The following is a 72,089-nucleotide window of genomic DNA, read 5'->3' as shown; positions in this document are numbered from 1 at the left end:
TAAAATAAAATAAAAACAGATAGACAAGATGAATCACTTGGATCCGACACGTGTATTAGTATAACCTTTGATTATTTTCGCACTTTTGCACTTGTTTAAGAGATTATCTTAGTTATTGTAGTAGGCCCCTCTTTTGAAGGTGACGTTACCCTCAACCCAGTAGTTTGAGTCAGAAAGGATACAATCCTAAAGGGTTGGATTATTGAAAGATAATGAATTAAGTTATTAATGCAAATTGTGGTAGGCCCCGCTTTCGGCGGTGACGTTACCCTCGGCTAAGTAGTCTGAGTCAGCAGGGATACAGTCCTAAATAGCCGGGTTATAGTATTAATAGTAGTTAACTTATGAGGGGGTCAAAGAGTTTGGATCCCCGCCATCCAATACCTATGGGCATTGAAGGAGATCCTACTAAATTTGACCCAGGTCCCAAGCAGGACCTCTAAACGCTGAACAAGGGCAAGACCCTTACCAAACCGTTCCCTTAACCCCCGACCAGGTAACCAACATACCTCCATATAGACCGTGGAGATATGAATGGTGAAAATCTTTAATTTTATATAGACAGTAAAATAACGCCAAGACACCACGGACAAACGATAAGGAAAGATCACCTTCAACATAAGTAACTAGTTATTAAAGTCATTAATACAAAACCAAATAAAAAGTGCAAAAGATTAAAAATAAAAAGTATTATACTAAACACTTGTCTTCACCAAGTGATGTAAGAGACTTAGGCAAACATGGCCTTGATTGTCAAGAACTCTTACGATCAATCTTGGATCCCGAGATGACTCACACACTCTATGATGGACAATGGATGATGGTGGTGGATGATGGTGTTATGGTGGTGGTGGGTGGTGGATGAAGTGTGAGAGAGGTGGTGTGCCAAGGGATGAGATGGAATGAAACCAAGCACTCCTATTTATAGGCTGAACAGAAGGCTGGGCACGGCCCCGTGTCCGCTGGACACGCCCCCGTGCCCGTCTGACACTCTCTCTCCTCATTAATTGTAATTCGCAATTACAATTAATGCGCCTGCTGTACTTTCACCACGCCCCCGTGCCCGCTGGACACGGCCCCGTGGTGGGCAATGGAAGCTTCTATAAGTTTGTCTTTTATGCTGCTTCTTGGGCACGGCCCCGTGTCCGCTGGACACGGGGCGTGTTCAGTCTTCTGCTTTCTCTTCTTTGCCTTGGAGGATGCCGTTGAGGGTCCGGGCAGTCTACTTTTATTCCTTTTCTTGTATTTATGCTAGAATTAGTTGTCTTTTTGCTTCTTTTGTGAATTTGAGCTCATTTCATCCTGAAAATACAAAAGAAAGACAAAAACACTCTTTTTCCAACATTAGTACTTAAAAAGGGTTAGTTTTATGCCTTAATTGATGTGATTTATATGTTGCATTTTACACACATCAACCCAAAAATTATGTCATCCACATAAATTTGTACTATCAGCAGGTGACCGTCGACTATTTTTGTGAAGAGGGTGGCGTCAATTGTTCCCCGGATGAAGTGATTGGCTAACAAATGCTGAGATAATGCTCATACCAGGCTCTCGGGGCCTGGTGTAAGCCATATAACGCTTTATCCAAGAGATAAACTTTGTTTTTATGGTGTGGATCGACGAAGCCCGGTGGCTGTCAAAAATACACTTCCTTCTTCACTCTACCATAGAGAAAGGCCGACTTCACATCAAGATGGTACACTTTAAAGTTTTTCCATGATGCAAATGCTAGAAAAATTCTGATTGCTTCTAGTCGTGCAACAGGAGCGTACACTTCAGTAAAATCAATTCCCTCTTGTTGACTGAAGCCCTGAACAACGAGTCGAGCTTTGTTTCTCACAAATACTCCTCTGTCGTCTCTCTTACACTTGAACACCCATTTGGTGTTGATTTTCCTGTGACCCTCTGGTAGATCCACCAGTTTCCAGACTCCCAATTTTTCAAACTGGTTCAGCTCTTCTTGCATCGCGTTGAACCAAGAATCTTCTGTAAGCGCCTCTTTGTAAGTTCGAGGTTCGATCTGCGATATAAAACAACATAGTGAAAATTCAGTTTGTAGAGGTGCTACTGAAGAATAAAAACTTGTAAGCCCTTGGTCAATTTGATGTCTGGTGCGAACTCCTGATTGAAGCTTTCCTATGATCAGCTCCTCTGGATGATATGTAAGAGTTCTGGGCATTACTTCACTCGGAACATCTACATTGCCTTCCAGATTAGTGACATTTTGATTTGCACCTTCTTCACTGATAGGATCTGCTTGATCTAAGATCTGGATTTGCTCCCCCTCAGATTCTGAATCGCCATGATCAAATGTTGGACCGATATCAGATGTTGTTTCATCATTTGTTGCCGTCTGATTATCGTGAGAAAATGGAGTATCATCTTGTTCACCAGCATTACTAGGACCTGCTTTATCGTCATTTGAAGTTTGTTTAGATTGCCTCTAATACTTGGCTGGAAATCTTTCCTCTGATGACTCATAATCTCTAAGTATATCCAACTCATCAAAGAAGTCTTCTTCATCTTCAGGTTCTTCCATCACATCAAACGAATCCCACAAAGTGTCGTAGTGATAACGCCATGAATCTCCTGGGTTTTGAGGCGGCATTGTGTGACCTTGACATTCAACATTTGCAGCTTCAATAATCCGCTTTTCTCTGGACACGAAGACACGACGCAAAGGGCTTGCATATCCAACAAATATACCCTCAATGCACTTCGGACCAAACTTTCCAAACGGTTCTATAACCGTACAGGGTGACCCGAACGGTTCAAGATACTTCAAATTAGGTTTGCGGTTACTGATCAATTCAAAGCATGTTTTGTTGAATTTCTTAACGGTGAGAACTCTGTTGAGAGTATAGCATGCAGCAGAAATAGCTTCAGCCCAGAAATTTATTGGAAGTTTTGAATCTGCAAGCATTGTTCTGGCTGTCTCTATTAGTGTCCGTTTTTGCGTTCTGCTACTCCATTCTGTTGTGGAGTGTACGGAGCACTAAACTCATGCAATATACCTCTTTCTTCACAAAATTCTTCCATCTTGTTGTTTTTGAATTCAGTACCATTATCACTTCTAATTCTTCGAATACGCCTCTGGTACAAATTCTCAATCTTTTTGAATAACGCCATCAGACTGTCAAACGTTTCATCCTTTGACTTCAAGAAAGATACCCAAGAAAATCTGGAATAATCATCAGTGACGACCAAACAATAGTAATCTCCTGTAATGCTTTTGACATTCACAGGACCAAATAAATCCATGTGAAGTCTTTCCAAAGGTCGTGAAACTGAATTGACTTGCTTTTTGGGGTGCGACTTTTTCTTCTGTTTGCCTTTAATGCAACTTATGCACTCCCCTTCCAGATGAAAACCTTTGATGTGAACTCCTGTAAGCAGATCATTGTGCACCAAGTGATTCATTTTTCTAAGATGTATATGTCCCATCTTTCGGTGCCACAATCTTGACTCTTTCTCAGTTGCTCTTGACACAAAACAATGAGTCTGACCCGTTGTTGTTGTAGTTATGCTCATATCCAATACATATAGGTCATTGACTCTTGGTGCCCTCATGATGACCCATTCTTCAGGGACAACAAATCCCGGTTTTAGAATCAAACACTCTTTGTCAGTGAAGTGAGTGGTATACTTTCTGTCACAGATCTAAGAAATGCTTAGTAGGTTATTCTCCAGCTCAGCAATGTAGTTAACTCTTTCAAACGTTACAATCCCGTTGGATAATGTTCCTTCACCAATGATCCGACCACCTTGATTACCCGCGAATCCAACATATCCTCCATTTATATTCCTTACATCGTACAACAATGCAGTCTTCCCTGTCATATGTCTGGAAGCTCCACTATCCATGATCCATCTTGAAACAAGTTGTGGAAGATCCTGCACATAAACCAACATGATTAAAACATTTCAAACAAAGATGCCGATTCATGCTTCGCTTTCAAGGAAGCTCCGGCAAATCAAACACTATCAAACAGCTTTTGCTACCCAAGCCTCTTTGGACTTAGGTAACTCAAGTTTGATGTGAGATTTTGTTGTGTAGAGTGGCGGAAAATTTTTATCATTTAATTTCAAGCTATCTTTAGACTCAACCTCAACCTCTTTTTGTGTGAACAACTTATCTTTTTTAGGTTGACCAGATGGTTGGTCTTTCTTTGCCACCCATTTCTTTTCAGAAATTGATTTTTCTTTTTCAAGCTTTTCATAAAGATCCAAAGGAACATTCATCTTTACCGATGTGGTAGAAGATGATTATTTTTCCATCTCAGAAACCTTTGGTTTTGAACCACTTGCTCTCATCTTAGCAACTTTCGGCTTCCATGTTTGTTGAGTTGTTGCAACCCGTTTGTAAAATTTGTCATTTTTAGTTACCGACTTCTTTACGAGTTCAGTTTTGATTTTGGTGTTGTCATTTTTCAAACTCTTTTTCTCAACAACTAATGGAGTTTTTCCTTTCACAACATCTTTCTTCTTTTGACTCTCAACTACTTCAGTTTTAGGCTTCAAGTTGGTACACTTTCGTGCAATATGTCCAACTTGATTGCATCTGAAGCATGTTCGTGTGTCAGAAACCCGACTTGTGCCTTCAGACTGAGGTTGTGAGGCCTTTTCCTCAAAGAACTCTTTGTTTGACTTTGAAAAGATTTTAGGTTCTTCATTAGAAAATGAACTCGAACTGTTCACAAACATTTTCTTTTGAACAGGCTTCTTGTTTTGAACATTTTTCTTCTGATAAGATTTACCCCCCTGATATCCACCTGACCAATTGTTTCGTTTGTTATTAGAAAATCGTGGTGGAATAACAAGTTTCTTGTAGTAAGCTTTATCTTTCTCAAAGTTCATTTGTCTTTTTGTTTGGCTCAGATTGTTTACTTCTGACAACTCAAACTCGACCAATTTGTAAACATTAGACAATTTGTTTACATTTACATTCTCAATTGGAAACTCTAAATCCGAAAACAACTTATCTGAACCTAACATCTTGTACATGACAAGATTTGGTTCTTCATTTAAGCTGTTCTTGGACTTTTGTTTCGGAATGTATTTATCCAAGAAACATCCATCATCTTCATTTGAATCAGACTCTAAAACACTTTCTGCCATGCTTTTGACAATATCAGTCTGAACACTATCATCAGATGATGATGATGAGAATGTAACATCAATTGACTCTGGAAGTTTTATTTCTTTTAACTCTTCCTCATCATTAACCAGCCCGGACTTTTTCTTTGAGAAATTGTTTAAAACGGGTGGTGGAACTTGATGATATCCCACCCCTGTTCCGTCCGAAAATACATCTTCGCCAGCTTTGTTTTTCCCGATGGGTTTGGGAACAATGTGCTGCAACACAAAGCTTGCGGAGTTGTAGCTAGTTAATTTTAATTGGATGCGCTCGTTTTCAATTTTTGCTTCTTGAAATTGAAGCTTCAGATTAGCAATTTCATCCAATTGTTTGTTTATTAACTCCTCTTTCACCCTTAACACTCCCGACAGTTGAACATTCTCTTTTGTTATTTTGCCATTTCGATCATCCGAATCTTTAACCGTTCGCTTAAGCTTCTCAAAGTTTTCAGTGATGTGACAATTTTCAAGAATGAGTTTTTCATTTTCTTTCTTAGTTCTTTCTATGTTACTTTTATCACTTTCAATTTTTTCAGTTAACTCTTTTGCATGATCGTTTGAAGCTTTAAGCAATTTATCCCGGTTTAAGATCTGGTTTTCTACCTCTCTGACCCTTTTTGTCAGATCTTCAACCTTTTTGTTATTGAGGTAAGCGATAGTACTACAATCTTTGCAGTTTTTCCTGCAATTCTTGCAGTCACTTTCGCTTTTATCTTTCTTACCTGACACTTCTTTTGTATTAATCTGACTGACCTGGCCGTTTGACTTAGTTCCAGAACTAGAATCTACCTCCAGTTCTTTTGCAGCTAGAACTTTGTGTAACAACCCGCACTTTCGTGCATTGTTACTACTCGATACACTCGTTACACCTATCACCAGAGATTCGGATCATAATGTAACTATATCAGATATATCGCTAAATCGAAGTATAATTGAATAATTACGCATATTCTATTGCAATTACAAACCTATTTTCGTAAATTATAACACTCACGAGGTTGTTGGGTGAGGACTTAATCTACCCTCCTCGATAACCGTGAGGTGTCAGAACGTAAACAACCAACGCTAACAAGGACTATCGGGTGAGTACCATGCCTCCAGCCGTCATGACGATGATGGCAATACGAGCAAGTAGTACCCCGATATTCTTTGTGGCACATCACATTGAAGAACGCACTCGAAGACACGCGTAACTCGATCATCGCACCGAATATTGGCTATATAGATACGTATATACGGCCCTTTTGTGATTAATTATAATAAATAATTAAATAATTATATAAATATATGAAAATATGGCCCAAACAGTCGAAATCGCACCAAAAACGAGGATCAAGGGCTTTCGTACGGACGGGCCAGCCAAACGGCTGGGCCAGTCGATCGGACGGGCCAGCCGATCGGCTGGGCCGCCCGATCGAACGGGCCAGCCGATCGGCTGGGCCGGCCGATCGGACAGAACAGCCAACCGGCTGGACCATCTGATCGAACGGACCAGCCGATCGGCTGGGCCGTCCGATCGGACAGACCAGCCGATCGGCTGGGCCGGCCGACCGAACGGGCCAGCCGATCCGGCCCACCTTGCCTCCTTTCTCCTCCTCCCTTGCCTATAAATACCCCTCTTCACCCCCAAACACTTGTTGTTGCTGCTGCTACTCGACCAAGACGTTCCAGCCCCTAAATCTCTCGATTTCTCGCGATTCTTGTAAGTTTTCAACTCAAATCTTGTACTTCCTTGATCTTTATGCATTCTTTCATCTTCCTACCTTTCAAATCTCAACTTTTAACCATGAAATCATCGGATTTGGAGTGTTCTAGGGTGATGTCACCATGAAGTTCTTCAAGAGTGATGTCATCCCATGAAGAACAACTCAGATCCGAATGGTTTCCATATGATTTTACATAAATCTCGCCTAAATCAATGTTTTCTAATCAAGAAGCCATGGATTTGAGATGTTCAGAGTGATGTCATCACAAAGTTCTTATGAACTTCAAGTGTTGGCCTCATTCCACCAAGAACAACTCAGAACCCAGGGATTTCCAAGAATAATCAAGATTTTCACACCAGATCTATACATAAAAACGGTATAAACAGAGCTTAGACCGACCTTCTACTCATTCCTAGTGTCGTGTTGGTCAAGGATCTGATTCCTGCCAAAGAGACGACCGGTTTCGGGTTAAACACGGAAAAACCACCAAGAACGGCCAGTTCTGATGAAACGGGGTGATTCCCGGCCGTTAGAACAGGTCGGAATTGATGAGATTTCAGTTGTTCAACACGTCACAATAACGACCCGACCAAAACCACCGAAAAACACACGAAATCGTCGAAAAACAGCTGGACGGGCTGGCCGATCGAGCGGCCGAGTCGATCGAGCGGCCCAGCCGATCGGCTGGACCAGCCGATCGAACGGCCCACTCGATCGAGCAGCCCGGCCGATCGAGCGGTCCATCCGAATGGGCCAGCTCAATTCAATTTTTCGTCCAATTTCACATAAATCGATCCCGTTTAACGCGTAAGCCAATACTCATGTAATTAGTCTGAAATCTGGACCTTCTCAAGCACCATCTCGTCAATCCAACCGAATACGCACTGTGAGTATACTTGACCCCTTTTTATCGAATTTTGGGTGTAACATACGTTCCATATAAATCAAACTTATCAAACGAACGATTCAATTGGTTAACCTATCACTTGCGAATAACTGTTTGCATAAATATACGTGATACTAGTTGCATGTATGCTAGGACTTATACTCGTGACGTCCCACCACAACTAGTATAGTACTATTTCGCCCGACGGGGTCTAGTTATGCCATCGAAGAGTCGAGCATCGAGGACTTAGCTGGTAGTATCAGTTTTGTGAGTATATATGTCGTGTATTACGTTTATGCATGTGGAAATTCGCAACACTTTTAATCTATTATACTATTACATATCAAACCTGTATACTCGCCAACACTTTTGTATTGACAATATTTTAACGTATGTTGCAGGTTTAGTCGAAGTCTACATCAAATCAAGCTAGGAAGTCTAGAAACTCACCTAAAACCTAGGTTGTCGGATTTGAATTATTCGAGAGGACAAGAAATCTGTGATAACTTATGTGATTGTATAGTTTGTTAGTATGGGATGACAAATGTAATAAATATTATCGCAATATAGTTGTTATGGATTCTCTTGAGCAATCTGATTCGCCTAGTGTCGCGCCCCGATGATTCCGCCATCGGTTGGGGTGTGACAGATTGGTATCAGAGCCATAACTATAGGGAATTAGGCAAGACTCGACCTAGTCCAGGTCGACGTCTTAGAAAACGACCAAGTCTATAGTCTAAGCACCCACAGGCTGCCTCGTACGAACTCAGTAGGGTTTGTATTGCGCCTACCTGATACTCCTGATCGAAATTGCAAAAACTATGACTTTGTGTGAACCCCGCATACTACAACTTCACACGAAGAAGCCTTTCCTAAGGCTGGAATACTACTTAGCCTTTCCTAAGGCGGACATAATACACATATTTTCGAAAATACTCGCATCTCGCAACCGAGCGATCCAGTCGAGACCAGGTGTGAAAACCAGTAACTCTCGATAAGATTGCTCACTCAACGCAATTTTTCTAGCACGAGAATATTTCATTGAGTTAGGAGTGACATCCATATCTCGACGAAAGTCTCCATTTCGAAATTCTAGTGGAGCTCTCGGATTCATTCGGTGAGCATCACCACAATTGGGGACGGAACTGTTAAGTCAGGGGTGAAACCCGTACCTTAATGAACCGTTCCACTCCCTAAAAATATTTTTCAAAAGCTCTCACCAGGGACTCGACCATCGCAAAGACTCGAGCCACGCGATGACTAGGAGGATGAATGCCATGAGCTGCATCCCAGTGGAAGCATAAATCTCCAGAATCAACGCGTGTGCATGAACTTGTTGGATGGGATTAGGTTACCGTGGGTAGTCGACGCCTAAACACCCGAGGCACTCCGAGCACTTTACTAAGCCTATGACTCGCCGGATTTTACGTTTCAATGAACTTAGTTACGTTTATGTGTTTAATTTCGAGTATCAATCTTCGCTCTGTTTTATAAAACGCACAACTCGCACAGCCATCGCAATCCAAAACGAAGACCGAATGTTCACAACAAAACTGATGTCTAAATTGCCCGATTTCTCTCGCATTCTCTCTCTCAACGCGTCCTCGCGCATTCTAAGCCATAATATGTGTATAAGTATAAACTACAACTAACTATATCTACGTACAACCAAATTATGATGTGAGAGTCTAGGAAGTTTCGTGTCTCCTATGTGGCTCCTATGTGAAGTCTATATATATATATATATTGCTCATTACAAGTTTCGATCGCACTCAATCGCATCACAAACTCGAAAACATTATGATCGAATCTCATTCCCAATCTCTCTCTCTGTCTAGAGCCAAACGAAGCGCCGATAAGAGGATTGCCTCGCTTGTGACCAAGGAAGTGGTCAAGCTCATTCCTCAAATTGTCGCTCAAGTGTACTCTCTCAGCAACGCTCGAGCCGCGAAGGGCTCTAAGACGGAAGCGCCGCAATCTACTTTCCTCTACAAACACTTCAAAGCCTGTAACCCGATGGAATTCACAGGTGAAGGAGGTGTGACCCAACTGCTCCAGTGGTTCGATTCTATCGAAGTTACCCTTCGTCGAAGTGGGTGTCCCAATAGTTTCCGTACTACTTGCGCCACCGGAGTATTTCAATCACGAGCACTCGACTGGTGGACCGCTGAACGCAACAAACGTGGAATCTCCGCATCTTACACCCTCTCATGGGACGAGCTGAATGTCACGGCCCCCGACCCGGTTTGACCCGTTTCAGGAGCCGCGGGACAGGAATCCCGTGGTATTTAATTTAGGCGACAGCGGAAGTCTTTTTAAAACAGGATCTTTTAATAATTCAAACTGGCCGTTTCATATCTGAGGGATAAATCCCATAAATTACAATAATATGATTTCTCCGGGAAATCTTTTATTTTCAAAACATGCTTCTTTTATTTATTTATACTGAGCCACTTTTCTAAGCTGGGAGTGCTTCACGGCACATCTCTTTCTTTGCTCACAACATATCACCTGAAACATGTTTGAAAAAGGTTTTGTCAGTGGGGAAATACTGAGTGAATCATTCATTTTACTGAAACGACACATTTGTTATAAATTACAGTATCAAGAGCGATTACAATGTTTCTGATATCAAACCAACTACCCACAGTACTTGTCACTCGAACATCCATCGGTAGCCTCTTTGCCCGATGGTGTCTGTGACTATGGTCATATCACTCATTGGCTAACTCGTTGTCCAATAGTGACGGTTATCAAGTAATGTATACAAAACCCCACATACTGGCTGTAATTTGGTGATTACATAGACTTAATCCCTGTAATTATAACTTTGAAAATAACTTGGAGTTTTGTAAAACAGTTGATAAAAAAGAGAATGACTCACAATGCAGATTTACGAGCAGAGTATAAGCTTTATTGATTAGCCTTCTAACCTAATTTAAATAACAATACACACACAAACGGGATTAGTAACTAATTCAGCAGTTACGTCAATTCACGAGATTAAACCCTCACAACTATTATCAAGTGCGATACTTAACAATCCAATGGATTCACAACGAATGACAGAGCATAGTCCGAATTCGAACAGTACTCAAACATTCAAGTCTAAATCACAATGAATAACAAAGTATCAGCTCAATTTGAGCAGCACTCAAACAATCGTTGGATAGTTATAATCGATCGGACGTTGAATCGTAATAGCGATGGAGTTATTACCCTGATTGCGGCAGCACCTCGTGATCGTGTGTGTGTTTATTGTACTGTAACTATGATAATTCGACGTACACAGAAGGTATAAGCGTCGTTTCAACTCCTCTGTGCAAGTCCCAAGGTCGGCTATTTATAGTAATTTTTGGGTCTCCCTTACGGACCGTATGCCTGACCCCTTACGGTCCGTAAGCTAAGCAGTCTAATTCATAGGCTGCCTAGACTCGGGACTAGCCTTGGTGATTCAAAAAATTTAACCAATCAGAGCATAGCAACGTTTAAGGTTAGATAAATATCAACTAGGGTTTGTCCCCCTTGAGTTTTAGGGGCCCTGATCCTGATTCCGATTGTTCTGAAAATTTTAGGGTTAGTGCAGAATTACTTGGGTGTCTTAATTAGGGTTTTCTTATTGACTAATTATCGTCCTAATTATTGATTTTAGTGACAGTTGTTACATCCTCCCCACCTTGAGAAAAATCTCGTCCTCGAGATTTACTGAAATAGATAAGGGTACTTTCGCTTCATTTCTGATTCCAGTTCCCAAGTGTACTCTGGTCCTCTCTTGGATTCCCATTTGACTTTTACTAGCACTAGTCATTTGTGTTTGAGAAACTTGATCTTCCGGTCTTCTATTTGTAGGGGTTTCTATATAAATTTCAGCTTTTCATTTACCTCTATATCTTGAAGAGGTACTACCAGGGATTCGTCTGATAGACATTTCTTGAGATTGGATACATGAAACACATCATGTACTCCAGCTAATTCTTCTGGTAGTTGCAAACGATAAGCTACTGGTCCTATTCGTTGGATCACTGGGAATGGTCCAACATATCTTGGACTCAGTTTTCCTTTCTTACCAAATCGTACTACTCCTTTCCAAGGAGATACTTTCAAAAGTACTTTGTCTCTGACTTGAAATTCTAACGGCTTGCGGCGATTGTCCGCATAGCTTTTCTGGCGATCTCTGGCTGTCTTTAATCTTTCCTTGATTTGTGTTATTTTGTCAGTGGTTTCTTGCACAATCTCTGGACCTGATAACTGACTTTCTCCTATCTCTGCCCAACAAACGGGAGTTCTGCACTTGCGTCCATACAGTGCTTCGAATGGAGCAGCTTCGATGCTCGAATGATAACTATTGTTATAGGAGAATTCAATTAATGGCAAATGGTTATCCCAATTACCACCAAAGTCAATTACACATGCTCGGAGCATGTCTTCCATTGTTTGTATCGTCCTTTCACTTTGTCCGTCCGTTTGAGGATGATATGCAGTACTTAAATTAAGTCGAGTTCCCATTGCCTCCTGGAAACTTGTCCAGAAACGGGAAGTGAAACGACTATCTCTATCCGAGACAATGGAGAGTGGGACTCCATGTAAGGATACTACTTCATCTACATATAACTTGGCTAACCTTTCCATGCTAAAGGTTTCCTTCATCGGTAGAAAATGAGCTGATTTGGTTAATCGATCCACAATTACCCAAATAGCATCATTACCTTTTCTGGTTTTGGGTAACTTAGTAACAAAGTCCATTGTTATGAGTTCCCATTTCCATACAGGCATTTCTAACTGTTGTAGTAGTCCTGAAGGTTTCTGATGTTCGGCTTTAACTTGTGAACAGGTTAAACACTTAGATACGTATTCAGCTATATCCTTTTTCATTCCTATCCACCAAAAATTATTTCTTAAATCTTGGTACATCTTATTATTTGCTGGATGTACAGTATACCTTGATTTATGAGATTCTTCTAAAATCTTATTTCTTAATTCTCCTTGTTTAGGTACCCAAATTCTTTTCTTGTGGAATTTCCAAATTCCATCCTTTCCTTGTTCTAGTTCCTTTAGGTAACCTTTCATTCCTTCGGCATCATCCTTGATTGCCGTTCCCTGAACCTTCTTCAGTCGTTCCATTAAATCTAGTTGTAGATTTAACCTGAGAGCACGGACTCGTTTTTGCTTTTCATGATACTTACGACTTAAGGCGTCTACGACTACGTTCGCTTTTCCTTCGTGATATTGAATATCACAGTCGTAATCACTTAGGATTTCCATCCACCTTCTTTGCCTCATGTTTAACTCTTTTTGCCCAAATATATACCTTAAACTTTTATGATCTGTATAGATAGTAAACTTACTTCCGTACAGATAATGTCTCCAAATTTTAAGGGCAAAATTTATGGCTCCTAATTCTAGGTCATGATTCGTATAATTTTCCTCGTGCTTTTTCAATTGCCTAGAGGCATACGCAATTACCTTTTTGCGTTGCATCAACACACATCCGTATCCTAATTTTGAAGCATCACAGTAGACTTCAAAGTCTTCTGTTCCTTCGGGTAAAGCTAAAATTGGAGCATTTGTCAATTGGTGTTTTAGAATCTTAAAGGCTTCTTCTTGTCTAGGTCCCCATTCAAACTTAACGGCTTTACAAGTCAGCTTAGTTAAAGGTACAGCTATCCTAGAGAAGTTCTTAATAAATCGTCTATAGTATCCAGCTAAGCCTAGAAAACTTCTAATTTCCATAGCTGTTTGCGGAACCTTCCAATTTGTGATTGCTTCTATTTTAGCAGGATCTACGTGAATTCCTTCGTGATTTACCATATGCCCTAAAAATTGTATTTCCTGCGGCCAGAATTCACATTTCGAGAATTTGGCATAAAGCTTTTCCTTTCTTAACAAAGTTAAGAGTGCATGCAAGTGCTCACAATGTTCTTCCTGGCTTTTAGAATAAATAAGTATATCGTCAATGAAAACGATCACAAATTTATCCAAGTATGGTTTACAGATCCTATTCATCATGTCCATAAATGCGGCTGGAGCATTTGTTAGTCCAAAGGGCATGACTGTAAACTCATAATGTCCATACCTAGTTCTGAAAGCAGTTTTAGGTATGTCCTCTTCTTGCACTTTCAGCTGGTGATATCCAGATCTTAAGTCTATTTTAGAGAAATACCTAGCTCCTTGCAATTGATCAAAAAGATCATCAATCCTAGGTAGTGGGTATCGATTCTTGATTGTAACCTTATTCAATTCCCTATAATCGATACACATTCTCATCGACCCATCTTTCTTTTTCACAAACAACACTGGTGCACCCCAAGGGGATGAACTAGGTTGTATAAATCCTTTACTTAGTAATTCATCTAATTGCTTTTTCAATTCTAGCATTTCAGTAGGTGCTAATCGATAAGGTGCTTTAGCTATTGGTGTAGTACCTGGAATTAGATGAATTCTAAACTCTACTTCCCTATCCGGTGGTAACCCATGTAATTCTTCTGGAAAGACATCTGGGTATTCTGAAACTATAGGGATGTCCTGGAGTTCCTTACTTTTAGTGTTAATGATTACAGAAATCATATACACCATTTCTTGTTTCCTTGAATAACTAGCCAATTTCATTACTGAAGTGAATTTTAATGGCTTCCGAGGTCTATCTCCGGTAATTAAGATTACTTCTCCTGTGGGGGTACGGATTTCTACGGAATTCTTATTACAAAGGATTCGAGCATGGTTGGCTATTAACCAATCCATTCCTAACACCACATCGAATCCGGCTAATTTCATAGGTAACAGGTTTGCAGAAAACTTATGACCTAACAATTCTATCTTTCCTTCTTGCAAAACCTTGTCTATGTTGACAGAATTTCCATCTGCCGTTTCAACAGTAAAGATCTGCCTAAGGGTAGTTAGAGGTAAGTTAAGAGCTTGGCAGAATGAAGTATTAATAAAACTTTGGTTTGCACCAGAGTCAAATAATACTTTTGCACAGACGTTATGTACTAAGAACGTACCCGCTATCACGTCTGGAATGAGTTCGGCTTCTTGAGTGGTCAGTTGGAATGCGCGAGCATTCCTCTTGGTTGTCCCTTCAGTTGGTTTGCCTTTGTTATCTGCTGGTTTAACCAATTTAGGGCAGTCGGGTTTGAAATGCTCTGCTTCTCCGCAGTTATAACAGACCCTGGTCTTTCTCCTACAATCTTCCTCCCGATGTCCTATCATTTTGCAAAAATTGCAGGTCACATTGCATTTTCCAAAATGTTTCTTTCTACAATTTCTGCAGAAAGGAGGTGACGATGATTGCCCTGTTCTTTTTTTCTTAGTATTACCCAGACGAAATCCTTGGGTAATCTTCTGGGCCAATTCCTTCTTTCGATCTTCTTCCCTTGTGCGTACTAGTTCATCGGTTAAGGTATTAGCTAATTCCACAGCATTGTCAATCGTGCGTGGTCTCGCAGCTTTAACGATGTTACGGATTTCTCCGATTAATCCCCAAATATAACGGGAAATGAGTACCGGTTCTGGCGAAGCCAGGGAAGGTACCACTCTCGCATATTCAAAGAATGTCGAAGTATATCCTCGACAGTCTACACTTATCATACGATGGCTCAGGAACTTGTTTGCCATTTGTTCCTTTTCGTATTCGGGGCAGAATTTTATTTCTACAAGACTCTTAAATTCTTCCCAATTCATCACATAAGCCACCTTTCTTCATTTTGCTTGTAGCACCGTGTTCCACCATTCTAGCGCCCCTTCTTTGAATAGATTCGAAGCATACATCACTTGATCTTCTTCAGCACATTTACTTATTGCAATTACTGCTTCGGTTTTCTCTAACCATCGCAGTGTTGCAGTTGCCCCTTCATTACCTGCAAATTCTGCGGGTTTACAGGCAAGAAATTCTTTGTAAGTGCAACCAGGTGTTGCAGCTTTCATTCTTTTTGGGAGTGGGGCCTGTTGCGGATCATGATCGTCATGATTGTCGCCCCCATTTATGCTGTTACTGCCGTTATCTTCCGGAGTACGTTTGCTAGGAATTAATTGTTGTGGTTCGGCAGGTTTTTGGACAGCAGCCACAATTTCTGGAATAGCATTGGCTATTCCTCGAGCAATAAAGGTCTCAATATCTTGTCTAGTTATATATTGATCTTCCTGATTTTGCTCAGACTGATTTACTTTATTAATTGGTTCACTATTAGCGTTTTCCATCTGCTAATTAGTAGGAATTATTAGTGTCTAATTATTGATAATAAAATCACAGATAAACACATAAATCATTATAACATGCAAGCATAGCCAAAATTGTCGATGCCTCGACTTTTGTTTTGTTTTATATATTATACCTGCTTCAATACACACTGTTTATCTTACATTGTTTTATTGCCCATTTTACAGAGTCAGTTTTACTATATTAGTTATAATACAAACAAACTTCTCCAAACCCCTCCTATCTTTCGGTTCACTGGCAGTTTCAGTAACGACGCTCCCTCTCGTCGTACTTCCAGGAGATTTGTTCCCCCATTTCCCGGATCCTATTCCCGGTGCCTATCAGTTCTTCACCAAACTGACGTAGTTCAGCTAAATTTTCATAGCTCATTGGCGGATTAGGGATAGGTTCTGGATCAAATTGTGGGAGAAAACTATAGGGACTATTGACTATATTTTGGAATTGCCAGTCATTGGTCCACCATTCCTCCATTTGGCCTAACGGTCGTGTGTGGACTAGTGGGTCTGGAATAGCTGGTTCTAGGTTTATTGGGAATTGGGCTGTAACGGGGTAAGAGAAGAGATTATCGTTGATAGGCTCTAGTATATCACAATTATCCAATAGACGGTCTATTTCGTCCTGGAATGTGATTTCCTCAAGCTGTTTAGAGCTTTCTCCGATCTCTATTCCTTTTTGCTTTAGGCCTATCCCTATTTCTGTCCCTGCTGGTTTGGAACTTTCTTCGGTTTCTATTTCCTTTCCCTTGCTCACACTTACAGGATTTTCTATTTTAGGGAGTCTCCTAGGTTTCCTTCTACGCACTTTTCGCCATCCTACATATCTTCTCCTCTTTTTAGGTTTTGCTTTTTCCAGCGGTGGAGCTTGGAATTCCAGCGGTTCCTCTATGTCAGCAATGTAACCAGTGAAGTTGTGGGAGACTTCAATTGGCACTGGATAGAGGTTGAGATTCTGAAATGCTTCCGACATCTCATTCATGCTGAGCAGCATATATGCAAAATGCACAAAAATGCTAAGTTAAAACTTTGGAACAAAGCTTAACAAATAAACATTTTTATTGCACATTTAATTTGTACAACATAACAGGAAGGAGAACACACTCAGATTTATTTATTTATTTACTGGGAAGTGTTGTTACTAAACTTAGGGTTTTAAAGGTTTGCATGTTCTGCTACAGTAGCTAGCATATGCAGGTTTGCCCATTTTTCATCTAAATTGTCTAATTCCTGGACTTCTGGATTAAACCTCACTCTCTTGGCTTGGGGTTTCTTTTTCTCTTGACCCTTTCTAAGAATTGAATTCCTTTTTTCCGGGGTAAGAGGGTTTTCATAATTTGCCTTACGGACAAAGATTCCTTCTTCTAAATTGGTGGGAGATTTGGAGGAAGAGGTTCCCTGTTCTTTAGGTGTACTATCCAATTTGTGGTAGATAGCAGAAATCTTTTGTTTACCCATACTGTAATTTTAACAATTAGTCAGTTAATGCACACATATTCACAGAATGGCAATTAGAATTTTCCTAAGTACTTAAAACAGTGAGCTTAATCAGTAAGCTTAAAACAGTGGCTCTGATACCACCTTTTCCTGTCACGGCCCCCGACCCGGTTTGACCCGTTTCAGGAGCCGCGGGACAGGAATCCCGTGGTATTTAATTTAGGCGACAGGGGAAGTCTTTTTAAAACAGGATCTTTTAATAATTCAAACTGCCCGTTTCATATCTGAGGGATAAATCCCATAAATTACAATAATATGATTTCTTCGGGAAATCTTTTATTTTCAAAACATGCTTCTTTTATTTATTTATACTGAGCCACTTTTCTAAGCTGGGAGTGCTTCACGGCACTTCTCTTTCTTTGCTCACAACATATCACCTGAAACATGTTTGAAAAAGGTTTTGTCAGCGGGGTAATACTGAGTGAATCATTCATTTTACTAAAACGACAAATTTGTTATAAATTACAGTATCAAGAGCGATTACAATGTTTCTGATATCAAACCAACTACCCACAGTACTTGTCACTCGAACATCCATCGGTAGCCTCTTTGCCCGATGGTGTCTGTGACTATGGTCATATCACTCATTGGCTAACTCGTTGTCCAATAGTGACGGTTATCAAGTAATGTATACAAAACCCCACATACCGGCTGTAATTTGGTGATTACATAGACTTAATCCCTGTAATTATAACTTTGAAAATAACTTGGAGTTTTGTAAAACAGTTGATAAAAAAGAGAATGACTCACATTGCAGATTTACGAGCAGAGTATAAGCTTTACTGATTAGCCTTCTAACCTAATTTAAATAACAATGCACACACAAACGGGATTAGTAACTAATTCAGCAGTTACGTCAATTCACGAGATTAAACCCTCACAACTATTATCAAGTGTGATACTTAACAATCCAATGGATTCACAACGAATGACAGAGCATAGTCCGAATTCGAACAGTACTCAAACATTCAAGTCGAAATCACAACGAATAACAAAGTATCAGCTCAATTTGAGCAGCACTCAAACAATCGTTGGATAGTTATAATCGATCGGACGTTGAATCGTAATAGCGATCGAGTTATTACCCTGATTGCGGCAGCACCTCGTGATCGTGTGTGTGTTTATTGTACTGTAACTATGATAATTCGACGTACACAGAAGGTATAAGCGTCGTTTCAACTCCTCTGTGCAAGTCCCAAGGTCGGCTATTTATAGTAATTTTTGGGTCTCCCTTACGGACCGTATGCCTGACCCCTTACGGTTCGTAAGCTAAGCAGTCTAATTCATAGGCTGCCTAGACTCGGGACTAGCCTTGGTGATTCAAAAAATTTAACCAATCAGAGCATAGCAACGTTTAAGTTTAGATAAATATCAACTAGGGTTTGTCCCCCTTGAGTTTTATGGGCCCTGATCCTGATTCTGATTGTTCTGAAAATTTTAGGGTTAGTGCAGAATTACTTGGGTGTCTTAATTAGGGTTTTCTTATTGACTAATTATCGTCCTAATTATTGATTTTAGTGACAGTTGTTACACTGGAGGAACTCATGAAGGAAGAATATTGTCCTCCTCACGAAGTCCAGAAGCTAGAAAACGAATTTTGGGAAATCAAGCAAACCGAAGGTGACAACGCCGGCTATACAGAAAGGTTCAAGCAGCTTAGTACGATCTGCCCAAGTCAAGTCAACACTCCAGAGAAAGCCATTCTGAAATACATCTGTGGCTTACCTGAGTGTGTGGGTGATTTTGTCGAAGCTGCAAGACCTGCTACCATCGAAGAAGCCTACCGTTTAGTCGCAGAGATCAACAGCAAACGAGTCTTGGACGGGTTCTTCTCCAAGAAGCCTGTCAAACAAGCTCATCAAGCAATCATCATCAACTCATCCGACGATTCCTCTGGAGAATCGGTCGATGGTTCATCTGACAGCTCCTCTGAAGGTTCATCTAAGGATTGCTCCGACAATGTCTCCGTCAAATCATCAGGCGAATCTGAAGACGACACTGCATCAACTTAGGAAGCTCAACCTAGCCGCAAACGAAAGACCGTGAGCCTAGACTCTTCAACAACTGGACTGCCACAACCCGAACCTCTCCGATCAGTCCCAGTTCAACCGAAACGTGTTTACAATGGGCCTCATCCCCTGTGTTTCACGTGCACGTATCATCACCCGCCAGAAGCAAATTGTCGCTATTGCACAAATTGCAACTGGTATGGTCATCATACACCGCACTGCCGTGCAGGACCGCAACTCTGAAGGAAGTCATCAACAACCGCAGTCTCCGCAGGTGCCCTCCACAGCAACGTCACTTTGCTTCTAATGTTGTTGTAATAATACGACTTATCGCTATCGTTTTCTTTTATGTGTGGAACTTATTTCATCGACCTTCGTATGTGGATTCTATTTCTCTTACACTCGAGCACCATCTAAACGCTAGCACTATGTATTACATATAATGTATTTTACCCTTACAACACTCTTAGAATGAGGTACGATAGACGTGCAAGGAACAACTAATCGCGGGTGCACACGGGATTATCTTGGTCAGTGCACGGAGATCGTAGTGAAGTTTTGATGGTGCCATAACGTTTAAAAGCATGGTCAAGGGTCTTGGCCATGACAACAAAGCGTGACACCAAAGCACGAGGCATAAGTAGTACGGGTAACGCAAGGTGTGCTTTACCATACTACCGAAGCTTCGTGAAGAAAGTGCCATGTGGAGTTGGACGTTATTAGACCTATTATACTATAATGGTTAGTTTCGACACACTACAATCGATCACAAGGCGTAACAAAACTAAATCTCATCACTGCGAGACTTCTCGTAAGTCTGCGTACGCAACACAATTGCCACATCGATGGACTTAGGTAAGTTCACCCCGAAGAGCAATTGGAGCAACGCAAGACTGGTCGTAAGTCTAGAACGCAACTCAATCGCAGTTTTGCTAGATCTATCTCGCAATCAAATCACTCGATATATGGCTCGAATCGCAATCGCATCTTGTGTTATCTCGCAAATTCTAGCGCTGGTTACTGACTATTGTATGAACCTCTACCATTTGGTGTAGATCGCTTATTGTGGATCGCTAGAATAGTATCGAAAATCACTCGCCGCCTTTCACTTTAACGCATTTCGCACCTAATTCTTCAACTCGATACTCTTATCGCGTTTCGCTATTACTTATCAATGTATGTATTTTATGTGTCATGTTAGCGCGCACGACCTCGCTTCACGAGACAAAACTAATAAGGTTGAAACATGGTGGTGTTTTAACCATATTAGCAGACTTTTGTGGAAAAAGGCCATGTGGGCTAGCATTAGTTACTATTTGTGGTGTAATCAGCTCAATCAAATCGCATATCGCTCGCAACGCAACAATCGTTACTTACCATTTATCAGGGTCTATCGCTTACCGATATTCAAGTATCGCTTGGAAGTCATCGCAGGTTGTGTAGTATTAGGGTACATGACATCGCTTCGCGAGATGAAACTAATATGGGAAACGTGGCGTTTGCCGTATTAGCAACTCTCGAGGAAGCATGCCATGTGGGTTTTGTGTGGAACCGAATCGAAATCGCATTAATCGAATAAAAAATCGTGTCATTCGCTATCGCTTATCAATCGTCATCTAACCCAGCATACTATAGCAATGTTTCGTATGTTTCGAACTACTCGCACTCGCTATCTATGCCTTGTTTGCATCGGACTCACTTCTATTCAAGATTCGGTCTAGTACCCTATCCCTTGGACCGAGGGATCGAAATTCTATCCGTGTCTTATCGGCACGCGTGACACCGTTTCAAGAAACAGAGATAATATGGGTAAAACATGGTGGATACGCCGCTGGTACTTCCTATATATAAGTGTTTTAATCATATTAACAAACTTTCGTGGGAAGGTGCCACGTGGGGCCGAGGTAAATTATTTTTTCTGTATTATTAACGAAAACCAATTTTTATAAAATTTTATTAAAAACCGTTGGATAAGTGAAATTTCCCTTACCACATAGAGCAAAACATCGAATCAGGTTAGCTCCATGCCCAAAGGGAGTTTCATAAGTCCAGTATTTCCTTAAAAACTATTGCAATAACAAAAAGAAATCTTCCCGAAAACGATGGTTCGACAATCGAGTTTCAGCTCGAACCCACGTTGTAGGAAAGCCTTCTTAAAACTTATTTTGCCGCCGAATTCTTTTAAAATGTGTGACTCAAAATCTGTTATCAAACTAACAAAAACCCTTCCCATAGCACTGGTGTGGACATCGATGCAGTTCGCGCCGCGTCCTGAGGGGATTTTCCTAAATATCTTCGAAGATTAATCGATTATCGGTAAATTTAAAACGCTATGGAATCGCTTTTGTGTGTGTTATCGCTTTTGTTGTCCGAATTGTATCTTCCCACCGCTCTCGCTCGTCGAAACTTAAACGATCGCTCGCTTATCTTGACGCTCTTAATCGCATCAACTCTTACGACCCTACTATTGGATTAATTCCGGGACGAAATTTCCTAAAGCAGGGGAGACTGTAACAACCCGCACTTTCGTGCGTTGTTTATACTCGATACACTCGTTACGCCTAGCACCAGAGATTCGGATCATAATGTAACTATATCAGATATATCGCTAAATCGAAGTATAATCGAATAATTACGCATATTCTATTGCAATTACAAACCTATTTTCGTAAATTATAACACTCACGAGGTTGTTGGGTGAGGACTTAATCTACCCTCCTCGATAACCGTGAGGTGTCAGAACGTAAACAACCAACGCTAACAAGGACTATCGTGTGAGTACCATGCCTCCAGCCGTCATGACGATGATGGCAATACGAGCAAGTAGTACCCCGATAATCTTTGTGGCACATCACATCGAAGAACGCACTCAAAGACACGTGTAACTCGATCATCGCACCGAATATTGGCTATATAGATACGTATATACGGCCCTTTTATGATTAATTATAATAAATAGTTATATAAATATATGAAAATATGGCCCAAATAGTCGAAATCGCACCAAAAACGAGGATCAAGGGCTTCCGTACGGACGGGCCAGCCAAACGGCTGGGCCAGTCGATCGGACGGGCCAGCCGATCGGCTGGGCCGCCCGATCGAACGGGCCAGCCGATCGGCTGGGCCGACCGATCGGACAGAACAGCCAACCGGCTGGACCATCTGATTGAACGGACCAGCCGATCGGCTGGGCCGTCCGATCGGACAGACCAGCCGATCGGCTGGGCCGGCCGACCGAACGGGCCAGCCGATCCGGCCCACCTTTCCTCCTTTCTCGTCCTCCCTTGCCTATAAATACCCCTCTTCACCCCCAAACACTTGTTGTTGCTGCTGCTACTCGACCAAGACGTTCCAGCCACTAAATCTCTCGATTTCTCGCGATTCTTGTAAGTTTTCAACTCAAATCTTGTACTTCCTTGATCTTTATGCATTCTTTCATCTTCCTACCTTTCAAATCTCAACTTTTAACCATGAAATCATCGGATTTGGAGTGTTCTAGGGTGATGTCACCATGAAGTTCTTCAAGAGTGATGTCATCCCATGAAGAACAACTCAGATCCGAATGGTTTCCATACAATTTTACATAAATCTCGCCTAAATCAATGTTTTCTAATCAAGAAGCCATGGATTTGAGATGTTCAGAGTGATGTCATCACAAAGTTCTTATGAACTTCAAGTGTTGGCCTCATTCCACCAAGAACAACTTAGAACCCAGGGATTTTGCAAGAATAATCAAGGTTTTCACACCAGATCTATACATAAAAATGGTAGAAACAGAGCTTAGACCGACCTTCTACTCATTCCTAGTGTCGTGTTGGTCAAGGATCTGATTCCTGCCAAAGAGACGACCGGTTTCGGGTTAAACAAGGAAAAACCGCCAAGAACGGCCAGTTCTGATGAAACGGGGTGATTCCCGGCCGTTAGAACAGGTCGGAATTGATGAGATTTCGGTTGTTCAACACGTCACAACAACGTCCCGACCAAAACCACCAAAAAACACATGAAATCGTCGAAAAACAGCTGGACGGGCTGGCCGATCGAGCGGCCCAGTCGATCGAGTGGCCCAGCCGATCGGCTGGACCAGCCGATCGAACGGCCCACTCGATCGAGCAGCCCGGCCGATCGAGCGGTCCATCCGAATGGGCCAGCTCAATTCAATTTTTCGTCCAATTTCACATAAATCGATCCCGTTTAATGCGTAACCCAATACTCATGTAATTAGTCTGAAATCAGGACCTTCTCAAGCACCATCTCGTCAATCCAACCGAATACGCACTGTGAGTATACTTGACCCCTTTTTATCGAATTTTGGGTGTAACATATTGTGACAACTCGTAGTTCGAACCTACTTTGTGTAATGTTACGTGCTTATGTGAACCTTGTGATTATATGAATGTTATGTTGATACGTGCTTTGTGTAATGTATGTATGTATATAAACGGCCCAAACGCACAACACTTACCCGATCGCGCAAACCCATTCGGGCCACAACTTGTATTCGGATCAAGGGCAGCCCAAGTAAGGGTCGGCCCACTCCTCTTATACGTACAACACACACCATGAGGGAGTTGTTCCTCATTCGTTTGCTAAACACCCACACACACAAACCCTAGAACTCTCTCTCTTGTTCGACGGCACCATCTCCCACCCGAAGCCCTTTTTCTCGATCAAGCTTGTCACATCACATGACTCGGTTAGTGTTACATCTTTGTTAATTGACATGCTTTCGATTTCTATGTGACAACTAGGATTTCATGCTAGTGATGTTTATTGATGATATTATATATTCGGTACATGTGTTTAGATGATATACAAGTATCTTTGATTCGGGTGTTGCATGATGAACAATAATATACTGTATGATTATGTTCTTGCGAATCGAATTGTAGTGATGATATGTCCGAGTGCATGCTAGAAATCAAAGACACAAATCTGTTAACATGTTGAAGTTGTGGTTGATGATCATGTTAGGGTTCATGAGATTGATTAGAATATGCCTTGTTCAATCGATTGTATGTTAATTGGATAGTTGGAAAGTTGTTAATTGATGATAATGGTAATATGAATGTGCATGATTGCCGAATAATTGTTGATTTGATCCGTTTTGAAACTGCCAAAGTTGTTTGCAATTGTTACGGAAATCATGAGCTGCAATTAAGGAAATCTGTTACACATGCTTAGTCTCGACACAGATTACGAGTCGAGAACTCCCTGTCTCGACTCGAGACCACAACACCGACACAAACAGCACAACCCGAGACCACGGTTGCGGGTCCGGTTGCGACTCGAGACCGTGTAGTCTCGATTAGTACATGATGACCCGAGACCTTCCCAGTTGCGACTCGAGATCTTCAGGCCAACACAACTCGAGACCGCACTGTCTCGACTTGAGATCTCTAGTCTCGACTTGAGACCGTGAACACGTGCACACTATTTTGGACTTTGCACACTGTTACGAGCCCAACCTTTTAGGTCGCATACTTGGACTTGTTTACGTGACTGTACTGCTGATGAACTGCCATGATTATACTTGTGTACAATACGTGTAGAACATACGTGCACTATTTGAATACGAACCTGACTTGTATGGTAACCATGGTAGGACGTGGTTGACCACCCTATAGCTTGATTGACTTTCCTGTGTATCGGCCGAGCAAAACCAAGGTGAGTTCACACAGCCAAGGCATGGGATTCCCGGGTTGGGAATGGGTTGGAAGGTTTGAAATGGATAATTACTCGTACTTACGCTATTGCTAGACTATATACCATCGTCCTCAGGTTAGTCAGGACACTTACGTAAAACCTACGTAAATTTGTATCTACCACTGTCTCCCGGGTCGGGAGGACACTTACGTAAAACCTACGTAAACTCATACCTACTACTGTCTTCCGGGTCGGAAGGACACTTACGTAAAACCTACGTAAACCCCACGCGTACCACTGTCCTCGGGGAAGGGCACTCACGTAAAACCTACGTGACCTTGTACGTATTCATGTTCTCGGGCTAAGAAGAACACATGGTTGCAATTAGTCTAGTAAGTATAAATATGGGAAGCCCCCACTAGTAATAAACATAACCATGGGAAACCCCCACTATTAGTACATACATACATGGGAAGCCCCCACTAAATGAACATACGTTTTGCTATTACGAACTTACTTATTGTGAACTCGCTCAAAGTTGTTGACTCTCTGCTGCATGCCTTGCAGGACCTTAGGTACATATGGAGCTTGCACAGGGAGGAGCAGGTCGTTGTGGGACATGGATCGTGGATGCCATGTTAAATGTTTAAACAATTGAACTTATGGTTTACATTGGGTTTTCATACTTATGCTTCCGCTACACTTTGAAACTATAATTATGTTTTGAACACCTATCGTATTGAATGATTGGTTTGCATTTACTTTTACTTGATATTAATTACATGTTCGATATGATTGGTGGCTTGATCCTGGTCATGTCACGCCTCCAAGCGGTGGTACTCCGCGTGTGGATTTTTGGGGGTGTGACAGATTGGTATCAGAGCCATTGGTTATAGAGAACTTGGTTTTAATAAGGGGAAAACGTTTTATTAAAACCAGACTATAACCAGAACAGTGCTCTCAACGATCCACAACAACGCTTCGCTCCACGTGCAAGACTCAACATCCTAGGTAATATGGTTTATGTTTATTGCCTACATGCTAGAATTACATAGAACTTTGCTCGTAGTATGCTTAGATACACATGACACTATTGCATGAGAATACCTATGTGCTTACACTCTTCTGTCCTCGCACTACTCGCGAACCATTCTCACTTATGCTACTTTTACTATTAAGATCATGTCTGGACGTGTTAACATGACTCAAGCCCAGTTGACGGCTCTCGTTAACGAACAAGTTGCTGCGGCACTTGCAGCCGCACAAGCAGGAGGTATATCCTGTAGTTATAACTCACACTAGGGTCTTTAGATCCTACACTTCTAGACCAACTCTTGTGTTTAACTTTGCCTTATTCGTACACAATAGGTCAACACGCACCGCAACCAGTTTGCACTTTCAAGAACTTCATGGAATATCGTCCAAGTACGTTCAGTGGCACGGAAGGAGCAGTGGGACTACTCCATTGGTTTGAGAAGCTCGAGTCAGTATTCCAGATGTGTGAATGCCCTGAGGCTCGCAGGGTCAAGTACGCCACTGGCACGTTGGAAGGAATTGCGCTAACCTGGTGGAATGCGCAAGTTCAGATTCTAGGGTTGGCAGCTGCTAACGCCACCCCTTGGAACGATTTTAAGGAACTGATCAAGCGAGAATACTGCACGCGTGATGACATCACAAGTTGGAAGTGGAGCTTTATCACTTGAAGATGACAAGATCGAAAATCGAGGCTTATATGAAACAGTCAAACGAACTGGCCATCTTGTGTCCAACTATGGTGGACCCTCCAATTAAGCGCATTGAGTTGTATCTCAAAGGTCTAGCGCCAGAAATCCAGAGCCACATGACATCTGCTAATCTCGACAACATCCAGGATATTCAGCGACTCGCTCATCGCCTCACTGATCAGGCAGTGGATCAGGACAAGCTACCGAAACGTATCAGCGCTACTACTGCTACCACATCAGCCGCTACTCCTGCTACCCCCAGTGACAACAAAAGAAAGTGGGAAGGGGATTCTAGCAAAGGTTCAGCAACAGTTCAGTCTCAGGCTCAGCAACAGAAGACTGACCACTACCAGAGTCCTAGTCAGCAGTCTTCTGGTAGTCGTGGGCAGAGAAGATATCAGGGAAATCATCCAAAGTGTCACAACTGTAATAGGCACCACAGCGGCCAGTGCAACAAGGGTCGTTGCCGAAGGTGTCTCAAGTTGGGCCACGAGGCCAAAGACTGTAGGAGCCCACGGCCTGCGAATCAAAACCAGCAACCGCAACTACCAGCTCCACAGAACCAGCAACAGCAGCAACAGCGAGGCAACAAGGGATATTTTCAGTGTGGTGCTGAAGGCCATTTCAAGCGGGATTGCCCCCAGATAAACTAGAATCGCAACAACAACAATCAAGGAAATGGTAACAACGGTGGGAACAATAATGGCAATGAAGCTAGGGGTCGTGCTTTTGTACTGGGTCGAGGTGACGCAAGGAATGATCCCAACGTAGTTATGGGTAAGTTTCTTCTCGACGACTTTTATCTTACTGTTTTGTTTGATTCGGGTGCGGATACAAGTTATATGTCTTTGAAAGTTAGCCAAATGTTAAAACGTACACCCACACTTCTAAACACCAAGCATGTTGTAGAATTAGCTAATGGTAAGAGTCTAGAGGCCACGCATATAGTTCAGGGTTGTAATCTTATCCTCGCGGGCCAGACCTTCTCCATCGATCTTATTCCCATAGTTCTGGGTAGTTTCGACATCGTCATTGGTATGGATTGGTTATCCCAACATCACGCAGAGATCTTGTGCAAAGAGAAGATTGTTCGTATCCCTCGTTCTGGTCGGGAACCTCTTGAAGTTCAAGGCGACAAGAGTGGTGCTGTGGTTGGCACCATCTCCTTTCTAAAGGCTCAGAAGTGTTTGCGTAAGGGCCACACTGCCATTCTGGCACTTGTTACCGATGCATCAGCAAAAGAAAAGAAATTGGAGGACATTCCAAAAGTTCGCGACTTTCCTCAGGTGTTCCCTGAAGATTTACCTGGTCTACCGCCTCATCGCCAGGTCGAATTTCAAATCGAGCTCGCTCCGGGAGCAGCACCCATAGCTCGTGCACCGTATCGATTGGCTCCATCAGAGTTGGAAGAACTCTCTGCACAGCTACAAGAACTCTTGGACAAGGGTTTCATACCTAGCTCTTCGCCTTGGGGAGCTCCAGTGTTATTCGTGAAAAAGAAGGACGGTACCTTCAGGATGTGCATAGACTACCGTGAACTGAACAAGGTGACGGTGAAGAACCGTTATCCTCTTCCGCGTATTGACGACTTATTCGACCAGTTGCAAGGGTCGAGTTACTACTCCAAGATAGACTTGAGGTCAGGTTACCATCAGCTGAGAGTCCGGGATGAGGACGTCTCCAAAACCGCATTCAGAACTCGCTACGGCCATTACGAGTTTCTAGTCATGCCATTTGGGCTAACGAACGCACCGGCAGTCTTTATGGACCTTATGAACAGGGTGTGCAAACCCTACCTGGATAAGTTTGTGATTGTGTTCATCGACGACATCCTGATCTACTCCAAGAGTCAGGAGGAACACGAGTAGCACTTACGGCTTATCTTGGAACTCCTTCGAAAGGAACAACTGTACGCCAAGTTTTCGAAATGCGACTTCTGGCTTCGTGAAGTCCATTTTCTAGGCCATGTGGTAAACAAGGATGGGATCCATGTCGATCCATCCAAGGTAGATTCGATCAGGAACTGGCCTGCACCGCGTACACCAACGGAAATACGCCAATTCTTGGGTTTGGCGGGTTATTACAGACGATTCATTAAAGATTTCTCAAAGATTGCACAGCCGCTTACACTACTGACACAGAAGGGTGTCACCTACCGTTGGGGTAATACTCAGGAAACCGCTTTTCAGCACTTAAAGGATAGACTTTGCAGTGCACCTATCCTCTCATAGCCAGAGGGCACAGACGACTTCGTGGTTTATTGTGATGCATCCATTCAGGGTCTTGGATGTGTGTTAATGCAGCGCGACAAGGTCATTGCTTACGTTTCGCGCCAACTTAAGGTTCACGAACGGAACTACACGACGCACGATTTAGAGCTGGGAGCTGTTGTTTTCGCGCTCAAGATATGGCGACACTACCTGTACGGTACCAAGTGCACTATCTACACCGATCACAGGAGTCTCGAACATATCTTCAAGCAGAAGGAATTGAACATGCGTCAACGTCGATGGGTTGAACTGCTTAACGATTACGAATGCGCCATCAAATACCATCCAGGTAAAGCCAATGTTGTGGCTGACGCTCTCAGTCGAAAGGACACTCTACCTAGACGCATACGAGCACTACAGCTTACTATTCAATCCAGTCTTCCTGCACAGATACGAGATGCTCAGATAGAAGCATTGAAACCAGAAAACGTCAGGGCTGAAGCCCTACGCGGCTCAAGGCAACGATTAAAACAGAAGGAAGACGGCGCCTACTATGTAACAGGGCGTATTTGGGTCCCACTTTAAGGCAACTTGTGTGAGCTAGTGATGGATGAAGCTCACAAATCTCGCTACTCGGTACATCCAGGGTCGGATAAAATGTACCACGACATTAGGACGACTTATTGGTGGCCTAGCATGAAGGCCCACATCGCTACCTACGTCAGCAAGTGCTTGACTTGTGCTAGAGTCAAGGCAGCGTATCAGAAACCAGCGGGTTTACTTCAGCAACCAAAGATACCACAGTGGAAATGGGAGGAAATTTCCATGGATTTTGTTACAAGCCTACCTGGATCCCAGCGTGGGAACGATACTATTTGGGTGACGTGGATCGACTCACCAAGTCTGCTCATTTCCTGGCAATCAAAGAAACGGACAAGTTTTCCACACTAGCAGACATATACTTGAAGGAAGTAGTCTCAAGGCACGGGGTGCCCACCTCTACCATTTCGGATCGCGATGCACGATTCACTTCAGAGTTATGGCAACCAATGCACAAAGCTTTTGGCTCACAGCTGGACATGAGCACAGCATATCACCCTCAGACGGATGGGCAGTCTGAGCGCACGATTCAAACTCTAGAAGACATGCTTCGGGCATGTGTTATCGATTTCGGCAACAACTGGGAAAAACATCTCCTTTTAGTGGAGTTTTCGTACAATAACAGTTACCACACCAGCATACAAGCCGCTCCATTCGAGGCATTGTACGGACGTAAATGCCGGTCACCTCTCTGTTGGGCAGAGGTGGGGGATAGTCAGATCACGGGTCCGGAACTTATAGTGGACACCACGGAAAAGATTGCACAAATACGACAACGCATGACGGCAGCTCGCAACCGTCAGAAAAGCTACACAGATAAGCGTAGGAAGCCATTGGAATTTCAGGTCGGGGACCGGGTTTTACTCAAAGTCTCACCCTGGAAGGGTGTGGTTCGTTTTGGCAAACGGGGCAAGCTCAATCCGCGGTATGTCGGACCGTTCGAAGTCATAGAAAGAATAGGCAAACTAGCCTACAGACTAAACCTACCAGCTGAACTCGGTGCAGTTCACAACGTTTTTCACGTGTCGAATCTGAAGAAGTGTCTGTCAGATGAGACCCTCACAGTTCCTCTGAAGGAACTCACTATCGACGAGCAGTTGCGATTCGTCGAGGAACCAGTAGAAATCACGGACCGGGATGTTAAGGTCCTCAAGAACAAGAGAATCCCTCTTGTTCGAGTTCGTTGGAACTCCCGTCGTGGCCCAGAGTTCACCTGGGAACGAGAAGATCAGATGAAAGGAAAGTACCCCCAATTATTCACGAACAGTACAACCACTACTAAGGCTGAAGCTACCATGGAATTTCGGGACGAAATTCCAGATCAACGTGGGGAGGATGTGACACCCCAGGAAAACTAGTAAACGATACAACTTAACTAGCTTCCTCAGTGAGTATGTACCAAATTTCGGGACAAAATTTCTTTTAAGTTGGGGATAATGTGACAACTCGTAGTTCGAACCTACTTTGTGTAACGTTACGTGCTTATGTGAACCTTGTGATTATATGAATGTTATGTTGATACGTGCTTTGTGTAATGTATGTATGTATATAAACGACCCAAACGCACAACACTTACCCGATCGCGCAAACCCATTCGGGCCACAACTTGTATTCGGATCAAGGGCAGCCCAAGTACGGGTCGGCACACTCCTCTTATACGTACAACACACACCATGAGGGAGTTGTTTCTCATTCGTTTGCTAAACACCCACACACACAAACCCTAGAACTCTCTCTCTTGTTCGACGGCACCATCTCTCACCCGAAGCCCTTTCTCTCGATCAAGCTTGTCACATCACACGACTCGGTTAGTGTTACATCTTTGTTAATTGACATGCTTTCGATTTCTATATGACAACTAGGATTTCATGCTAGTGATGTTTATTGATGATATTATGTATTCGGTACATGTGTTTAGATGATATACAAGTATCTTTGATTCGGGTGTTGCATGATGAACAATAATATACTGTATGATTATGTTCTTGTGAATCGAATTGTAGTGATGATATGTCCGAGTGCATGCTAGAAATCAAAGACACAAATCTGTTAACATGTTGAAGTTGTGGTTGATGATCATGTTAGGGTTCATGAGATTGATTAGAATATGCCTTGTTCAATCGATTGTATGTTAATTGGATAGTTGGAAAGTTGTTAATCAAAGATAATGGTAATATGAATGTGCATGATTGCCGAATAATTGTTAATTTGATCCGTTTTGAAACTGCCAAAGTTGTTTGCAATTGTTACCGAAATCATGAGCTGCAATTAAGGAAATCTGTTACACATGCTTAGTCTCGACACAGATTGCAAGTCGAGAACTCCCTGTCTCGACTCGAGACCACAACACCGACACAAACAGCACAACCCGAGACCACGGTTATGGGTCCGGTTGCGACTCGAGACCGTGTAGTCTCGATTAGTACATGATGACCCGAGACCTTCCAAGTTGCGACTCGAGATCTTCAGGCCAACACAACTCGAGACCGCACTGTCTCGACTTGAGATCTCTAGTCTCGACTCGAGACCGTGAACACGTGCACACTATTTTGGACTTTGCACACTGTTACGAGCCCAACCTTTTTGGCCGCATGCTTGGACTTGTTTACGTGACTGTACTGCTGATGAACTGCCATGATTATACTTGTGTACAATACGTGTAGAACATACGTGATACGAACCTGACTTGTATGGTAACCATGGTAGGACGTGGTTGACCACCCTATAGCTTGATTGACTTTCCTGTGTATCTGCCGAGCAAAACCAAGGTGAGTTCACACAGCCAAGGCATGGGATTCCCGGGTTGGGAATGGGTTGGAAGGTTTGAAATGGATAATTACTCGTACTTACGCTATTGCTAGACTATATACCATCATCCTCAGGTTAGTCAGGACACTTACGTAAAACCTACGTAAATTAGTATCTACCACTGTCTCCCGGGTCGGGAGGACACTTACGTAAAACCTACGTAAACTCATTCCTACAACTGTCTTCTGGGTCGGAAGTACACTTACGTAAAACCTACGTAAACCCCACGCGTACCACTGTCCTCGGGGAAGGGCACTCACGTAAAACCTACGTGACCTTGTACGTATTCATGTTCTCGGGCTAAGAAGAACACATGGTTGCAATTAGTCTAGTTAGTATAAATATGGGAAGCCCCCACTAGTAATAAACATAACCATGGGAAACCCCCACTATTAGTACATACATACATGGGAAGCCCCCACTAAACGAACATACGTTTTGCTATTACGAACTTACTTACTGTGAACTCGCTCAACTAGTTGTTGACTCTCTGCTGCATGCCTTGCAGGACCTTAGGTACATATGGAGCTTGCACAGGGAGGAGCAGGTCGTTGTGGGACATGGATCGTGGATGCCATGTTAAATGTTTAAACAATTGAACTTATGGTTTACATTGGGTTTTCATACTTATGCTTCCGCTACACTTTGAAACTATAATTATGTTTTGAACACCTATCGTATTAAATGATTGGTTTGCATTTACTTTTACTTGATATTAATTACATGTTCGATATGATTGGTGGCTTGATCCTGGTCATGTCACGCCTCCAAGCGGTGGTACTCCGCGTGTGGATTTTTGGGGGTGTGACACATACGTTCCATATAAATCAAACTTATCAAACGAACGATTCAATTGGTTAACCTATCACTTGCGAATAACTATTTGCATAAATATACATGATACTAGTTGCATGTATGCTAGGACTTATACTCGTGACGTCCCACCACAACTAGTATAGTACTATTTCGCCCGACGGGGTCTAGTTATGCCATCGAAGAGTCGAGCATCGAGGACTTAGCTGGTAGTATCAGTTTTGTGAGTATATATGTCGTGTATTACGTTTATGCATGTGGAAATTCGCAACACTTTTAATCTATTATACTATTACATATCAAACCTGTATACTCGCCAATACTTTTGTATTGACAATATTTTAACGTATGTTGCAGGTTTAGTTGAAGTCTACATCAAATCAAGCTAGGAAGTCTAGAAACTCACCTAAAACCTAGGTTGTCGGATTTGAATTGTTCGAGAGGACAAGAAATCTGTGATAACTTATGTGATTGTATAGTTTGTTAGTATGGGATGACAAATGTAATAAATATTATCGCAATATAGTTGTTATGGATTCTCTTGAGCAATCTGATTCGCCTAGTGCCGCGCCCCGATGATTCCGCCATCGGTTGGGGTCTGACACTTTGTCCGCCATCTTTATCAGATTTTCTGCTGTGAGCTCCTGTGATGTATCTATCAAACCATCATCGATCTTCTTTTCTGCCGTCTTCACCTTTTCTTCTTTCTCTTCCACTTTCTTTTCACCTTCACCCCACCATTCTCTTTGTCTAGCTTCCTCTTCTTCAGCATATTGCTAAATGATTGCATCAACACTGAGTAAATCGGGATCAATTGCAATATTACCTTGAGGATCAAGGTAGCATTCTCTGTCTAGATCCCATCTTTTAGCCCTTTTTGCTTCTTTGTAAATGGTATAGATTCTGCTTACTTTTGTTTGGGCTTTCATTCTTCTGTTCACAAACTTTTCTTCTTCTGTCCTTGTGTCTTTAAACGGAACAATCTTTCCTGCTGCGAACGCATAACCAACTGCGTCTTCCTCAGGCAAAATCTCACTCCAGTCATATCCTTCATCGTCATGAATGACCGCTAGAGCTCTTGACTTTTCTTTATTTTTTCTTCAATCTGCTTCAGCCTAGGAGGTTCCGGTTTATTCTGATGGTAAATGGCTTTCTTATAGTAATCTTCGCGGAACGGATTAGCAGAGTCGTCAGCATACTCGTTTCTGCACTCACATTTAAAGTGGCCTTTTTGTTTGCATTTGAAGCATGTCACTTTAGATTTATCGAAACCCAATTTGGTAGACGGACCACCAATTGTTTTCCTGCTGGTAATTTCCATGAAACGTTGTGCTCGACGAACAGCACTGGCCATAGCCCAATGAATATCGATAAGCTCCATTTCTTCAGGATCTATCTGATCATAATCTTCGTTCGTCAGATTTGTGTTACCAATCTTCCCAGCTACTAACCCTTCATATGACTCCAACACAGATGCTAAGAAAACCATCTGTTGTTTCGCTGACTCCTCACTGAAATTTTGACCATTTTTCAAATCAACAGCTATGTTACATTGAAAAACATTTTTTGGCACTGATTGCTGTTGGTTTGATGTGCTTGAAGATGGTCCTTGACTTGTGGTATTAGAAGACATTCCTCCATGAAATCCACTGTGAGAGGTTTCTTGATTCTTTGGTTGTGAACTTTCTGCAGTGAAGGCTGTTTTCGGAGATCCTGTCTTTTGAATCAAGCTCTTTGGATAATAAAGTTCTACATTTTGTTGATATAATGAGTGATTGACTTTATATGTTTTCTTTATTTCAAGCTCATGACTCTCAAGTTTCTCTATCAGCAAATCAACTGTTAGAACATTTGGCTGGATTGTATTCTTGATCATCAATGCGAAGTATTGCCAATCCATTTCGTCTGGCAGAGAGTCAAATAACTTGTCAATTAGTTCTTCTTGAGAGTATAGGACTCTGTGTCTCGCCAATTCCAACTTCAGATGTCCAAAACGTTCAATCATTTTCAGAACAGACTCATTCTTTAGACATCCGAACAGATCAAATTCCTTCTTGAGTAATTTCTTTTTGTTTTTGATGATCTCTGCAGTACCCACACATTTTTTCTGTAATTTATCCCAAAGATCCTTTGCGTTTGAATACTTAATCAGTGAGATTATATCTTCTCTCACTGACTGGTTAATCAAAGCTATACATTTCTGTTCTGCTACAAAGTATTCGATCTCTTCATTTTCTAACATGTTTTCAAAATCACTTCTTCCATTGTTAAAGCCGTTTTTTAGGCTTTTCCAGCTGGTGTACGCGATGGGCTTTCAACCATTCCTCGAATCGTTTTGCCCACCGATTATATTTTTCGATTGCTAACAGCTTTGGTGGCTTATTATAGGTTCCATAAGCGCTTTCCACACTAACTGCATCAGACAACGTCTTTCTCGTACTTGAAGCATTTTCGTTTGATCGGTTTGTTGAATCATCTCCACTGTTTCCAGCAAAAGCATACATTTCACTGAACGGGTTCATGAATTCTTCCATTGTAAAGTACCTGTGATGTTTTTCAAACACTTAGAATATTTTTGAAATTCAAAGAAGTAATCACAAAGACACTTGGATCGAATGGCTCGTTCGATCGATCAGCACACCCTAGAATCGGTTGGCTCGTTTGATCGATCAGCTCGCTCGATCAACTGACAAACAGAAGTATATATTCAGCAAGCAATTACTGTCCGATCGATTGGCGTATTCGATCGGTTAGCAATATGATGTCAGCAAGATATCAGATATCAGATATCAACAATGCTGTCCGATCGATTTGCTTGTTCGATCGGCTAACACTGATGATGTCAGCAACACTTTCTAACAGAAATATCTTGAACGGTTATGCAACAAAATTGATGACGTCAGCAAGTATATGAATCGGCTAGGTCGTTCGACCGGCTGACATCAGCAAACATGAACAGTTTTCCATAGATTTTGATCAATTTGAACAAGTTTTAGGTTGAATCTGATTATGAAAACTTGTAGGATTGTATTTTGATGATTGCGAATCGATCTATAGCAATTTTGTCAAATTTTAACTGTAAAATCACTCTGAATTTTAATCTTTTTTCGATTTTATGGTGACAAAGTGAAAAATAAAGCTAGATCTGAGAAGAAAGTAGAAGAATCGGTCAAATTTCCGGTGAAATCTGAGTCGGATCAGCAGAAATAACAAATTTCCGGCGAAATTTGTTTCTGAAACAGCAAATACGGCTTGAATTCCGGTGAATTCCTCTCTAAATCAACAAGAACAGCTCGAATTCCGGTCAATTCGTCTTTGAATATCTCGATTCAGCTTCCTAAAGCTCTGATACCACTTGTTGGTCCCTCGGATGGGATCTTCTTGTTCGAAAACGTAGTTGAATCGTAAGTGATCAATGTGCGGAATCCATATAATCACATAGTAGATATACAAAGACAAAGTTCTACTTTGAATCACCGTCTGATATTCTATTGATATTGATGTGAAAATGTACAAGAACCAGAAAGAACTCAGACAGACATAAGGTTTCTAGCTATGAAAGTGTCAAAGGTTCAAAAGTTCTAAACAAGCTGATCGAACAACTATTTATAGGCAAAGTCAGGATGTGAGAGTGCTGGCCGATCGGCTGGGCTAGCCGATCGGCTTGACAATGCTAACCGATCGAACAGCCTAGTTGATCGGTTGGACTGTCCGATCGGCTGGGCTAGCCGATCGGCTGGCAGCTTAGCACTTAACAAAATGTCGCCGTATCCTGACTTGCTTTACGTACAAAACATATACACAACTATACAAAATATGACTACATGCTGACGGAATCTACAGACGTTATTGCACTAACACATATTTGCACATTTAATCAAATCTAACCAATTTTAGACCATTGAAGACAATGTGTAATTTAAGTGGGGGGGGGGGTGACTTGAATTTGTTTGTCCTAAAACAAGCCTTACACAAAACTCTACTTGAAACCGCTAAAACACTCCAAATCTTTTTCAAAAATATTTTTTTTCTTTGTTTTGTCTTGTTTATAGTTTAAGTTAGAAAACCAAGTTCTAAAAATTCATTTTTTTTTTTTGCAAATTTACAACCGATAACGCTGTGATAAAAAAAGAACCATATAAGGAAAATTCATACAAAGGTATGGCAAATTTTTAAAATTTGATTGTATATATATTTTCACACTTTCACCCCCTTTTCCATAAAATTGTGAGTTTTGAGCCTTTACTGAGCATTCAATTTCATATCCCTACTAAATACTCATTTTTCATTTCTTGTGTGAATAGCCCGTACGGTTCTTACAAATCTAGAACTTGACAAGACAATACATTCCCGGTCTTTACCGACTAATCCGAGAAAGTATATGATTGAGTCATTATGACCATAAACCCCTTTTTCTTTTTCAACCTTATTTTCTATTTTATCTCCCCAAAAAATCTCCCTTAGTCACTTCTTTGAGCCTAAACCTTTCGTTTCAAAATCCACAAAATACCATCACCCAAAAACCATCTTTTACTTTTACACCCATTTATTTTAGTAAACTTTGGTTCTTTTGAAAATACATAAAAGCATGTGACTTTGTTATAAAAAAAACTTATCTCTAGTTGCTTGAAATAAAATAATCAAACTTTTCCTTAAAAGCATTTATTTGGTGCCTAAAGTCACAAATAAATTTTCAAAAGAAAACCGATATTTTACATCTTTAGCCACTTTTCAAATAAAACTACCATACCTTTAACCAAACCTACGCTTTTAAAGTCCTCTTGATATTTACAAAGATTAAGTTAAAAAGGAGGAGGTTTGATTACTTGTCAAGCATATGGTAGGAGTGAGTTCCATACCGGGACCGAGCGTTCAACTTATACATCTTCGGCTGAGTGTTGAGTGATCACTTGTGAAGTATGTGAATATATATATATATATATATATATATATATATATATATATATATATATATATATATATAACTAAATGAAATTTTAAAAGAAATGCTATGCCCAAAAATATTTATTTTTTTTAAAAAGTTCTAAATAAATCACGTCAAATAAGATTGTAATTAAAATAAAAACAAGAATAAAAAGAACTTGAATTCCTGATACTCTACAAACAAGACCCGAAAACTTCTCTTCTACCTATTCCATTTGGGTGTGTAAGTAATATTAAAGAGTTTTGCTTGAGGACAAGCAAAGATTCAAGTGTGAGGGTTTTTGATATGCACCAAATGTAACATATAAATTATATCAAATAAGGTATAAAATCAACCTTTTTAGTAATAATGTTGGAAAAAGTGTGTTTCTTTGTATACTTTTGATTTTCAGGAATAAAAGAGTTTACATGTACAAAAGGAACAAATTAACGGCAAAAACCAACATGAATACAAAGGAAGGGAAGTTGATACAATATACCAACCCTCCGAGCTTCACCCCAAGACAGGGATGGTGGTTACAGGGAAAACCCCTCCCCCCACCTCTCTTCCTTGTATCGAGTTTCAAGGTGTTTTTGTTTTGCATATCGTACTCCGATCAATACCGAGGAAAGGTTAAGTGTCACACCCTAAGCGATGGCGGAAACATCGGAGTGAGACGAAAACGAGATTGCAAGAGACTTCATAACGATTATTTATGACAAGTATTTAATAATCAAAATTTCATTTCATTACTAGGGCAAAATACAAAACAATTACTAAAAGTTAAAGTGCGTTTCTAGTCGTCCTACTAGATTTCTTTCAACGTAACATCATCAAGATCCTGCAATACATATTAAAGTACATGTCAACACATAAAGCATCGACGAGCATATAAGTTTGAATTACTAGCATAAGTATAAAACGGTGAAGAATCACTAGTTCAAAGGACCGGAATCGATTGAACCAGGGGTTTAGTTCTGCATAAAAGGGTTAGATCCTCTCGTTTGATTCGGGGTTTGGCTTATCTCCTTCTTCGAACGATAACTGCAAAACGAACAGTCATTAGACTCGCCACGGGGAGAATGGGGATTCTCTCCGTGACCACCCTCCGGCATGAGAATAAGTACAGGTTTCAATGAAGAAGAAGAAGTAATAGTGAAAATGAAGTGAGAGTAACTTGAGAAATGATACCTGAGTTGTCTTATTTATAACCGAATTTTGGGCGGGAAAGTTTGTTGACGGAGGAAGTAACAGAAAGCATTTTCTGTGAGCGGTTATTTTCTCCACCGTTAATCACTAACGTGATGTATATGCACACAGATCGTGTGCATGATCAACGGCTGGGGAGGTGCCACGTGGAAAGTGGGCAAGTGTGGATCCTTCTTCAATTTAGTGCCATCATCGTGACCTTGAGGGGTGCTCAGGATGATGCCACGTGGGCATTCGGTTATAACCGAATGGTTGTGCACGATAGGGCCTTCTAGAAGGTTTATAGCTGTAATCCTATGTGGCTCTGCCTTATGCAAATTCTATTGTAACAGAAAGGTTACTTTCTGTTCAAGTCCGGGTGATATTTGCGCGGAGATGTTATTAACTATCTTGGCATATGAACTTGCGCAAGGACATGTTTTTGGTTTTCTCGGCGCTTGTATGTTGAAGGATGTTCTCTTTTAAGTTTCTTCTTTAGAACCAGTGCGCTGCCGCGTAAGGTTCCCTTTAAAGAGGTTTATTGGGATGAAGATGTGGTATGGTCCAAAGTGCCTGCGCGAGGTTTTTGGGACCATACCCCTTCAAATGGTTTAAACGACTCCACGTGGCATAATAGTAAACTAAGACATATCATTACAACACTAGCATGCATCTCATAATTGTCAACCTAAAGATTCCCACTAGCGTAATCTTGTCGTCGCAATGACAAGACCGTTTTCATATAACTTAACATGACCTCAAGAATACGGGCGGCGTGCTACTCCTATAGCGCTATACATGTTAAGGGAGGCTTGTACGAAGTTATTGACAAAGTATGTTGCAAGTAAGGATTCTAGCATGAATGAATTTCTAAGCATCACATATTAAGCATGTATAATGGATTGTTTGTTTGTGTCAAGCATGTTTGTATGCGATTGTGTGAGTTTAATAAGTCATAAGTATTACACCCAAAATTGTCGAAAACTAAAAAGGGGGTCATGTAAACTGACGGTTTGCAAAACTTCCAAAGTAAACGTGAGTTGACGAGTCGTTGAGGGTGGAGCACCAAAGTTACCCTACATTGGGGAAATGAAGGCGTATGAGTATATGGAGTTCGTAGAGAGTTTGGATTCGGAATTAATATGGAAAGTATATGTGCAACGAAAATATATCTTGTCTAGATACTCATTTAGACAGTATGTTTTCATGTGTTTTCACGGGTCCTATGTTGCTCATTAGCATAGAGGTAGGATTCCATCCATTAAACCTCATTGTATGATTCACCAAAGCACAAACTCATCAACTTAGTTGATGAGTTCGGTTGGTCATGAATATAAGATTAAATTTAACTAAGTAAAACAACCAAGTGAGCAAACTAGATGCGTGCAACTCGAGCATGGAAAGTGTTCGAGGACGTGATGTAGCCTTGTCACTTTATGGAAGTTGTTTTTGTACCAAGACATACAAGTGAGGTAGTGGAACAAATTTGGATAGCCCAAGCTTCCATAGTTCACACTTTTACCAAAACACAAGTCTCACCATATTGAAGATGGTGAGCTTGGATGGTTCCAACACTTGTTGGTTGTCTAAAACCTTATCAAAACAGAAATTTTAGAGGGTGTTTGCACCTCTAAACTTGTAGAAATCAACCATACTCAAGATCTCTAGCCATAGACTTGGTTAGTACAAGATTTCACAAAGTTTGTAAAAGTTTAGTAAGGTTTCTTCCAAAACAGAAAGTTGGACCTCAAAATGGTGATGGTCCACCTTAGTTTAACATGGTAAACTTGTGGAAACACTCCTAGAGGTGTTCTAAGCTTTCAAGAAGATGAAGAGATGAAGAAATGTGGAAGAAAGTGAGGTGAAGGCTCACTTTTGCACTTAGAGAATCCTGCCTCAAACTTGTGATTTCAGCTGATTAGAGAGTGTGTTGAGAGTGTTTAGAGAGTTAGAAAGTGAAATGAAGGTGCAAGAGGTTTGGTTTTATAATTGTGGATTAGGGTTTGTGTAATAATGAGGTTATAAGGTGATTGGGTGAAGAAGTGGTGAGGATAAGTGACCAACGCATGACCAGCTAACAACTTTCTGCGGATTGAGTCTCCTCGCCACACACGAGCGGAGAAGCCAATTGGCTCGTGGGCCGCGAGCTGATGGTTTTCATCCGAAGTTTGAATTTTATTCAATATAGCCCCCAGACTTTGTAATGTTCATCATTTTATGGCATTTTCTTGTATTTTAGCCCATTTTTAGGTATTTAAAGTGTACCAAGATAACGTATGAGTATAATGCATGTGAGTTTACGTAGTGTGTAAGTATAAATGAGAATCAAACGTATTAATAAGTCTCGGTTTGCACAAAAACTGTATCCAAGGATTGATTGCGTATCAGTACAAGTATAATAAGTGTAAGTATAAAAGGTGAATTTCATTATGATCGAAGTCTCGGATTACAAGTTTGGAAGTGAATAAGAATAAAATACGATTACAAGTTTTCAAAAATAGAATACGATTACAACTTTCTAAATAAGGAAAGTATGAAAAATGTGAAGCGTTACATTAAGGATTAATCCGTCTTGACGAAACCATTCCCGCAAGGATAGACCCTTCGCTTGGACTTGGTGTTTCTTCATTGGCGCCCAGTGACGTGAGCGAGGGTGTGTGTATTTTTATTATAATTTTTAAGTACTTTCACTCGTTATTCAAGCTTTATATTTATAAAAAACGATATAACACTATCACTCTCTACAACACGCTAGGGCAAGTGCACCAATCGTTGGTGTAGTATAGTGATGGTGAGATACCGAGTTCGTCCATGGACACAAGAGCTTTTAATACCGGAATATCGTTGACGTCTAATCTAATCAAATTTTGAGAAAATGTTTTAATAAGTAAAATAAAGAAACTAAATGAATAAATAAATGAAAAAAATAGACAAGATAGAATCACTTGGTTCCGACTCATCTTTTATGTATCCTTCGATGAAATCCGCACTTTGGGTTTTTTTAAGAGATTATCTTAGTTATAGTGGCATGTCCCTCTTTTGGAGGCAATGCTACCCTCAACCATATTGATCTGAGTCAGCAGGGATACAATCCCGCAAGACCGGAATATTGAAAGATAATTAAGTACGTTATTAATGCAAAATGTGGCATGTCCCTCTTTTGGAGGCAACGCTACCCTCGGCGATATTGGTCTGAGACAGCAGGGATACAGTCACGCAAGGCCGGTTTAAAGTTTTAATAGTAATTTAGTTATAAGGGATTCAAGCCGTTCTTACTTCCCACGATTTGATGCTATCTGCCTCAAAGGAAGCCGTAATAAGCTTGAATCAAGTCCTCACAGGATCTATACACCGAACGAGGCAAGAACTTTACCCATACCACCCTTCTCACCGCCTTCCAGGCAGTTAACGCGCTTTATATAAACCGTAAAGACATGAATGAGTGAATCACCAAAACATGAAGAAATAAAGTTCACTTTCAATATAAAAAACTAGTTATTAAAGTCATTAATACATACCCAAATAAAAAGTTAATCAAAGATTGGAAATCAAAAGTAATACATATATGAATTATCTTCACCAAGTGATGTAAGAGATTAACCAATCATGAACTTCGTTTGACAAAAACTCTTACGATCAATCTTGGATCCCAAGACTACTACACACACTCTAGAGATGGATGATGAATGAATGTGGTGGATGATGGTGGTATTGTGGTGGTGGAGTGGTGGCAGGTATAAGAGAAGTGGTTTGCCAAAGAATGGATTGCAATTGAACCAAGCGCCCCTATTTATAGCTGGAAACAGAAGCTTTACATGGCCCAGTGCCCATTAGGCACGTCCCCATGCCTTCCTTCTTCTCTGTCTTCATTTATAAACTTGTCAGTCTAGATGCTCGCACGACCCCGTGTGTCAACAGCACGGCCCCGCGGCCATTGTACTTGATATACTATTCGAGATTAGTATATCTGAGAGTTGACCATGGCCCGTGTCCATGTGACACGACCCTGTGTCTCTTGTCTACTTCTGCTTGTCTTCTTCTTCATGGAATCTTTGGTGGGGCACGACCCCATGCCCGGCAAGCACGACCCGTGCTTGGCTTCTGATTTGTTGTTCTTGGTCTTGGGGTGAAGCTCGGAGGGTTGGTATATTGTATCAACTTCTCTTCCTTTGTATTCATGCTGGTTTTTACTGTTAATTTGTTTCTTTTGTACATTTAAGCTCTTTTAATCCTGAAAATCAAAAGTATACAAAGAAACACACTTTTTTCCAACATTAGTTCTAAAAAGGGTTGATTTTACACCTTATTTGATATAATTTATTTGTTGCATTTGGTGCATATCAAATATCCCCACACATAAATCTTTGCCTGTCCTCAAGCAAAACTCTTTAATATTGCTTATACACCCAAATGGAATTGGTAGAGAAGAAGTTTTTGGGTCTTGTTTGTAGAGTGTCGGGAATCCAAGTTCTTTTATTCTTGTTTTTTATGTTATTTACAATCATATTTGACATTATTTATTTAGAAATGACATGTCTGTCGGAGTGCGTATGATTTGTATTATATTTTTAAGTACTTTTCACTCTTTTATCAAGTTTTAAATTTATAAAACACAATATAACAATGTCACTCTCTACAACATGCTAGGGTAAGTGCACCCATCGTTAGCGTAGTATAGTGATGGTAAGATACCGAGGTCGTCCAAGGACACAAGAGCTTTTAATACCAGAATAACGTCGACGTCTAATCTAATCAAATTTTGAACAAAGATTTGTTTAATAAGTAAAATAAAGAAATTAAATAAATAAAGGAACAAATACACAAGATAGAATCACTTGGTTCCGACTCATCCTTTATGTATCATTTGATGATTTCCGTACTTTGGGTTTTTTAAGAGATTATCTTAGTTATAGTGGCATGTCCTTTGGAGGCAACACTCCCTCAGCCATACTGATCTGAGTCAGCAGGTATACAGTCCCGCAAGACCGGAATATTGAAAGATAATTAAGGAAGTTATTAATGCAAAATGTGGCATGTCCCTCTTTTGGAGGCAACGCTACCCTTGACCATATTGGTCTGAGTCAGCAGGGATACAGTCCCGCAATGCCGATTTAAAGTTTTAATAGTAGTTTATTTATAAGGGATTCAAGCCGTTCTTACTTCCCCCGATTTGATGCTATCTACCTCAAAGGAAGTCCTAATAAGCTTGAATCAAGTCCTCGCAGGATCTGAACGAGGCAAAAACCTTACCCATACCACCCTTCTAACCCCCTTTCAGGCAGTTAACGCGCTTTACATAGACCGTAAAGACACGAATGAGTGAATCAACAAAACATGAATAGATGATAGAATAAAGTTCACTTTCAATATAAAAAAAACTAGGTATTAAAGTCATTAATACATACCCAATTAAAAAGTTAATCAAAACTTGGAAATTGAAAGTAATACATAAATGATTTGTCTTCACCAAAGTGATGTAAGAGATTAGCCAAGCATGGCCTGTGTTTGACAAAAACTCTTACGATCAATCTTGGATCCCGGGACTACTATATACACTCTAAAGATGGATGATGGATGAATGTGGTGGATGATGTTTTGTGGTGGTAGGTGTGAAAGAAGTGGTTTGCCAAGGGATGAGTTGCAAGTGAACCAAACACCTATATTACAGCTGAAAATAGAAGGTTTACATGGCCTCGTGCCTGGTAGGCACATTCGCATGCCCTTATCCTTCTCTGTCTTCATTTAATGAGCTTGTCAGTCCAGATGCTCACATGGCCCCGTGTGTCAACGACATGCCCCATGTTCATTGTACTTGCTGTACGATCCAAGATTTGCAAATCTAAGCATTGACCACGACCCGTGTCCACGAGACACGACCCCGTGCCCCTTGTCTGCTTCTGTTTGTCTTCATGGAATCTTTGGTGGGGCACGAACCCATGCCCGGCAAGCACGACCCGTGCTTGGCTTCTGAATTGTCGTTCTTTGTCTTGGGGTTAAGCTCGGAGGGTTGGTATATTGTATCAACTTCCCTTCCTTTGTATTCATGCTGGTTTTTGCCGTTAATTTGTTCCTTATATATGCCGTATCTTTTAACGTATATGATAAATGAAACAACACGTATATCTTTCTCGGTTTAACGGTACCACCTTTCTGACTTTGTATTTCAATTTTTTTATCGGTCTGCAAGTTGCGAGTTAACAACCATAACATGCGTGAATGGTTCAACGTTTTATGTCTATTTTTTTTTCGGTTTAACGGTGCCGCCTTATCAATTTTTTAAAAATTACATTTTTGTACCGGTCCACACGTTGTGAGTTAACTGTCGTAACACGTGTGAATGATTCAACATTTTTACATCTATTTCTGTCGGTGTAACGGTCCCACCGCAACACACGAGTTGTAAACACCCATTCTTATTTAATTTGAGCTTTTAAAAAGTTTATAAAAATGAGAAATAATAATAATTAAAAATATATGGATTATATTTATGGACTAAAATGCATGATTCTCATATCAACTACCAACCACCACCACTACCGTTTCTAGATTTCACTGTTATTCCGCCATGAATCTCTTTCAAAACCCTACAACGAAATTGCTACAATCTCACCGTCGATTCACCGTATGCTCACCGTCACCGTCATTGTCTCGCCGGCGGTTCAGCGTCAGGTATTCTCCACTTCATTCTTATCACTCTGCTTTTTGCCCCAAAATCTAGGGTTTAATTGACTAATTTTCTTTGTGCAGATCGAGCCTTCCATCTCTAGCTCAGAATGCTAAGTATAACGCTGAGCTGGGAGCCGCCGTTGACGCCGTCGAGCGAGCTTGCCGTCTTTGTGTTGACGTAAGTTTGTTATATATATGAAGATTTAGAAATTATTAAATGATATAATGTAATAAAATATATTTAGTTATTTACATAAATAAGAGTTTGAATAACGAAATTGTTACACGTATAGATACATTTCTTATTTATTTCATTTCAGACTTTGTATGACTTTGTTCTTGATATGAGCAACATGTTTAGATTTATGCTTAGAAAGTACGATGCAATCATCGGTATTAATTACAACAGAATGATCCTTGGAAGTTGTAGATGTCAAAGGTGTAATTTGATTTGAGAAAGAATCTTTCGTTTTGGAATCGTGTTGGTTTAACCCATTTATCTTAATGAGTCATTGGTTGCTGGGTTGTAAACATGTTACACGTCTTGAAGGGTCAACCTGTTTAGTTAAAGGGTGCTGTTATTGGTACACCAGGCCACCTATCACTAGGGCTGGCATATCGTGTATACCCGTACACGATAAGGTCATAAGACACGACACGATAAGACACGATACACGAACACGACACGATAACTTTTCGTGTCCTTTTTATCAAACACGAACACGACACGATATACACGAAAATTACCTGTCAATACCTGTTAACACGAGTGTTCGACTGCCATACGAGCCTTATGGTTTTGTCGGTGGTCACGTCAGTCATATCACTGTCAGTCAGAAACATCAGACCAGCTGTATGGTTTGGCCCCCATACAACCCATATGACTATTGTTCGCCCTGTAACATGGCTCGTATTGCCATTTTCTCCCTGTCATACAGATTGTATATCATGTTACTGGTGTTTGTTTAACAGGCGCCTAGTTAAATGGGTTGACTGGTCGACCTGTTTGATTAACCGGCCTAAACATGTCAAACCGAACACGACTCGCTTATCAAGCCGATTAGATATTCAAGTCGTGCGAGAAATTCTAGAAATCCTAGGTACACTTGTCTTGTCATCTTGGTTTTAAAAAGCGTGTGGTGATCCGATGCGTTTGATCCCAAAAGCCAAGGCGTGATGCGATCTGATCTGTGCATTTTAAAACCAAGCTTGTCATATGAAATTTGATTACAATTGTGTTGTATTTTCTTGATTCTTCATCAAGTTTAGTATGATCATCTTGATTGCATAAGTTAAGCATCTCGTTTTGTAACATAAATCAGTTCTTATGATTCAGGTGAAGCGATCTTTGTTCACAAGTGATGGAAGGATTCTTGAAAAAAACGACCAAACGCCCGTCACAATTGCAGATTTTGGTGCCCAAGCTCTAATTAGTCTCGGTATGTGCATTAGATTCCTTCTCTATATAGCCTCGGTGCTTCATGTTTTTCACCGTGTATCTTATTTCATAATCATGGCAGAGCTCGGGAAGTTGTTTCCTTCCATTCCATTGGTGGCCGAGGAGGACTCGGCATTCTTACGTTCAAATAATCTTGTAGATTCTGTTGTAAATGTGGTTACCGATAAAGCAAGCTCCCAAGATAAAGCATTAACACAAGCTGATGTAACTGAAGCTATTGACAGAAGAGGAGAATTTGGACCCAAACCCGCCACATATTGGGTATGTTTATGCTTTATAGTCGAATCTTGTAGCGAAACATTACATACTTGATTTTACGAATGGGCCGGGCCATATGCAGGTTTTGGATCCTATCGATGGCACCCGGGGATTTGTCAAGGGTAGCGAGGCTTTATACGTGGTAAGTTTTCTATACGTCTCTCTTTGTACTTTGTATAACAGTATCATATATAACTTTACCAGTCTTCGGGTTTAGATTCTAAGTCTGTTTTGGCTGAAGTTTAATTAAGGGTTGTACATTGTCTCATTGTGTTTCTGTGATGGAATTGAGTGTTCCCTTTAGGTTAACCTCTTGATGAATCATACATCTGTTTCAATTCATCGAATGGAGGAAACCAACCCCATGAATGGATAGGCTGCAAACGAACCAAACGTTCAGCGAACAATTCGTGAACCATTTGACGGGAAGTTCGTTTGTGTTTGCTCGTTTATTAAACAAACGAACTCGAACAAGAAATTTCGTTTGTATAGTTAAATGAACAAACATGAATATAGGCCGTGTTCGTTCATTTTAATGTTCGTGAACGTTTGTTAACGTGTTCGTTTATGTTCGATAGTTCATTAGTGTTTTTAGTTTTTATATTTTATTTAAATACTTCAATATTTTGACAAATAATATATTCAACAAGTGTCAGTGCATTACATATTCTGTTCATGAACGCTTGTTTGTGTTCGTTTGTTTCCATTTGTGTTTATGAACATTAGTTTGTGTTCATTTGTGTTCATCAACATTCGTTTCGTTTGTTGCCTAAAATTAACAAACGAACACAAACATAAAATCTCATTCGGTAAGTGCTCATTTATTTAGGTTTTGTTCGTGTTCGTTCGGTTCATTTGCAGCCTTTATCTGGTCGAACGAGCTATGCTAGCAGATCTAAATAAAAAGAAAGAAAATATGAAAATGGGTCAAACGGGTCGAAAGTCAGTAGTTAACAGTCTCTGATTATCTATTAATGGTTTTTTATGGCTATCATAGCCAACAGTGTGCTTAAGTGTTACTGGGTCAAGCGGGTTATGCTAATAGATCTAAATAAAAAGAAAACATGACAAATGGGTCAAACGTGTTGAAAGTCATTAGTTAACAGTGTGCTTAACTGTTAATGGTTTTTATAGTTAATAGTATGCTTAACTGTTAAAGGGTCAAATAGGTCGAAAGTTTTGTTAATTCAGATTTACGGATTTCATGGTTTTTCTCTTTTCTATATTTATGTTTGGCTGCCAACATTAAAGGTAGGTTTGGCTCTTGTGGTAGAAGGACAGATTGTGTTAGGAGTTATGGGTTGCCCCAACTGGAAGGTTGATAAATCCGCTTCTAAACCCCACGAGTATGAAAACGAGCCCGGAATCATAATGGCTGCACATGTTGGCTGTGGAACATGGGCCAAGGGACTACCTGATCTACAGAACCCGGAAGTTAACTGGTACCGATGCTTAGTTGATGGCTATACTTTGGTTCATAAAGGACGGTATTGCATTTCAGAGAGCCAAACGTGGGACTCGTTGCCACTGTCATCTTCATTCGGTTCAACAACTGATGTGGATAATGTTGGGGATGAGGAAGTTCTTCTTTTGCCTACGTGTTGTGGAAGGTTTTTTTTTTCACTTGTTTTCGGTTACTTGCTTTAGAAGGTTTGTTTTGTTAATGCTATATATGGTTACTATTTTGAAATCAGTTTATGCAAGTATTTGATGGTAGCTTCGGGGAGGGCGTCTGTTTTCATTCAACGTGCAAGGGTTGATAGGGTGATCAAGGTACGGGTTTATAACCTATTTGATCTCCATATTATGTTTTTTTATCTCCAAATACGCCCTGCTTGCGGTATCCGCATATAATGTATATATGTGTGGGCCATCGGGGGGCAAAAGTGAAAGTGCACTAATTTTTACGTTATTTTACTAATTTCGTGAAAATAACGTTAAAAGCTGAGGACGGTTAATCATGCATCATGTGGTGGCGTTGATAGCTGAAAGACAAAAGGATATATGCACTAATCGGGCTTTGTCCCGATTGCTGAGTGTTATGTGCCTTATGTCCAAGGCTTGATGCAAAACTACTATTGAGCCAGAGGTCTCACTGGAAGCAGCCTCTCTATTCCTACGGGGTAGAGGTAAGGCTGTCTACATCTTACCCCCCTCAGACCCTACCTTTTCTTTGTTATTGGTGGGATTTACTGAGTATGATGATGATGATGATTTTTTGTATAAGTAGTACTTGTAAAAAAGTATTTGTAAAAATGGGTGTTTTTTTTGCTGATTTGTATTTCCAGCGAATCTGCGATTAAAAAAAAACAGATTCTTAGTGGATCCGCAGCTGCAAACCATGGATTAACCATGAATCCGTAGTTGTAGACCTCAAAATCTAAGTTTCACATAATTAAAAGACAATTTTATTTCTTTTTTCAATTTTTATTTAACATATAAATTAATTTTCTCTAATAGTTTATAATATTTAATATTTACAAAAAAGCTAAATACGTAGTTTTTATAAAAAAAAGAATTTTGTCTACATTTCACTGCGAATTCTATTAAAAATTGAGTTGTATTTCAATTAAGGTATTCTTTGGTATTACTAGAAAAAATGACTTTATATTAAAATGTAGATAAGACTTTTTTTTTTGGAAAGTGTATACTTGGAGTTTTTAATTTAGTTAGTTAAAGAAACTAAATTATATATAAAATTAAATTGAAAAAAATTATTTTATTTTTTTTTCTCCGAGAATGAGGTGAGAGGCTCCATGGTTTGAAACCGCACATTCACTAGAAATAAAAGTCATACAAAAACATTCAATTTTAAAAATACTTTATTCAAAAAACACTTTTTCTTACTAAGAAAGTTTCATTCATCACATCAAGTAGGATCCACTGGTATATTCTATTAAGAAAATATTATGGAACTAAAGTTGGCTTCTTTGTATTGACAATTAGGTATGGGATCATGCTGTTGGAGTCATATGTGTGCAGGAAGCAGGAGGAAAGGTAATTTAATTCCTTCGTGTACAAGTGTTTATGCACTTCTTACAGTTTTGTACTTAAAACTGGTTATGTATTAATTTAATCCAATACGAGAGTGTATATATTCAGACTTCTTATACTCTGATATCTTTTTGAAGCATTAATCTAATCAACATGTGGCAGGTTACCGACTGGAATGGAGACCGACTTGATCTCGCCGCGGATGAAGTTGAGCGCAAGGCATTGTTTCCTCCAGGCGGCATTCTTGTATCTAACAGCGGCTTACACCAAGAGATACTAGAGATCATTGCATCCAAATCCTCGGTTATTTCATGACGTATGGAGCGGAAATCTGTTCATGTTTCCTCTGCCTGTATATTTGTTTCTTTTTGTTACATGTGATATACAATACGAGAGTGATTCAAATTCAACAAGCGAAAGTCATCATTTTGTGGGTCCCATCTATGTTCATTCTCACATCTTGATGAGCCATGTGAATCAAACAAAGAACCACAATGCAGCTATAACGCACTTGTAAAGTACTCGAGAACCGCTAGTTTTTGCAATCTGTCTTCTAGTTTTTACCATGTTTAGTTTGGTTGCCGTTCTGCTGCATACTTACGGTAATCGTTTTCCTTTAATCTTGGACACATTTGAATCAGTTACCCAACACAACACATCATACCCAATCTGTCTCCTCTACTTGAAACATACAAGTAATTTATGTGTTCTTGTTATTACTATGACTATTATTGGCACGCGTATCTTTTTGTGCTTGCGAGTGTAAGATGACTAGAGAGTAGAGACGGAAATGTTAAAAGAATCCAAATGACTTAGTAGAGACGGAAGTGTTAAAAGAATCCAAATGACTTAATGAGGGCTAAAACCGAGAGACATAGGTAGTGTTTGTTATGCAAGAATGAGAGGTGGAATGGAATGGATAATTACGAGGAAATGAAGAAAAGGGTGTTTGGTTGGTCAATGGAATGGAATCACTCATTCCAAAAAGCATTCCATTCCCTCAAAATCATTCCATCCACCCTCCATGTTTTTTTTTCATTCCATCCTCTCTTGCACCATTCATCAACAACACCACAACCCACCACCTTCACCACAACCCACCCCCACCACCACCACCACCCACCACCGACGCCATCGCCGCCACCCGCCACCACCTCACCCCGACAGCCACTGTCGTCGTCGCCGCCACCCACCCGCCACCGTTATCGCCCACAGCCACGACCAACCGCCAACGCCACTCGCCGCCGCCGCCCACCACCATCGTTGACGCCACCACCAATTGTCGCCGCTGCCACCACCCACCGCCACCACCCACCACGAACTGCCGCCTTGTCGCCACCACCACTCATCGTCGCCGCCGCACCGCCACTCGCCGCCGCCGCCACCACCACCCATCGCCGCCGCCACCCACCATTGCCACCTATAAGGCTATAACCACCCACAATCACTACAACCGACCACCACCACCGCTCATCGCTGATTTTATTACTTCGTTTTTCTTGCCTACCGAACAATACACAATAATAATTTATTCCATTCACACATGGTAACCAAACAAGACATAGAATGGTAATGATCCATTGCATTCCCTCATCCATTCCATTACCTCGTTCATTCCATTTCTTCTCCTATTCCATTACCCCATACCATAGAATTACCTGGTTACACCGGTTATTACTAATCATTTTTTTTTTAACAATCGCATTTAAAAAACAACAGAATTGAAGTGCAAAAATCTAAAGACAACAAGGTTTAAAATAAAAACAAGTTCAAACTAAAGCTACAAGGGTTTCAAATACGAAAAATAAAATACTCCTACTTTCTTCAACTTATTGTTCTAACAATATGATATGACCCTTGTTTAAATAAAGAGTAGACAAGAAAGAGATAGGGATGCCAATCCAACCCGAACCTGAACGGTAAATCCGAAACCTGACACATATGGGACGGTTTTGGGGTCGGGTAAGTAGGGATGGCAATGCGTCGGGTTCGGGTCGGGTACTGGTAATCCCATACCCATACTCGCTTGTAAAATCGTGTCCCATACCCAACCCAATACCCGTCGGGTATTTGTCGGGTAATTACCCGTCGGGTGTCGGGTATACCCGCGGGTATCGGGTATACCCATTAGTTTGTTAAAATATTTACGTTGGGGTTTCCAAATACATTTTTTTACAATTATAATTATTTTATATTTAATTTATACAGCAACTATTATAAATTAAAAATGTACATTACAAAATATAAGTTTTATCATAAATTAATAATAACTTTATAATACTTATACACTTATATGTATATACTTCACAACATACAATATATAAATACTATTATCAAATACATACACTAAAAGAAAATTTATTTTTTTCACATTATGAACATACTAAAATAAATCACTAATAGACAAGTGTTAATGGAAAATAAAAATATAAATTAAAAAATTTGGGTATATGATCGGGTATATAGTTCGGGTAAATGGGTATGTGGTTTCGGGTAATCGGGTCGGGTGTCACCTAATCCCATACCCGACCCATACCCGCGAAAATTTTTAAAACTAATCCCATACCCGGCCGATTACCCGTCGGGTATCGGGTTTACCCGTCCCATTTATGTCGGGTTTCGGGTATACCCGTCGGGCTCGGGTATTTTTGCCATCCCTAGGTAATCGGGTATAAGACTGGGTTTGGGATTATTTTTTTCATGCATTTGGGACGAGTTTGGGATTTGATGATATATCCGTTTACCCGGCCCGATTACCCGATAAAGTGTACCCATTTATCCGATTATATACCTGATATAATTTCTTTTATTTTTTTTAAATATGTATATATATGAAATATCAATAATTGGCATACACTAATTTTTTGTTACCTATGCATTTGAGTATTTATTATATACATTTTAGTATTTTATTTTTATACATTGTAGTTATTTAATATATATTTTATAGATGCTAAATGTAATTGATTAGTAGTTATCTGATAGATACCCATCAAGTTTTGGGTAGGGTATACCTTAACGAGTAATATTATTAAAATAATAGGCTTACCCAAAACCCGCGTTAATACTCGATACTCTACCGGTAATTGCCTGATGAAAACCCAACGGGTTTTAAGACTGGTTCATGACAAGTTTATCTAATCGGGTTTAGGATTGCCTAAGCCGTCCCAAACCCGCCCATCCTAGAATGAGAAATGATATGTCATCATGAGATGCATCATACAAATTTCAAACAACAAATAATGGGCATTTTATGTCAAAGTTAAAACAATAAAGAGAAATAAACATCAGGTAATTTTTTAAATATATTTGTAATTTTAGAGTATCCATACGCAACAAAAAGGTAAATAAAACTTTTGGTTAGACGTGTCGTATTCATTTTAACCCATGAAAACTTATGTTGTGTTCGAGCGAGACATAATTTTCAGGTTTGACATACCAACCCACAAACACATCCAACTTTAACACCCCCAATTAAAACATACTTTCGACACTTTTTCTATTAGAACGGCACATTCTAGACACTAACAATTATAGTTTTAAATAACTTTAATACTCAACAAGCAAGCAAAAGAAAATTCATAGAATAAATAAAGGCGTTTTGACCCATTTTCTCTCTTTGTATTGTAAGTTTTATACTACTAAATCATGTTTTTACTATTAAAACTAAACTTGCTCATAAATTTTATGTATATCTCGCTTACACTCTACATATACATATGTGATGAAACTCACTTGGTATAGGCATCTCAGTCAGACTTTTAGGTATTGTTGTATTTAGGATGTTGTGATTAGGGTTACACAATTGGTGGTATTTGTAGACAACAATGTTACACTTCTAACCCCACACTAACACATTGTTATATCTATGTCTAATAATATACAACGCTAAAATTGGGTTCGTTTTCAGACTCTCCATCTCAACACGCCACATCATTCCATACCTCTACCTTAAAAACTTTCAGTTTTCCTCCAACCCCAAACCTACACAAACTTCCAACCCACGCTTCACTTTTAATTTAAAAATATATTTTAAGAAAATGGTTTGTGTGTGTGGTCCCCGCACAATTGGTGCGGATGGGTCAATGGCCATGGACCACTCCCTCAAAATACATATTCCAGGGTTAGTGGTTAACTTCAGCTATACAAACTTTTTACTATTGTACCTTAAGAGACAGATGTATTCTTAATTTCTTATAGGAGGCGCAAAAATGCAAAATTCGTGTTAGGATCTGAGTTTGGATTGATTGTGATTTGTGTTTGAAATTAGATGAATAAATGAAAGAGTAGTGCAGCGGAAATTATATGGAAGCAAACTTTTCACAATCAAACCGAAGAAATGCTTTCAATCATACATTTTCAACAATGAATCAAATGATTAAATTTATTTTTAAACTTTGATTACAATGCAAGTATGATATGCAAACTCGCCCTCAGCCCGAGCTCAGTGTTTGTTCGTGCAGAAAGAAGATGGTGAAAGAGCTAAACAGAACAGTATAGAGTATTGTTCTATTTATAGGCACTTGCAAACCACTGAGCATCTAAGCTGACGTCATCATGAAAGTGATATCTAACCTCCTAACAAACTCTAACCTCTGATCTATACAAACACTGCTATGCTAACTACTGATATTACATTTCATTACATAAACTAGTATAAACTGCTGCTGCATCCTTCCACTGCTGTAATCCCAACAGTAATTGTCATGATCAGCAGTGCTTGAAGCATGGCAGTAGATTGAGCAGCAAAGCTTTAGTTCTTCTATCAGACTTTGTCTTGATCAGCAGTTGTAGGTCAGCAGTTTGCATGATCATCAGATAGGAGGTCAGCAGATGTTGAAACCACTTTCAAGGGGAGAGACTTGCAACCAAACATCTGCTTATTCTGAATCTACTGCTGTGATCCAGTTTTGGCTTTCATTATCTGTTCCTTTGGTAGGGTTCAATCCCAACAATCTCCCCTGGAACAGATAATGCCAAAACTCTTCATTATTGTAGATTTTTATTGCCTCAACAACAGTTCCCTTATTTGCTCTTTGAATTGCAGTTCAAAAGTTAAGGCATCTGTATCATCATCATCCCTGCTAAGTGGAAGATCAAGGAGATCCTGCAAATCTTCAAGACTCAGGCCAAGAGCTTGTTCCCTTGTTAGTTTCTTCACTTCTCCATCAGTCCTGAGCAATGTCAATACATGGGTCTGTTTATCAGTTTTCCACTTTAGTATTTTTGAGCCTGATGGGTTTCTTGGGAGATTTTTATTTGTTGAGGAATTTGGTGATGCTGGCCTGTTCATGACTGGCTGAGCAGTACTTGCAGATTTTTCCAGTTCAGATTCTTCTTTCAACATTAACAAAATGCCCTTTTTCACAATGGCATTTCCAGTAATTAAATCTTGAACTGTTTCAGCACCCAACTGGTTTTGTCTCCTTCTTTTGTAGATGGCAGTACCAGCAGGAGCAGTGGTTCTTTTGGGTTGCAGCTTTAGTGATCTTTTTGAAACCTCTGCTTTGGAGTAATCAGGTTTTTGTGGAGCTGTTGGATCTTTCTTCCTAAGTTCCTCCAACCTTTTATAGGTGGCCCTGACCCTCGCTTCTCCCCACTTTGACACCGAATTTCTTGACCCATATTCAGCAACTATCAGCTCCTCTTTTATTCTCTTCAACTCTAGGGCCTTATCAGCTTCAACCTTCTTGAATTTTTCAGGGGGAGTCTGCTTGACCTTATTCTTGATCATTTCATGAATCCTGGCTACTTCTTTTTCAAGCTCAGGAATGGTCCAGTTTCTGTACATGTGTTTCTCCTCCTTGTATGTCTTGTAGGTCATGATGTTTTCAATGTAGTCTTTTCTCAAGGACTCATCTGCTTTTTCAGAGATTTGCTGACATACATTTTTTGCAAATTGTTCCAAAGCTCTGACCTGTGTGAGTAGAAACTGATAGTTTTGTTGATACTCTCTATCAGATTTCCCTTGTTTGTTTTTAATTGAGATATCCTCTGCTTTCTTGGCCTTGATTTTTAAGTATTCTTCAATATTAGTTGGCCTGGGATATCCTTCAATCGAAGGCAAGCTCCTTTTGGCAGGGTCATCCTCATAGTAGAAAGACTTAATTTCATCTCTGACTGTTATGAGTTCAAGAGGAAATTGAACACATGCAGGAGGTAAGGGTTTGTAAATTTGAGCTGAAGAGAGAGGAATGGGTTTTGGAATTGTGACAATTGCTTGGGATTTTGAAGCTGTTGATGGTGGCGATGGGGAATCATCATCTGATATGATAACCCTTCTCCTTTTTATTTTCGGAGAGGTAGATGATGTTTTGGGTGGAATAGTAGAGGTGGTTTGAGTGGTAGTGATTTGTGACTGACTAACAGTTGTTGAAACAACTGGTGTTTCAACCACTGTTGTCATTACAACAGATGTTTTAACATCTGCTGTCTTCTGCTTTAGGGCAGGAACTGATGGTGGAGGTAAGGCAGTGGTAGTGGTGTGTGTTGAAGTGGGAGCAGTTGTTGTAACAACTGAGGTACCAGCAGATGTTGATACAACAGAAGTTTCAGCAACTGTTTGGATGGAGGTTTGATGTTGGTGGCTTTTGGACAGTGGTTTTGAGGAATGCTTTGGAAAACTGGATGGTGTGGATTTGGGTTTCCTTACTTTTCTAGTAAGATTTCTTTTAGGAGCAGGATTTTGATCATCCTTTTCACCAGAACAACCCTGCGCATTCAGCTTCATGAAAGCTTTTTTCTCCTCATTCCACCTTGACAGGGCCTTTGCCGCTCTATCCCTTTTTACACTTATGACAGCATCATCAAGTGCATTCTGGGTAACATCAACCTTCTTACTACCATCTGGCAAAGGAATTTCTCTGAGCATTGCACCTGTTACTGTATCAAGATATAGCCCATTATCAATCCCTTTCTTTATCCACTCCTTAACTTTCTCCCCCCTTTTGGCATTATCTGCAGGGAGTTCATCAATATAAAGCACAGTCGGAGGAGCAGTGCCAGTGGTTGTCAACAGATGGGCCTTGAGAGCCAAGATGTCATCTTTTGTATCCTTGAACCTAGACTCCATTGCAGTTTTGAGATCTTGAACATGTTTTTCATGTTGCTGTTCAGCCAGTTGAAGCTGTTGTTGGAGAAAAGGTTGAAAAAGATTCCAGAGCTCATTTGTAACATCTGCAGGTGGTGGAGCAGGTATTTGAGGTGGAACATCAGTGGATGGTACCTTTTGAAATGTTAACAACTGTTGCAGCATTTCTTTAATTTCTACAACAGATGCGTCCAATTTTTCAACACGTTTCGTCAATTCCTGGTACTTTGAACCATCACCCAATTTAATGGGATCATCTGATTTCCCACTAGCATTGGTTTTATCAGATGTTGAGGTAGGCAGTGTACTCCAAACATTAACAACTGATGCCCCTTTTTCTTGGTACTGGGGTCTTCTTCCTTCAACACTTGATAATCTTTTAATGTTACCAGTGGTTAATACAAACTCACTAGCAGATAACAGAGGTGTTATAGAAGGAATTGCCTCCAAGGAAGTCTTATGGATGTAACCACTGTCCAAGTGTAAACCTGTAGGTTCAACACTTGTAGTGGCTGCTTCACTTGGAATACCACCAAGAGTTACTTGTAACTCAAGGGGTGTAACCTCCTCAGGTTGTGTTGGTGGGTTAGCAAAGATTGATACATCAAGCCCAGTCTCATGTTGAGGTATATTCTCATGAACAGGTGAGTGATAAGGACTGGTTTGTGCTAGGTTCAAATCAGTTGCATCCAACAGCAGTTTGGTGTTTGGTGGAATTGGGGATGTGAAGGTAGGTTTAGAAAACGAAATTGACCCGGGTATTGGGTTGTGGAGGATGGAAACGAGTGCTTCAAGAGCCTCATGATGTGGTGACCCTTGTTGTACAACCTGCTCTTTTTGTGAAGAGACAGGAGGAGTTTCAGTTAGGGTTTGAGAGATATTTACCAACTGCTGTGAGGAAGTAGCAGTAGTGGTTTGTTGTGACTTTTGTGTTGTCACAGGCAGATGCTCTGGTATCTCAACCTCCAGAGTTGCCTTTTTGATGGGTTTGGGGGGTTTTTGATTTTCCTTTTTCGATGGTTTTTTGGTGATTTTAGGTGTGGGTTTCAAGGCAGTTGTTTGGCTACCTTGAGCACCATGAGCAGTGGGCTCAGCAGCAGATACCTGAGGAGCAATGTTTGTTGCTAAAATCTGCTCAGGCACCTCTGCTTGTGTTTTGCAAGGTGTTGACATTCTTGTAAATGTTTCAGACGTTAAGCTTTTTATTTGAAAAGAGTCACCTTGATTTATTACCGCAATATCATTCTTACTGAATTTTTTCTCAAAATAATAACTTAAAAATCTTGGAAACAGTAAGAATGATTTCGTTTCAACATTTTTAACCAAATCATTGAAGATTACCTGGGAATAGTTGAAATTTCCTCCTTGTAAAATAGCATATCCCAAGTTTTGAATCTTCAGTGGTATTTCATTAAAAGAGGTGGTTTTATTTGAAACACACACGAGGAGGGTATGGAATAAAAACCTTGTTGCAGGAGGGAAGAAGCATTTTTCTAAGGTATCCCTCTTCATCATTGTGTCTGCATACCCTCGCTCAATGAAGTCAATTTTTAACTCATTTTTAGGGAAAGAATCTGTACCTTCCTGATCATCAAGCTGAAAGACCTCAGATATGGATTGCGGTGTTATTCGGACTGCTTTCTTCTGCAGAGTAGAGTTAATGGCTATGACATCTTCTCCTTGTTTTTCAAGGGTACAATTTTTCCAAAACTATCTCTGAGTTTGCAGGTAAATGGGTGCATCAACAGTTAACAAGGTTTTGTAATTTGATGCGTTGATAATATCAAGGATGGATTCAAATGTATCGATGGTGCCGGGTTTTGTGAGAAGACCCAGTAGATTATGAGACGGTTTGTGTGGGATTTCGGTGGAGGTAGCCTTTTGAGAGGCCCCTTTGGAAGCTTTTGCGGATGATTTCGATTTTGTCATTTTGAAGATGAGAATCGAAGATGAGAATGTGGAGAGATTTGATGGAATGGATTGGAAACTGCTTTGAGAAGAGAATTTTTAAGAATTCAATTCGACACTGAAACCCTGTTTGGATTTTGAAAGGGGGTTTTATTGAGGAAAAGTGAATGCTGACGTGTCAGCGGTTACAAAAGGTCTGACCACTAAGTACTGTCCGCATGCCATCCCTTGGTGAAGTGAAGGACAGTACTTTTGAACAGTACAGTTTGTGAAAACAACTGGTGAAGGCAGTAGTTGTAATGGTATTGGAGGGTAGTGGATGCTTTTCACTATCAGTAGATAGCTCAGCAGTGGATGCAACACTCAACACTGATTATGACGATCAGTGGTTATCAAGGGAAAATGAGAACAGGGGATGACTTTAAGCAGTGGACAGACTTATGTAGTAGCACAGACTTTTGAACCCATCAGTGGTTATGGCAGACTTTTAGGATTTTAATGAAAAAAAATCATTTTTAGCTATTTTTAAGGATGGATTTTTGATTTTCTGAAAACATTTTAATGCTTTTATTCATAGAAAAACAGGATTTTGCCTGTTATTTCATGTTGAGCATGCCAATCCTAGAGATCAAGCTTTCAAAGGTGGATGTGTCTAATGCTTTGGTTAGCACATCTGCCAGCTGATCCTTAGTTGGAACATGATGCAGAGAAATCAAACCTTTTTCATAGCAATCCCTCACAAAGTGATGTCTGATGTCGATGTGTTTGGTAGTAGAATGGGAAACTGGATTTTTGATGATATTTTCTACTGCCTGGCTGTCCAACATAAGTGGTGTCTTCAAGGCAGTGATACCAAAATCCAGTAACTGATTTTGAAGCCAGAGCAGTTGGGCTGTACAGCTTGCAGCAACTATGTATTCTGCCTCAGCAGTGGATGTGGAAACAGCTGCTTGCTTTTTGCTTTGCCAAGACACTAAGCAATTGCCTAGGAATTGGCACCCTCCTGAAGTGGACTTCCTTGTTTTATCACATCTAGCAAAGTCACTATCTGAGAAACCTGAAAGCTCAATTTTACCATCAGCTGGATACCAGATACCAAGTGTGGGAGTACCTTTGAGGTATCTGAATATCCTTTTTACAGCAATAATGTTTGACTTTCTAGGGGCTGATTGGGATCTTGCACAGACACATGTTGCAAAGATGATGTCTGGTCTAGATGCAGTTAGGTACAATAAAGACCCAATCATGCTTCTATATAAGGTCTGATCAACCAAATCATCCTTTTCTTCAGACATGACCAATTTATTGGTTGCAATGGGTGTACTACATGGCTTACAATCATCCATATCAAATTTCTTTAAAAGGCATATTTGCCTTGATGGATGAAAGTACCATTTTGCAATTGCCTTACTTGGAGACCAAGAAAGCACTGGAGTTCACCCATTGCACTCATTTCAAACTCAGCTGTCATGAGTTGTCTGAACTCCTCACACATTTTATTACATGTGCTTCGAAAAATGATGTCATCCACATAGATCTGGACAATCATCAAATCCTTTCATCTCCATTTTAAAAACAGTGTTTTATCAATCCTGCCTCTGGTGAAACCAATGGAAAGTAAAAAGGTGGAAAGAGTTTCATACCAGGCTCTTGGTGCTTGTTTCAGGCTATACAAAGCTTTATTTAGCTTGTAGACATGATCTGGATTAAATGGATCCTCAAAACCTGGAGGTTGACAAACATAAACCTCCTCTTGAATCTTACCATAGAGGAATGCACATTTGATATCCATTTGATACACCTTGATGTTGTGGTTGACAACAAAGGCCAGAAAGAGTCTGATAGCTTCAAGTCTTGCTACAGGGGCAAATGTTTCATCATAATCAATGCCCTCTTCTTGTCTGAAATCTTGAACCACAAGCCTGGCTTTATTCTTGACAACAATACCTCAAGGGGTAAGGTCCCAAAAACCTCATAATAAGTGCTTGGGACCATACCACAACCTTAACTTTCAGCCTGGCACCTTGCGCGGCCGCGCACTGGTCTCACAAAAAGAAAGGCTTAAAAGGCCTACAACAGTCAACACTTGCGCCCAAACGGAACCATAAAACCTTGCGCCTTTCCTACACAAAACAAAGGATAAGAATCCCGAGTTAGATACTTCCGCTTAATATCCAGACTTGGATATTGTTTCCCAGACTTGGGATTTATTCACCTGTTTCTACACGATAAGGTGTCTATAACAACCCTCGGTAAAACCGACACCCTCATAATAATTCTGACACCCTAATATATTTGTCTCAACATGTCTTTATATGCACCCGTATATAAAAACCGAGCCCCAAAATAGATTATAATATATATAATAAATTAAAAACACTAAAAATTAAGCTGAGGCGGGCCGCGTAGGGCCTCACCTCAACCTAAGGCGGGCCGCATTAATAGGTAAATGGACTCCGCTGAAATCTTAAGTTCATGCGGGCCGCGTATGTATTCGTTTAAGTTCATGCGGGCCGCGAGCGATCTGGAATGTGGCGCAGCCCTGGGCCGCCACGTGGCCCAACACACGGCGAAGCTATACGATGACCGGGCCAAGCTACGCAGTTGACCGGAGTCAATGCGGGCCGCGTAAGCCCTGCCCATGTCCCACGCGGGCCGCGAGGAAGTCCGAATTCAGCCCTATAAATAGCACGCATCGGGTCTTCAGTCCGTCGTTCAAAATCTTTCTTTCTTTCTTAATTTTCTGTAGTGGCATTGTTATACCCGGGCATTATATCCCCTAAAATAGCGAGGTTCTGCTACGATGTAAGTATTATAACCCCTGGAGACGTATTAGATACGCTGCTCGATTGATCTAGGGTTCCGTAACGGCTGTCGTGGTTCTGCCCGACGTAGTCGTTGGAATGCCGTCTCAGGGAGGGTATTACTAATGTTAAAATGGGTTATTATACTAACACACGTGCATTTGTGTAAATTATAGATATTCACCAGGAAACCCTAAAGAATAACCTAAGACAGCAATGTGAGTAATCCTCTTTTTTGTTAAATGTTTTTACAAAACCTTAAATACCTTTCTATGCGAATAACAATTATTGAGTATTTGTAAGAATACAATTATCGTGGGTATGTTGGGGTTTTGTATACAAAATTTGTTACAACCTGGTTAAGGAGTAACATTTCCACAAGTCGGGTTCGACAGTACCAACGAGTGATAATTGATATAACTTGGAAACAAATGTAATTACGGGATCTCCCTCAATACTGTTCACTGTGAATTTTATTTAAACCTGACTAAACTGGGATTCACTCACCAGTATTTCCCACTGACAAAACCTTTTTAAAACGCGTTTCAGGTAACAATATGTGAAAGCCAAATAGAAGCCAGCTGGACAGCACTGAAGGCTTGGAAAAGTGGCAATAAAATTACCTAAGAATAAAAGAGATGTTTTTAATAAATAAATAGGATTTATTCCTATGAAACGTGTGTATTGAAAACTTGGGTTTTACCCATCTGTTTAATATTATTAACGAGGTGGTTTACTCTGATTTAACATTTCCTAACTACGGTCCTGATGAAAATTTCCGCTGCCAAATTGGATAAATAAACGTGATACCACCGAAACTGGCTCGCGGCCGCCCGTTCCCGGGGAATAGGGATCGGGGGTTTTGACAGAAGGTGGTATCAGAGCTATGCCACTGATTCAGCCACAGAAGTGTTCTGCTGACATCAAAGTTCAAAGTGTTAGGAAATAAATTATGGAAATACATGTATAATTGTATTTCTTGCTATGTGTTATCTGACTATTTGTTAGTTTACAGTATGAGCGACCAAGGACCTTCTGACGCCTATCGTCAACTGTCTGGTTCGCCTAGGAGCGAAGGCACCTCCTCTTCTCAGCCTGCCCTCTCAGGGTATTCTGCTGACACGGAAGAAGGAATCTTTGTGTTTAAGGCTCAGTCTGAAGAGCCATTTCCTCAGAAAAAGAGGGGATGGTTCAGTAGGGGAGCGCACGAGCGTAGGAAAAGAATGAAAAAGTTGCAGGAGCACCGAGTGTTAGCCGCAGCAAAAAGAGAGACTGATGCTTATAATCAGGATATGCTCAATAGGGGTATCGCTAATATCCATATTTTAGCAACCACTGCTGCTGACCCAAACCTGGAACAAATGCTAGCACCCCAACCACAAAATCCTGACCAACCCATGGAAGTAGAAAACCAGATAGAAATGCCTGATTACAACCCGGAGGAGATACCTAGGGTACCTGCACCAGATCCTTTAGACCCAAACAACTACGACCCCTGGTGGGACGATGTTAGGAACTACGTGCAACAGAACCCAATACAGGAAAATGTGCCAATGCCCAACTTAGGAGCTTACCCAGGGTTAGATCCTCAAGATCCCTACAACATTAGTGATGCATATGTTAGGGAAATTTTAGAGAATCCATACCCGTACCAAGCCCCTATGCCTCCGTATCAGGAACCCGTACCACAAATTCCAAACCCAATCCTAGAACCTGCACCCCCAATGAGTGCAGAAAATGTCCAAGAACTTAGGACTTTTGGGGAGGAAATTTTAGAAAGCAGTGAGAGAATGCGACAGGTGGGAGAACGCCTCCTATGGAAATACGATGAGCGTAATATGGATTTTTGGATGAATCCATATCAGTGAATGTGATGGCAGGAACGATAGTAGTAATAATAATATAATATAATATAATAATATATATGTGTGTATGAAAAAAAAAAACTACGGATGCCTACTATTAATATTGTAGCTTTACATTTCAGTCAGTATTGTAATTTAAATTTTAGTATTTGTGTGCAATGATGCATACTATATAAATAGAGTAAAAGTCGCAATGCTCGACGCTTTTGGTTAAAAGTGCGTGTCATGTGATTGGCTATATTCAAATATTAATTGTGATATTAATATTTGGTAATTGTTTAAAGTTCAGATGGCCGACGAGGAAAATCAGGATAATCTGAATAACGATAACCAGGGTAACATTAACGTGGTTAATGAGAATCCGGACAACAAGAACAATGGAAACCAAATGGATAATAGTGTCGTTCAACACATAGTGGCACAAGGAACTATAGATGCAATGCCATTTATTATTCAAACGGTTCAAGAAGCGAGTAATAAAAGTAAGCATAGTAGTAAACGACCAAGTGAACCGGAACACAGCGTGAACAATGGACCCGTACTTCAAGCGCCCATTCCCAAAAGAAGAAGAACCATGCCATATGGTTGTTCTTACAAGGAATTCTGGTCCTGTAAACCAATAGAATTCTTGGGCAATGAAGGACCCATTGCAGCCTTACGCTGGATAGAGAAAACTGAGGCTGTTCTAAAAATAAGCAAGTGTGCTGAAGAGGATAAGATAATGTTTGCTTCAAATTTGTTTAAAAACGCAGCCTTAGAATGGTGGAACACTATCCTCCAGTCAAGAGGAAGTGATAGGATTTATAACATGGAATGGGAGGAATTTAAGAACATGGTAGAAAGGAAATTCTGCACTCCTAATGAAAAGGAACAAATAGCAAATAAATTTCTAAATCTTAGAATGGTCGGGGTAGACAGTAAGGGTTACACTACCACATCTTTGAATATGCTAGGATAGTACCTACCCTTGCATCACCTGAGCCAGTGTTAATCTCCCGTTACATCTGGGGATTAATTGGAGAGATTAGACATGTAGTCAAGGCAGCTAGACCCCAAACTATAGAAGAAGCTGTAGAACTAGCCAATACCTTGACTGATGAACTAGTGAGAACTAGAGAAGAAGAGCAGAGGTGAAACCTAACCCAAAAGCTTACTCAAGAATTCCGTACGGGGAATTCCAACCGTAGGAATGTAGGTTCTACCTCTGCGCCATACTGCAAAGCCTGCAAAAAGAAGCATTCTGGAAGATGCTCTACTTACTGTAATTACTGTAAGGCCCCAGGACACAAGGAAGAAAATTGCAGGAGAAAAGCCAGTAATGGAATGTGCTACAACTGTGGAGAAAAAGGTCATATTAAGACAAACTGTCCAAAATTGGCTCCAGCTGCAAACAACAAGAATCCTAAAAATGCTAGAGCATTCGTTCTAACTACAGACGAAGCTAGACTAATTCCAGACGTCATTGCTGGTACGTTTTTAGTTAATGATATTTTTGCTAAAGTATTATTTGACTCTGGTGCCAACCAAAGTTTTATTAATACTTCATTTTGCAAACTCCTAAATCAATCATTAACTAAACTACCACAAGAATGTCTAGTAGAAACAGCAAATGGATAAACCGTTAAAATTTCTGAAATCTTGCAAGGAGCAAGAATAGAAATTTTTAATCAAAAGTTTATTGCAAACCTTTACCCAATGAATCTAGTAGGATTTGATGTCATATTAGGAATGGATTGGTTAATAGCCAATAAAGCCAATATCTTATGTGATCAAAAGTCAATTCAAGTAAAATCACCAAGAGGTGAAAATATCACAATTAAAGGAGATAAACCATCTAGATCCACTAAATTCATCTCTGTGATGAAAACTGCAAGTTATATAAGGAAAGGATCTATAGTGTATTTGATTTCTATAATCACTAACACGAAAGGAAAAGAATTAAAAGACATTCCAGTAGTATCCCAGTTTTCAGATGTCTTTTCAGAAGAATTGCCAGGACTACCGCCAGACAGGGAAGTTGAATTCAGAATTCACCTGTTACCAGGGACAACACCGATTGCCAAAGCACCGTACCGTTTGGCACCCGCTGAAATGCAAGAACTGAAGAAACAATTAGACGAATTGTTGGAGAAGGGATTTATACAGCCAAGCTCATCACCATGGGGAGCACCGATTTTATTCGTTAAAAAGAAGGACGGATCAATGCGTATGTGCATTGACTACCGTGAATTGAACAAAGTCACGATTAAGAATCGGTATCCATTACCGAGGATCGATGATTTGTTCGATCAACTTCAGGGAGCTCGATTTTTCTCTAAAATCGATTTAAGATCAGGATATCATCAATTAAAGGTACAGGAAGAGGACATTCCTAAAACCGCATTCAGAACAAGGTATGGTCATTATGAATTTACTGTCATGCCATTTGGTTTAACCAATGCCCCAGCTGCATTTATGGACATGATGAACCGAATATGTAAGCCATATTTGGATAAATTCATAATTGTCTTCATAGATGATATTCTAATTTACTCTAAGAGTAAAGAGGAGCATGCAAAGCACTTGCAATTGCTTTTGAGTTTATTGAGAAAGGAGAAACTTTATGCTAAGTTTTCAAAGTGCGAGTTTTGGTTAGAACAGGTACAATTTCTCGGACATTTAGTTAATCATGAAGGAATTCATGTAGATCTAACAAAGATTGAGGCAATTACCAAATGGAAAACCCCAGAGTCACCAATTGAGGTTAGAAGTTTCTTAGGATTGGCCGGTTATTATAGAAGATTTATCCGAGATTTTTCTAGAATAGCCATTCCTTTAACCAAGTTAACCTGTAAATCTGTTAAGTTTGAATGGGGACCAAAACAAGAAGAAGCCTTTAGAATTCTTAAGCAAAGATTAACCCATACACCCATACTAGCGTTACCAGAAGGAACTGAAGACTTTGTAGTCTTTTGTGACGCTTCTAAGTTAGGATATGGATGTGTATTAATGCAACGCCAAAAGGTTATAGCTTACGCCTCTAGACAGCTTAAGAGTCATGAAGAAAATTATTCAACCCATGACTTGGAACTAGGAGCTATAATTTTTGCCCTTAAGATTTGGAGACATTATCTTTATGGTAGTAAGTTTACCGTTTTTACAGATCATAAGAGTTTAAGGTATGTTTTTGGACAAAAAGAGTTGAATATGAGACAAAGACGCTGGATGGAATTACTTAGTGATTATGATTGTGATATCCAGTATCATGCAGGAAAAGCAAATGTAGTGGCAGATGCTTTAAGTCGAAAGTATCATGAAAAGCCAAAAAGGGTACGTTCTCTTTAATTAAATCTTCAAGTAGATTTAAATGATCAGATTAGGAAAGCACAAGAATCAGTAATCAAGGAAGATGCTGAAAAATTAAAAGGAATCATTAAAGAATTAGAACAAGGAACAGATGGAATTTGGAGGTTCCATAAAAAGAGAATGTGGATACCTAAATTAGGAAATTTACGTCACCGTATATTAGAAGAAGCCCATAAGTCTAAATATACAATGCATCCAGGAAGTGATAAAATGTACCAGGATTTAAGGAAAAATTTCTGGTGGATTGGAATGAAAAAGGATGTAGCAGCCTATGTTTCTAAATGTTTAACTTGCTCACAAGTTAAAGCTGAACATCAGAAACCCTCAGGATTGTTACAACAATTAGAAATGGCAGTTTGGAAATGGGAATTGATAACAATGGATTTTGTTACCAAATTACCCAAAACAAGAAAAGGTAATGATACAATCTGGGTGGTTGTAGATAGGCTAACCAAATCAGCTCATTTCTTACCAATGAAGGAAACCTTTAGTATGGAACAATTAGCCAAATTGTATGTAAAAGAAATCGTTTCTTTACATGGCATTCCTTTATCAATTGTTTCCGATAGAGATTGCCGTTTTACTTCTCATTTTTGGTCAAGTTTCCAAAAAGCAATGGGAACTAAGTTGAACTTAAGCACAGCTTATTATCCTCAAACAGACGGGCAAAGTGAAAGGAAAATCCAGACGATGGAAGACATGCTTAGAGCTTGTGTAACTGATTTCGGAGGTAATTGGGACGAACATTTACCTTTAATAGAATTTTCTTATAACAACAGTTATCACACAAGTATCATTGCTGCACCATTCGAAGCACTTTATGGACGAAAGTGCAGAACCCCAGTCTGTTGGGCAGAAATTGGGGAAAAACAATTATCTGGACCTGAAATAGTACAAGAAACAACTGACAAAATCATTCAAGTCAAGGAACGACTGAAAGCAGCACGTGATCGACAAAAGAGCTACGCTGATAACAGACGCAAACCATTAGAATTTCAAGTAGGAGATAGAGTATTATTAAAAGTCTCTCCTTGGAAAGGAGTGGTAAGATTCATTAAAAGAGGAAAGCTTAGTCCCAGGTATATTGGACCTTTCAAAATTCTTAAAAGAATAGGACCTGTAGCCTATCAGCTACAACTGCCAGAGGAAATGGCAGGAATACAGGATGTATTTCATGTATCTAATCTCAAAAAGTGTTTAGCTGATGAATCACTTGTAGTACCTCTCAATGATATAGAGGTTAATGAACAACTCAAATTTGTAGAGAGGCCTCTACAGATTGAAGATAGGAAGATTAAGAATCTCAAACATAAGAGATTAGTTCTGGTCAAAGTAAAGTGGGACTCCAAAAGAGGACCTGAATACACATGGGAGCTTGAATCAGAAATGCAAAAGAAATATCCACACTTGTTCCAGTAGATCTCGAGGACGAGCTCTAAAACAAGGTGGGGAGGATATAACAACCCTCGGTAAAACCGACACCCTCATAATAATTCTGACACCCTAATATATTTGTCTCAACATGTCTTTATATGCACCCGTATATAAAAACCGAGCCCCAAAATAGATTATAATATATATAATAAATTAAAAACACTAAAAATTAAGCTGAGGCGGGCCGCGTAGGGCCTCACCTCAACCTAAGACGGGCCGCATTAATAGGTAAATGGACTCCGCTGAAATCTTAAGTTCATGCGGGCCGCGTATGTATTCGTTTAAGTTCATGCGGGCCGCGAGCGATCTGGAATGTGGCGCAGCCCTGGGCCGCCACGTGGCCCAACACACGGCGAAGCTATAAGATGACCGGGCCAAGCTACGTAGTTGACCGGAGTCAATGCGGGCCGCGTAAGCCCTGCCCATATCCCACGCGGGCCGCGAGGAAGTCCGAATTCAGCCCTATAAATAGCACGCATCGCGTCTTTAGTCCGTCGTTCAAAATCTTTCTTTCTTTCTTAATTTTCTGTAGTGGCATTGTTATACTCGGGCATTATATCCCCTAAAATAGCGAGGTTCTGCTACGATGTAAGTATTATAACCCCTGGAGACGTATTAGATACGCTGCTCGATTGATCTAGGGTTCCATAACGGCTGTCGTGGTTCTGCCCGACGTAGTCGTTGGAATGCCGTCTCGGGGAGGGTATTACTAATGTTAAAATGGGTTATTATACTAACACACGTGAATTTGTGTAAATTACAGATATTCACCAGGAAACCCTAAAGAATAACCTAAGACAGCAATGTGAGTAATCCTCTTTTTTGTTAAATGTTTTTACAAAACCTTAAATACCTTTCTATGCGAATAACAGTTATTGAGTATTTGTAAGAATACAATTGTCGTGGGTATGTTGGGGTTTTGTATACAAAATTTGTTACAACCTGGTTAAGGAGTAACATTTCCACAAGTCGGGTTCGACAGTACCAACGGGTGATAATTGATATAACTTGGAAACAAATGTAATTGCGGGATCGCCCTCAATACTGTTCACTGTGAATTTTATTTAAACCTGACTAAACTGGGATTCACTCACCAGTATTTCCCACTGACAAAACCTTTTTAAAACGCGTTTCAGGTAACAATATGTGAAAGCCAAATAGAAGCCAGCTGGACAGCACTGAAGGCTTGGAAAAGTGGCAATAAAATTACCTAAGAATAAAAGAGATGTTTTTAATAAATAAATAGGATATATTCCTATGAAACATGTGTATTGAAAACTTGGGTTTTACCCATATGTTTAATATTATTAACGAGGTGGTTTACTCTGATTTAACATTTCCTAACTACAGTCCTGATGAAAATTTCCGCTGCCAAATTGGATAAATAAACGTGATACCACCGAAACTGGCTCGCGGCCGCCCGTTCCCGGGGAATAGGGATCAGGGGTTGTGACAGTGTCACACCAGATTACAGCAGTAATCTTTTAGAAGTAATACAATCGTGCACCACCAAGACGGTTACAACCTTCTGTACACGTGTCACTATATCAGTCGTCCCTAAATTCACAACGAATGCATGCAAATGAAGAGTAATCTCCACTTAGTCACTTTACACGTGGCCAACCCCTAGCCTTTGATCTAAATCACGATCCGTGTGCTATCACGTCGGATCAAGGAATATTAACGGAAGGAAACATAACCGCTTACGGGGTTAGCATCTTCCGTCTTCTTTTCACTAACAGGTTTTCCCGCCTTTAAACGACTCCCGGCTATAAATATGAGAAAAATCAGGTATGTAGACAAGTTACTCACACTTCTCAAATACACCTTCTTCTTCATTACCAATACTTATTCTCACACCGGAGTCGGGTCAAGGAGAGAACCCTCTTCTCCCCTTGGCGAGGCTAACGGTGTTCTTTTTTGCAGAACTATCGGAGAAGAAGGTCTGTTGGACCTGAATCGATCGAGTGGAAACCAACCTTTTTATGCGGATTCCAACCCCCTAGATATCTCGGTTCCGACCATTTATCTAATGTTTCTTCATTGGCGCCCACCGATTCCTCTATTTTTTCCAGTTTTCATCTCGTTTCGATTTAGTTCTTTTCATCCTCTGTTTTGCACATGGCAGAGGATTCATTATTCCACTCATCAGATCCCCGATCCGAGTGTGAAAGTTCTACAACCCAAAACACTCAAAACAACGGTCATTCGGATAGGGAGAATTTCTCAGATCTAATCATAAGAAGATCCCCATCACATTAGTTCAACAGATGTCAAGCTGCTTTAAACACAATCGTTTTGCAAATCGCCAGATCTGATTCAGATCTGGTGAAGAAAGCAATATTACAGTATTGGACCCACCAACACCCTGTCGGGGGGATATCCAATCTAGTCGTAATATTGAAATACAATTCAGAAATAGCAGCCATCAGAAAGATAAGCCAAGACAAATAAACATGATTCAAGGAGGTCCATCGCGAAGGACAAACAAACGAAGTTATGACCAACATTGGAGGGAACAGCAAGTCGTATTTCCCGTCATTCCAGGAGGCCCTCAGGAAGAGCGACCAGTAATTATTACTGGCATCTTCGGTCATTACCGGACAGACTATATGTTTATAGATCCGGGAAGCTCGATGGACATCATATACGAGCAGTGTTTTAAACAACTTGACCCAGATGATAAAGCACGTCTAGAACCGGTCGATTTTCCCCTCACCGGATTCTGCAATGAAGCTGTATTCCCATTAGGGCAAATAGCTTTCCCTGTGACTCTGTCGGATGGCGAACATTCACGAACAGTTACAGTCAATTTCATGGTCATGCCAGCAACATCACGTCATGATGTTCTGCTCGGAAGGAGATCACAAAGAGAGTTCAGTATGATCACATCTATCCCACACGCTGCATGTGG

The 72,089-nt window shown here is 40.4% G+C and overlaps 1 protein-coding gene across 1 annotated transcript; it reads left to right on the top strand.

Moving 5' to 3' along the window:
• The first annotated feature begins 45,857 nt into the window (after positions 1-45,857).
• On the top strand, positions 45,858-51,301 carry LOC110921161 (putative PAP-specific phosphatase, mitochondrial). Its single transcript, XM_022165436.1, has 9 exons — positions 45,858-46,021; positions 46,100-46,196; positions 47,355-47,457; positions 47,539-47,738; positions 47,818-47,877; positions 48,987-49,345; positions 49,430-49,508; positions 50,682-50,732; positions 50,892-51,301. The coding sequence occupies exons 1-9, from the start codon at positions 45,918-45,920 to the stop codon at positions 51,042-51,044; spliced, it is 1,206 nt and encodes a 401-aa protein (XP_022021128.1). The 5' UTR covers positions 45,858-45,917; the 3' UTR covers positions 51,045-51,301.
• Positions 51,302-72,089: the final 20,788 nt, after the last annotated feature.

Source organism: Helianthus annuus, chromosome 17, assembly GCF_002127325.2.
Source record: "Helianthus annuus cultivar XRQ/B chromosome 17, HanXRQr2.0-SUNRISE, whole genome shotgun sequence".
NCBI classification, from domain to species: Eukaryota; Viridiplantae; Streptophyta; class Magnoliopsida; order Asterales; family Asteraceae; genus Helianthus; species Helianthus annuus.
The sequence above is the reverse complement of the archived record's forward strand: the minus strand, read 5'-3'. Positions and strand labels throughout refer to the sequence as shown.

What these genes read in the sequence shown, in the direction of transcription:
- LOC110921161 (XM_022165436.1), top strand. Translation starts at nt 45,918, where the DNA reads ATGAATCTCTTTCAAAACCCTACAACGAAATTGCTACAATCTCACCGT. An exon ending in GGGTTGATAGGGTGATCAAG is followed by an intron (nt 49,509 to 50,681) that starts GTACGGGTTTAT and finishes ATTGACAATTAG; the next exon opens with GTATGGGATCATGCTGTTGG. An exon ending in TGCAGGAAGCAGGAGGAAAG is followed by an intron (nt 50,733 to 50,891) that starts GTAATTTAATTC and finishes AACATGTGGCAG; the next exon opens with GTTACCGACTGGAATGGAGA.